General features: G+C 36.6%; 1 protein-coding gene across 1 annotated transcript; it reads right to left on the bottom strand.

Moving 5' to 3' along the window:
- Positions 1-3266: 3266 nt before the first annotated feature.
- Positions 3267-28804, bottom strand: LOC145775863 (uncharacterized). The gene is made up of 20 exons (XM_082587247.1): positions 28676-28804; positions 27991-28149; positions 26655-26798; positions 25694-25837; positions 21697-21843; positions 20324-20491; positions 19246-19434; positions 18928-19042; positions 17511-17640; positions 13916-14214; positions 13266-13447; positions 12806-12839; positions 11730-11904; positions 10662-10822; positions 8117-8300; positions 6649-6716; positions 5426-5600; positions 4835-4948; positions 4396-4498; positions 3267-3757 (listed from the first exon to the last, which is right to left on the bottom strand). The coding sequence occupies exons 1-20, from the start codon at positions 28722-28724 to the stop codon at positions 3591-3593; spliced, it is 2907 nt and encodes a 968-aa protein (XP_082443373.1). The 5' UTR covers positions 28725-28804; the 3' UTR covers positions 3267-3590.
- Positions 28805-60948: the final 32144 nt, after the last annotated feature.

Genomic DNA, 60948 nt, shown 5'->3' with positions numbered 1-60948 from the left:
AAGATGTAATCTAAGTAAGAGAAATCTGAGAAGAGTATAGGCTACTACTCGCAAGCTAAAGTTGCAGTGGCAATTATAAATTTAAAATAAAATGATTTTCTTTTCCTGAGGACAGAACGCTTTTATAACTCCACTTAACTAGCTGAATCATTCGAAGGAAATGTATTCTACCGTACATTGCAAAGGATTGGATAGCCTAGTTGTTGGTATTGATCAACAAACTCAACCATATCGTCGATGAGTTTGAAGTTCCATGAAAATGTCATCGTATGTCTGTTGTGCAGTTGCGGGCATGTGGGACAAATTTAAACCATTTGTAGGCTACAACAACGGAATTTTTCAAGACATTTTGGAGGAGTTGGTACTTTTGACAGAAAGCCACACAGCAAACTTCAGCTGTAAACCAGAAGGAACCACCCCATAATCTCTACTCAAGGAATCTTTGATTGCAACTTTCGAAAGGTTTTTCCAAATAGTTTTGTTATGATTTTTTTGTGTTCCGGTAGCTACCTCCAACGGTTGCGCTTTGAGAATGTGGTCTTAGCAATTACTGAAATTTGTAAAGAATTGTTTGCGTTCCAGTAGGCCTATGACTCAAAACCGATTGAAAAGCCTAACTATACATGTTGTGCATCAATTCAGACGTCGCAAAATTTTATCAGTTGATGCTGTGATCCGTAACTTTGCATTGCAAAAAGTCCAGAAAGGGTTGAATTAAATCAGGGATGTCCAAAGTCTGGCCCGCGGGTCAACTCCAGCCCACGAGACGTTTTTGTATGGCCCGCGACTGTTGTTGTACAATGTGTTATTTTTGGCCTGAAGACACACAAAAATCATATAAATTCAACTTGCAGTTTTCAGAAAAATTATTGTGGCTGTTGGCCCGCGAACACTTATTATTAAATCTGGCTCGCGTGGGAAAAAGTTTGGACACTCCTGAATTAAATGCTTGCTCGAACTATTTTCGTTGCCTGTAGGCCTGTTGTGTGTTTACAAAGCTTTCTAGACAAAATAGTTTGCCTCAATGGCGTTTTTGCTGCAAGTGTAATCTAGTGACAGTGTTGTACCCGTCAATGAAATAAATTGACGGCGTCAGCGTCAGCGCGAATTGCCTAAAAACACGGCGTAAAGTACTGCGTCAGCTCTTAAAGAAATTGACGACGTCAGCGTCAGCGCTAATTTTTTGCGCTATTTTATCCAGGGTCTCACAAAACAGAAGTATTTCAACCAAGTTTAGGCTAACAATAGCTATAAATAAAGAGCAGGTATTATATTTTGAGACTGTATTGTGATTAGCTGCTTAGCCTATTAGTTATTGCCTTGTAGAAACACAAGCATTTTAAAATGTTTGTCCGACAATCTGCTGCGTTTAGGACGCATAATGTCCTTTCCAAGTGAAAACATGCGTTCCACAGCAGCGCTGGATGGTATTGGTGTGTTGTATTTCAAAAACAGGCCTTGAAAACGTTTACTCGGAAAGGTACCACTGTTCCAAGCGTTCTGTGATGGTGTAGCACACATATATCTTTTAACGAGGTCCACTGCACCAACATCGCTCTTTTCGGGGGCATAGAGCTCTTGAAATAAGGTATCTTCAACCTCCGACATTCATTGATTTTTCGCTTTCTCTCTCTGATCCCTCGTTCTCGATACAGCTCACGATATGAGTGATCACCATTTGGCGAACTTCTTCCGCTTGTATTCCAGGGAGCCATTCCAACCAACGTGAAAGCGGGTAATTCGGATAAGTCGCGCTGGCCAGATTACATTGTGAAACTCTCATTGTGAAACGAGATTTTCCATGAAAACAAAAAATGACGCATAGCGCTTGACGCTTAAAATCGGCAAAATAGTTGACGGCGCTATCACTTCCGTCATTTAAAAACTAAATTGACGGCGCTAGCCTCACCGTCAACAAAAAGTTGACGGCGTCAACGTACAACACTGTCCAGTGATTATGATTGGTACATTGAAGGAAGTTCTTTTCATGCTGAGGAAAGTAGGCTAATTTCAGCTTAACACGAACATGCAACGCAAGATACAAATTAGTTGTATATTTGCTAAAAAATATTATGGGGCCCATTTTTCGTATTGTTTCCCGACCAGTGCTGACTTCTCTCGGAGGCCCTGGTACGGAGTACCCCGGTTGGGAACCCCTGATTTAGAGTGTGTCGTCCAAATCATTCTTGGTCTGCCTTTGTTACTTTTACCATTTATCTTCCATTTTATCAATGATCTTTGTGTAAAAAGTTTTGCCTCATTGTGTGCTGTTGACTAAAACTCTTGATTCTCTCTTCTGATTGGTTGTGCTTAATTGATCTTGTGTGCTCTGTGCACAGTGAACGTGTTGGCTTCTGGCGGGATTTGCAAAGCTGTTGTTCACATTTCTCTTTGTCCACTTTTCAGTTGTGTTGTGAACCAGCTCAGTGGCCGAGTGGTTTCGCCTTCGGCTCTGGTGCTGGTAGATCTGAGATCGATTCCAGGTCGGGTCAAACCAAAGACTTTAAAAAATACGGTACCAATTGCGTTCTTTCTTGCATAACGCAGTGAGAATAAATCGGGTAATAATGTGGTGACATCGTGAACCTGATATAAAATTAAACATGAGCCCTGTCGCGAAAAAACCTTAGCTGTTGTAGAGCGACAATAAATAATGCCATAATATTGTCATTAGTTGTGTTGTGAGGGTTGTAAAGAGTTTAGGTTCCTACTTTATGTTCATGCTTAGCTATGTTTTATAAAGCCTTTGTTATGGCAATCTTAATAAATAAAATATGTCATTGAGTGTCCGAAATATTTCCATTTTGTTTATGTATTTGTAAAATTCAATTCCAGCAAAATGCTCTTACAAACAGTCAAAAGAAGAAAATTGAAGTATTTCGGACACACAATAAGGCAAAATTCATTACAAAGATCATTAATAGAAGGGAAGATAAACGGTAAAAGAAGTAAAGGCAGACCAAGAATGATTTGGACAACAAACATCACAAAATGGACAGAATTAACTTATGAATGTGCAGTACGCACAGCTCATGGTCGAGAACAATGGCGCATTGTATCCAACCCTCCATACGAGGAAGGAACAAAATGATGATGATGATTTGTAAAAGAGTTTTGCTTGAATTGAATTTGGATAATAGTTCATCGTTCGTTAGTGATCTTTTGTTTCCACTAATGTTTATCTTTCTATGATTTTCTTATTTTGTTAAATTCTTCAACTAGGCTATGTTATTTCTGCAACATAATACACGGCACAAAGGTTGTTACTGGGTAATGAGGCATATATTCTATTATGTGCAACCACATCGACACACGCCAGTTGCAGTTTCAAAACGATAAACTAACAAAGTTAAATACCCTATCACTTTTGCACAAACATTAAAATTTGTCAAATAGCCTACGCAATACATCATCAACACAGTTGCTGTAAAACACCAAGCTTTTATCAACTAGCAGCAGCCCTGTAAAGTAAAAATGATGCTAATATATAATAGTTTACAGTAAACAGTAAACAAAACTTAAAACCCTTAATGAGATTGTCAACTTGTTCAAGTTTGTATTTCATACTCATGCCATTTTGTCTAATGAAATCAAGCTTTCACTATGGTGGCTTTCTTCCTGAAAGCTGATAGCATGACGTAGCCAACCAGAGCAGTGGTAAGAGCAAGAAGACCAAATACGATGATTGACTGACCCCTAGCAGTGTCCACGAGTTTTTGGTTGATTCTGCGAAATTGGTTGGTTGGTCGATCAGTATCTGCAATTATTAAACAAGCTACTCTCAGCAAAGGTTCTGAAATTTAGGCTTTAAATGTCTAAATGTTGAAAGAACAATAGATTGTCAATAACATTCACCAGACTAATTTCTTTGCAATCATAAAGTGGATTATTCTGTATATTGTAAAACGAAACTAATACAGTATTCAGCAAAAGCGTAGGCCCAATCGGTTGTCATATCTAAAGTGGTAGACTAACACGCAGGAAAAATATACATTTAAGAGTTGTGTTTGGCATTTTCAAAATTTTACCACGTTGGATATTTGCAAAATGATTTAGATTAGGCTATAAGGATGAAGATAGCAGTTTCATTCCATTAGCAAGGTTACTCCAAGTAAAACGTTAACAAACCCACTTGACTGTTATCTGATAGGCTCACAGATTGCAGATTAGAGGTGAAGGTGAGCCTGTTTTGTAATTTAAAAACTGGCATGAAAGCATAGGCTAATAAAATGAATTTCACATGCAAGCGTCAGCAAAAACTTATAACAGAGTTGCAGTGGGCCCTCCCCCTCTTTGTAGCTACTTTTTTCTAAGGGCTTTTCAAAACTATGATTATTCCTGCATTAAACCTACTTTGAATGTAAGCTGTGAAATGGATTTAATAATTTGACTTACAGAAGCACGTTTTTCCATCGTCCGCAAGTCGCCTGCTTCCGTAACATTTGCACACGGCAGCTTTGCCGATCATTTGACATGCATCAGAGCATCCACCGTTATTCTAGATAGATAAAAGCATCGCCCATGAATACAGTGTAAACTTCAGCAGTAACACGAATGGAAACTTTATGTCTTGTTTTGTTTTCAGATTAGTTTGTTGGTTTGTTTTCATATATGCAAACGGTTTGGTAGTCAATTCAAAGTTAGCTGGTTTGACTTTAGTGGTAAAACATTGCTCGATGCCCAAGGTTTTATAGACTTTCTCATTTTGGAAGAACAGTATGTGAACTTATTTGCATGACAGACTAAAGACAAAAATAGGTTTCACATAAAACAAATTAATGATGTTTGCGTGGTGTGCTGCTGCAGTAATCATACCAAAGCCAACTAACTCTACCTCATCGCAAGAGTTCTGCTTGCTTATGATAATCTTCAAAGAATCTGACGTAATCAGACTGTGAGCTCTATCGCCATCTATGCTCATGTCGTCACGACGAGATCTTGTGCAGTCCTGAATTACAAAACTGTTGCATTTATCAATTAATCCATCAATGATTTATATTTGCCAGAAACAGGAACAGTACATGTTTGAAATATGCAATATATACATATGCTATACTGCAAACGTTGCATGAAGTTTTCATAGCCGCTGACAGGGAGACAACGAGACGACCATACAGTCTACTAGTCAATTGCCACCAACTTAAATTGGTCAAATATTAACAGTACAAACAGTAAAAACGTTGGTTCTAGGCGCTGTTCCAAACAAAAACACTGTTTCGAAAACGCTTCGAATTTTCAAAGTATTTCCTTTCGCTTCGATAAAAAACAAATTAGTTTCGACCGCTAAAAAAATGCTTAAACTATCAGCCGGAAACTTTGTAATAAAAATTAACCTACGACGAACACTACCCACCAAAAGGTAGCAATGACGCGATACAAAATAGCCTAAATTACGAATCTATTTCATCAACTCTCAATTACTCACAGGCTTGGAAGGACACGGATCTTTATCTGAATCGTGGCAGATGACAACTTTACAGCGGACGTATATTTTTTGTTCATCGTCGCTCACGTTTGTCCAGACGAAAGATTCAAACTCAAACGTTCCAAATTTCGGTTTGAAATTCCTCTTCACTTTAACGTAATCATTAGCTGGACAACTGAAAGTAAGCTGCATTTTAGAAACGCGGCCTGTAGGTTACCTTTAGCTACCTTTGTTTTGTTATATTGGCAAATATTTCTAAAGAAGTTGGAAAGCGGAATAGGCTTCCAATCGCATGTCACAAACAGAGTTTTGGTAAAGCAGGCCTCGACCTTATCGAAAGGTTTATACTTTTTCGTTACTTTCTCCAAAAAACGTATGAGGCTATACAAGCAATGTTTCAGTTACAAAATATGCTATTGCAGTTTCCTTTATTGGGTTTGGGAAGTCACTCAAACTATCTTTTTAACTCGAAGTGCAAATCATTACAGAATTGAGACTAACTTTTTTTGGTAGCCATGCACGATTGCACGTGGAAAGATGTCACTAAGTGTCTTGAGAAAGACACACCCTCTTAGTCTCAATAGGTGTCAAACCAGCGCTCTTCCGAGCGTTGTTTAGGGATTCCCGCCGCTCTGCGCCGCTGAAAGTGATTGACAAATAAAAACAAGTATTTTTTCTATTGTAGTTCTTGGTTCGCTGTTCTTCTTTTTCGTCGTATGAGCCTCTGGGGTTGAAAGTCTATCCTTTTACCACCCCTGATTTACGATGTTCCCGGACTACAAATGAAAGGCTACTGGAGAGCAGTCAGTCTTTGGTTTGATAGTCAGCGCAGACCTTCCATTCCATTACGTCGGTTGAGTATGGTAAATTCGCTAATGATGTGGTCCGTCGGCTATTGATTTCATGCCATCCAAAAGTGATGGACAGAAGATAAATGATGTATCGAGCATGTTGCAGTCAAAATCAAGAAAAATAAAAGCAGATTTGCTCCCAACATAAAGGAGTCAAAAGAGGCTGCAATGGAAGGAGTTCATAAAGAAGTCTGATAACATTTAAATGAAGCGAAAGATCAAGCGACGCAGTAAAAACTCATCACCCAACCAGTGCGTATAACAGACTGGTTATTGTCAAGGCGATGCTTTCCTAACAATTCAATCTAGAGTCTAGATAGACTCTAGTCTAGACTACAATATTTGTAGTAGGCTACAGTGGTTTTCTCTTACCCATTGACTATAAGGTCATAAATCGGTTTATCGTCTTCGCAGGACAGAGTGGCGTAGCAATACTTCATCTGCAGGAGAAGATACAAAGTTGAATACGTTAGGTCTTTAGAATATCATTGTTTTGAACTCATTCTTTACATAAATTTACCATTATCGCACAATTTATTATCATCAGCAAGAAAGTAATGTTTTCCTCTGGCAATTTGTTTTGTCACTTGCTTGTTTTGTCACTGTTTTGTCACTTGCTGGCAATTTGTTTTGTCACTTTGCTTTGTCACTTGCGAAAGCTATCACAACAGTTTTGGAAACCTCAAAAAACCAACTCAAGTGCAGAAAACATAATATTGCTTGTGATGAAAGCGCTCGCCAACGTAAAAACGGCTTCGTCACTAACCTTATTAAATTATAAGCAATATAAATCTGGTCCTCGTTACAGTTTTAATAACAAATAAAAAACAATATCAAAATAAATTATAGCGCAATAGTTGGCAAGCTGTATGGTCCATATATGGGCTTTCAATCTACTTTTTGCTTGGATGACGTCTTTTAGATAATTTGACTTAGTCGCAACTATCTTTCTACATCAATTTTTATAAATTAATTGTGGAATGCTTGATTGGTGTAGTGGAGGTTTAATTTTAGCTCGTTATTGCGACCAATTGTTTTCTTTTAACAAACTCCATCTAGCTTTTCAATGCAAAAAGGTTTGGCTAATACGCTACAACTTTTTGTTGGTATCACCAGCATTGTCGGTGTGTTGATGTGTCGCAAGTGCAAAAACCTGGAGTAGGGCCAGGGGAAAGTTGAAAAAAATAAAGCAAAGCCATTTTGTTACCTAACGTGACTTATTAAACTTATTCAACAATACAGACGTTTGCGGTCTCCAACAGAAAGCTAAATGTGGAGATGGTAGCGTGACATTTAGGCTACTGCCTGGTCATGATCGTTTTCAGTGAGTGTAGAACAACAAATAAACGTTATTATCTACTTTTCTCAATGTTAAAGCTTCGGTAGAGAGTTCACATTGTTATACCACCAAAACTAAGTAGGCCTAACGTCAATGGGTTTAACATATTTTTTATTTCGTTCACGTCAAAGGTGTAGCCAGGGGAGTTTAAGATGGCAATCGTCCGCCAAAAGTTTTGTCTTGTTCTCCCTCTCCTCCTAAACAAAACGCTTTGTTACTATTGCAACGTTTTAACACCGTTGTAATACATGTTGAATGACGTTTGCTCCCCAACAGTTGCTTTTGCCCTTTAAAAAAATACCTACGGCATTGGTTCACGAGAAACATATCCCTGACGCGAAAAATATACGGATATAACATAAATAAAATAAATTTCCAAACGTTTTCAACACAACAGGAATACCTCATCAGAAATAACTTAATTTTCATCTGCAATATGCACATAAAAAAAAGAAAGTGACCATTGAAAGTTCAAATTTTAAGTTGAATTCAACATCTTACCTCCACTATCAGATCATCTTCGTCTTTATTGAGTCGTACTAAATCGACTTTTGCGTAGACATCATTAGGAACAATCACCTCCATGTCATCTTTTGTTAATCTTCTCCTATAACTGTCGTCTTCGAAGAAATCCAGTCGAAGATCGAATTCTGATTCGTCTTTGACTACCTTCAAGTTTGTTTTCCTGCACGATGAAACACACAAATATGTGACACGCCAAAAGAGAGAGTAGCATAGCATAATTTTAATTGATGAGAGAACATATCGCCTAATGCGATGATGATGTTTATGAGATTGGATGAGATTTGTGCAAACTTGCTACAAAGAAAAACTTAACCGTACCAGGGAAGAACTGTAAATGACTGGAATTTCAACTTTCCACTTAATTTTCAACAGTTTCAGGTTTTTTAACTGCTTAGTTATAGCGTGGTAAGTATGCTAACAAAGAAAGTATAACAGGCGAAATTTTCTAACGTTGAGTATAAGAAAAATCTATTCGAGAAAAGTTTATAGGCCTTTGTTTTTTTTCGTAGATTTCTCGTTTAGCTTAATTGCTTAGCATACAATGGTTTCAATTTTTTTTTGATATATTTCTTCATTTAGTTACTCTTGAACTTCTTATTCTACTCTTTCTCAAACAGCACTACGGCAAAATGATTGTAGAAGTGCACTGATTGAGCTATCAATTTATCACACCTTTAAAATCGGCTTTACAGGTCAGGTACTACCATGGTTTTAAAATAACGTGGCCCATTTACGACAATAATGTGAGTAAGAAATTTGATTTAGTTTATTTTCACCAAAAAATCACATTGACAAGTATTGTAAAACATCAGTTATGCAAACAATTAGTCATAGAAAGGAGTGTATGCTACTGCATTGAAAGTTATGAACATACAAATTTATCATGTTGCTATCGCTTGGTTTTTAAGTGAAATGAAGAGATTTATGTTGCCTCATTTTCTAAATGAAGTTGTCCAACAGTTGCTTAAGGATAACGTAAAGTTTTAGGCTTGAATTGAAAAGTCCAACATTCTTAATCCAACGATGACTGAGGTTTTCTCTTGCCAAATTTAATCACAATTGTTATGAGGAAAGAGAGCAATAGGTTTTTGTTTAGAAAGAGTAATTTTCTCTGGCTTAAAGGCATACTAAATGAAAATTTCAAACGGGAATTAAGCATTAAAATGAGTAAACTGAACATTCAAGAATACATTTCAAAAAAAATTACCGAAAAAAATTCGTTTTTAAAGGCGCTGGCAAGGCCCAAAGTCCAATGTTTCATTTATTTTCATTTTTTTTCAAAATAACCAAAAGTGCAAACACTACTCGAGAATACGTCACTAAAGACAGCAATAACAAAAGCCACGTTACCACATCTGATGTTTCGAGCAAATTGTCTGATGTTTTGATGTTGAAATGTGTTGTTTTGATGTACATACATACATAGCCTACAATCAAATCGCCCGCAGTAACAATTATTGCGCGATTAGCTGATTGCTATAGTCTGTAGTGACGTTACTGTACAGTCGCACGCTTCGCTGCTCAGGCCAATTTCGTTTTGAAAGCTCTGACAAAAGCACGCGCGCAATGGTGGTCAGACCGCAATGGGGCAAAATTTTATTGAAAACTGTTTTATGGTAGCATGTTAAACACAAAGAACGTGGAAAATTGCCAAGTCAGGTTTTTCCTTTAGTATCCCTTTAACACAAATAGCACAAAGTTTAGAGTTGTTACGAAATTTTGTGTATTTGTGCAATCAATGAGTTTGTCCTTGTAATTAACTTTTTGTGAGTTACGGAGCTGAGGCTGTGTCTACACTTAATGTTCACATAGAATAAACACAGAAAAAAGATGTTGATAATAAAATAATTTGTAGGATAGTTATAAGGTCATGCAATGACAAATATCACCACTATGCAAAAAATGTTCAAAGCCAGGAAAGATGCCAATCAGAGCAAATGCAAGCAAGTAACATAACTAGGCTACTGTCCGAAAAGTCATCAGTCTACTTCACCCTTGATTAGATTTTCAGAAAGCATGCGAAAAAGAAAAACGGCAACACTGCAAAAGAATCACCTTCACGGTAGCCACTTGAACATGCTGATATCCAATTCAACCACGAACCATCAGATGTTACGTTGTCGGTCCAAGTGTGACCATTCCAGCTTTCAGCCAGAGAGTTGAATATTACTTTGAACTTTGTTTGGTAATTACAGAAGAAAAAAGAGCAATAGCAGTGGTGGAAAGTTGCGTTTTTCCTTTGTTCCGAGAAACGCAAACTTGATGACGTCAAGAACAGCGTAGCTTCTGATTGGTTGATGGTTCGGGGTTGGATTGGATATCTGCATGTTAAAGTGCCTACCCACCTTCACTTTGTCCTTGACATAAAACACAGAAAAAAACTAAATAGCCCCAAGCAGAGCCAGAGGATCCTGTAGGTTACAAGCCTCAACTAAAAAGTCTTTTTAAAACTAAATAAAATGTATATGAACGGTCACAAAACTCAAGGTAAATTAAACGGTATGTAAGCTGCCGAATTTACTTGACAAAAGGAAGAAGTTTTCCCATTTTGACATTTTGTTTTCTTTCGAAATGGCATTGTAAGGTTAAACAATTGTCATCAAATCTTTGCACAACATTGCGTATATCCTTATATGGTTTGTTGCGGACAGTGTAGCTCACGTTGAGGTAGTAATCATCTTCCTATTGATTAAAAGAGCTATGTCGACTGACCATCATACCGTTAGAATGGTTTTAATAAGTATAGATAGAAATACTGGTCATTGGATTAGCTTTAAGCATTTTAGATTTCTGCACCCTTTAGACTGGTTGTTCTTAACCTTTACAAGCATGCCGAACCTCCACGACATTTCTCAAGTTTACTTCGAACCCTTATGAAACTTTATTGAACAGCTTGCATTTAATTTTTAAAATATGCAAAATTATTACTACGATACATGATGTTTCTTTGTACAAATGAACTTGCAACAGGCGTAAATTGTAACATAATAAGTGATTGCAAATTCAAGTCTTAAAAGTATCGTTTAGATTTATGAATCCAAAGTATTATTCTTACACCTGAGAACCATTTTACTTTAAACCACGATTCTGAGGTGGACCAGTCGAGTCTACAACTTTACGCAAGCTATGATTTGCAACTTTCTGTTATGAAACTGCAAGAATTATTCACAAAGTAGATAGGTTAATATAAATGGGTTAGGTTAAATATTCATGGATATGTTTTTAATAGAAGATGCAAAGCCATGGGACTGGAAACTGTGTTGAATGGGATACATCAGCGTGTGAATCGCTTCTACTCGTTTTCAGCTCAGGGCAAGACACGGCAGTTCATCAGTGACTCTTGTGATGGGTAAAGTGGTTTTCAATCCAGACAGTTTTAGTTTCGCAGCTCTTGACATTCTTTAGTTTTCAATAGATTTATGTGGATGAAACCATGATGCAGATATATGTTGCATTATATCTAAGTTATGAAACATAATAGCTTGAGTAGCCTACAGAAGCCTACATTGTATTTTTAAGTATTAGCCTCCTTTGCTAGCCTACCTAGCTATTTCACTTTGAAACCAATCAGTTCGTGAAGATATCTTACTTCTATTTTGGGTTTGCAATCCGTGAGATCAATTTTGAACACCAAAGGAAGCTCGGTAGCTTCAACTTTTTTCATGCATTCTTTAGGAATTTTCCCATAGTCGACACGTTCAGGCCACACGATGACCTCATCTCCACTAATCACGTTCAGTTTTCTCAAGTCTTTTATGTCGAGTCTACGAAACAATGCCAGCGTGGTAACTATTGTAATGCAAGTTTTAAAATGAAAACAAAAAAGTATGCAAGTAAGTCACATTGATAAGCTTCGAAAACATTTTAGCTGGTCAGGGATGAGTGGGATATTATAGGCTATTTACAAAATGAATCTTTGTTCATCCAACAAATGGCATTATATTGTATTTAATCAGTCACCTATAGCTTGTCAATCTGAGCTTTGATACGCACTGTTTCATAAACTTCTACAATAATGCTAATGAACACATTGCATTGACAGAAAGAACTTAGTGCTAAAGCTTTAGCTCGATGTTTTGTTGTTTTCTGTGGAATAGATGGGTTTTCAAACTTCAAGGCAGATAGTGGTTAGCTCGTTGGGGTCGCTTAGTCCAGTTTAGTCTTTAGCTTAGTAATTTGGTAGGGAAGGTCCACTCCTATGGATATTGCTTTGCACGAAACCGAAAAATCATGTATGAGATCGGCGTTCCAGGTATAGCCTATATGCTTTCTTCAGCATAATTTGTTTTTGCAAACTATAATCAATCTCTCAAGAATCTTAGTAACAAAAAGTATGCGACTGCAAAACGGATATGCTTTTTATCTACCACCTGTTAAAAAATTGTATTTCGACAAAAACTTATCGAAGCATTTTAACAAAGGTAACTATACTTAAATTTTAAGAAATTTGACAACACCAGTAAATATTAAAAAAATTTTATTGGCCCCTTTATAAAAAAATAAGTGAGTTAACTTTTAACTGTTTTAGCATAAAGACAACGTAGCTTGTTGACAATGTAAAACTTACTGCTTGCGCATAAAATTGTAATAAAATATGAGTGTTTGCTATTATTATTATTATTTTGAAATCTAGGGGATGGGCTCGCTACCATACTTGATACTAACCTGATAATAGGAGTTTCACTGCATTTTATAATCGCTGAAAAAAAAAGAAAACTTTTTACCTTTCCATTTATTATGTCATGACTTGCTTAATTACATTAATTCAATAATTAATATATTACTTTCACTAACTAGATGTCGCTCAACAGAGAACACACCTTAAAATATGTGGTGCAGAGATGAATCAGCTCTGCTTGAACTTGAACTTTTAAACAAACCTTAGCATACAAAGCCAACAAAAATTTGGTGCTACAGATGCCCTCTTATTTGAGAAGCAAGGCTTGGAAGTGGCAAACTTAAAATGTTGTAAAATAAGTTTTTTCTTTAGCATATATGTACGTAAAAAAACAAGCAATGCGATCAAGACAAGTAGAAATACAACGATTCAACTAACATTTTTAAGCAGCATTGTAATGCTGTTAAAATAGCAAGCAAATGAAAAATTATTTTAGTCCAAGATTACGTGGTGGGCAACAAGGAGGGTAGAAAGACTTCAAAGCGTCCAAGATAGCACGTAGAGCCTTTTCATAAAGCCTTGCGGAGTACCGATTAACCATTTGCTCAAGAAATCTGGATAAGCCTTTCAAACCGTTGCATCTCTCTTCGATTGCATGAATGAGTTTATCTTTGAACTCTAGGATAGCTCTGCATGAAAAGGGCACGACGTCACAATCGAACGTGTATCATTGATACTAAGTTGCCAGGCAACAGCGTTATTAACTTGTGACTCAAACACATTGAACTAAATGCGCTTGAGAAATTGTTCAAATATTAAAACACTGCAGACAGATCAGTATGTCAGGGAGCAATCAATTTACAGGAAAGCAAGCATAAGAATGCAAGCGTAAATTGAAAACACGGTTTTAGTATCAACCGCATGGTTTTTAAACGAGAGTGAAACAAATTTCAGGTGAGCTTCGCTCCTCCTACGACAATAACAATCATTCACTACATATGATTGTTTTTCTTGAAGAAAATCAACCGCCATAGCTAAAACCAACAATGCAGAAAAGGTGAATACTGTCAGGCGAGTAACATCGCTTACTGGCATAAAAAAAATAGAGGTGAAATATCCTTGTTTTGACGTTTCTCCACAAGTAGGCTAACACTTACTTGCATAATTCGTCTGTAGATTTTACTGTGATAACTTCCTTCAACAAATCTAAAAGCCACAGAACCAAGTCGTCAACAATTTTGTTGTCTGAGCACACAGGTTGTCCAAGCCAAAACGGGTTATCCCAAAGCTTTCTCCTCAGGGAATTAATAACACTCATCACGTCAGACGAATTTGTAACAGCATCGCATACGACCTCGAGAATTTCCAGTCGATCATCCCTGATGTTGTACATTTCATCAAGAACGTTTATCAAGTCGCTCGTATTGCTGACTGCTCCAGCGACGTCGAGAATTGCCTGCAAGCAAGATTACAAACGATTGTTTTATCTTGTGAAACAATGAAAACTAAAAAGTGGTATCTTCTTTCAAATGTCATTTAGGCCTATATTACATATATTAGGGGAAATCGAAAAATATGAGAAAACGTTTTATTTTTACTCCAGTCGGTTAAAATATATCTATCTACAATGGAAAACCGATTGCGACCCGTGAGATTACTTAGAGTCCAATTATTGAAAACAAATCATTACAAATTACAATTCATTCTTATTCAGTATTCACTTAACAAGATAAAATTCCCTTTAACATTGTTCCAAAAATTAAAAAAATACCTATCAAGCTTTACCCGACTAGCCTACCGTCGCGCAATTCTATTGCTGTGAAAAAGCCATATTGTTACACCACAATCACATTGCCTCGTCACTTCTTCTGCCTTTATCGGAATAGAAACATGGGTAGCTTATATTATGTGGCAATCATTTCTTCAAGAATTTCGTTTTTCTTGCGCGTTTTGAAAGTCGTTGGCAACATTTTTGCTCTTCAGGTTTAAGCAGTGCCGGTCTTTGGGGTGTGCAAACCGTGCGATCGCACAGGGCCCGCAATTTACTCAGAAAATGCAGTAATTTTTGTCATTTCCAATGGAAAAATTTCAATTCAATTCGAAAAATGCCAAAGAAAACATGATCTTGTCCTTTTGCTATGTCACCGGACAGCACCACTTTACAATAATATTCATGCCTAAATTTTTGTTGAACATGCTTTCAGAATGCACCCAATTCAAAGTAGTTTTTCAAAATTTTCTGAGGAGGCCCCCCAGACCCCCGCCACTGAGTGTCGCCTTCGGCGAACAAGCCTTCAGGTTTTGTCCGCCGGCCGTCAAACCTCCCTCCCCTTTCAAAATACCTAGCTACGCTACTGAATTGGATCATTGTCATAGGGGCCAGCAAAGCATATTCCGCACAGGGCCCGAAATACCCTAAGACCGGCACTGGTCTAAGTCGTTTCATTTGCTTTTTTCGTTTTTATAGTGTGTTTCTATGGTTTTGTTCTTACTACTATTCTTTTTTTGCGATTGTACGTTCTTAATACGGTACCTCTTTTATTGCGTTCTTACTGTCTTATTTTGTTTATTGAACGGTAATAAAGATGATTAATCAGGTGGTGTTTAATCAGATCTGGAGGTCCACCAACTTTGGTTGCAGGGGCCCGGTTGGGGAGTTGAGGTACCCGTAGAAGGAGAGTGCTGATCGAAAACTCTGTAGGACGTGTCCCCATAAAATATCAGAACGGGCCAGGGGCACAGGCTTAACTTTCCGCAATGCAAAAAAGTATTGTGGCCCTCGGGCTAATTACAAGTATTACTTTGGCGTACAAAGCAATTTGAGTCTGAGACCCTTGGTTTAAACCTTGGCAACTTTTGAAACTGACAGAAGTAAAATCTTGCATATTTCACGAAAAACGTAATTTCTTGCAAAAGAACCATCCATTCTTTTCAAGTTACACAACTTATTTAAAACTACAATATCTTAGGATAATAAACAAAAGAAATCGTAAGTAGGAGGATACCAGTTAATATGAGCCACATAGCCCACACATCATAGCCTATACTAGTCATTTTCAAAATTATACAAAAACAAATGGTAGACCTGAACTTTAACCAAAGCATAACTTCATTCAAGCAGTAATCAGAAATTTTGTTTGTAAAGTTTTGTCAATCCATTGTTCAAACTCGGTGTGGTGTGACAAATACATTGCATTGCACTTTCATTTGACTACTAATCGTCGTAGTAGCAGTCTATCAGTTGTACATAACCTTACTACTGTTTGCTTTTAATTTTTTTCGGTTGAGCTTGTGCAACTTTTAATTTTAAGCCTAGTTATTTTTCAAAGAAAATAAAGAGGTGTACCAGCAAACATCTATAGGATTGGCTCATGATACAAGAGAAAGATCCACAGAGGATACAAACTCATATGCATAAATCAATAAATGAATAAAAAAATATCAATAACCTCACAACTACTTGTAGCTCCACATAAAGTGAAAATTACATGATTAATTGACAATTTTTGTTTTTTTGAAATATAATGTCTAAAAAGACATTTTAAACTGCGGACAGAGGCCAATGTTTCATAGGCATTAATAAAAATAAATAAAAAAGAGTCAATTAGTCACATAATTGTTACTTTGTGTGGAGCTACATGTACTTGAGAGGTTACTGATGTCTTTTCATTTACTAGTTACTTTTGTAAGTAATTTTTTCATTAGTTGTCAAGTTACTTCTTCTTCTTCAATTGCCTTGCCTGAACCAGGCATCGGTGGCATCAGATAAATAGTTTAGACCACATATCCCTATTATATGTTGCATGCATGATTGTTTTTGTCTTGTTAAATTGTTTCAAATGAGTTTGTCTGCCAGATGCCCGCTTTTCAAAAATTTTACCAGTTGAAGAGAGATGCTCTAGTTTTTGCTTTCTCCCAAGAAATTTATATTGTCTGGTTTTCATACTTTTTAACAGAGATCTGGTTTGGTTCACTTGGTGTAAAACTTCTTTAGTCAAGTTACTATATTCAGATAAATCTACTTTGTCATTCATTTGTCTCTTCTTCTACATAGACTGGGGCATCAAGGGTTGGTATGACGCGATACTTTTTTGTCACTTTTTTTGTATTTATTTGTTAAATAAAGCCACTTGGTTTTATTTGCTTTTATGGTAGGCTATAGATATTGTTAAATATTTGAAATTTCAATAATACATCGCGAGCCGCTTGTTTGAGACCCCCGATTTAAACCTACTCTGGGAGAATATGGGTTAAGGACTGTATAGCTCGCACAATCTATAAAATATTCCTTCAAACGTAGGCTATGTTTGCAATCAACTTGTAATGATTGATATTGCACATAGCCTAAGAAAGAAATCGTATCTAAAGTAGTCTCAGCGATGTCCTAAAAAACTTTTAAACCTTCTTTTTTAGTTCATTTAAACTTGAAAAAACGTTTCTACAAATTACGTGAAGCCGTTGTTTTGTCACCGCTCGATAACGTTTATACCAAGGAATTTCTAACCGTGAATTTCCATCCGTGAAACACCTTTGAAATCGTTTTCACGATTTCGTAAGGTCGGAAAAACCTTTTCGACAGCTGTGCGAAAGCCTGCTTGTATTTACCGTAGGTCTACACAAGGATAGGTCACGGTTTGTAAAGTCGTCGGATTTGAAACTGTAGGCTTACTTTTGCAAAAATAATGATGACAAATTACAAATTATCCTCATTTCAATTCGTCATTTTTGTTTCATCCAACTTTACACGATTACCTTAAAGATTTCTGTGATATTCGGTTGGCCATCAAGTGCTGAAGGACATGGAGTCACTCCGTCGTTTTTGTAGATGACGCAGTCTGCTGCTAAATCTCTAACACAGGTGAACATTTCGTTGTATTCCATTCTAAGAAAAAGACGGTGCATGAAACAAATTTTATTTTAAATGAAAATAACAGAGAACACATTTAAAACTGTTGTAAAAAAAATATAGTTTGTTAACTTTACAGTATGCGTAAGAGATGCAGTGTATTACGAACATCTTCTTGAAAAAATTAGAACTTTGCATGAGAGCATGGCTGTAATCGTAACTCCGACTTAATCTACTCAAGTCTATTATGCTTACTATAGCTTATAGGCCAAGGGTCTCAAACTCAAATTGCTCTAAAGGCCAAATGAACGCGTGTAAATTAACCCGACGGCCGCAATACACAAGAAGTCAATAAACAAAATCACAGTTAAAACGCAATAAAAAAGGTACTGAGAACGTATCAAGAACGTTAGATCGCAAGAAAAAGTAGTAAGAACAAAGAAATGGAAAAGCACTGTACGAACGCGAAAAAAGCAAAGAAAAATAAAAACGAACGCAAACGAAACGACGGACCTGGAGAGTAAAAATCTAGCAATCAACTTTCAAAAGTGTAACGATACAATAAGTGAATAGGCAATGTGATTGCGATGTAACCATACGAGTTTCTCGCACACAATAAAACGGCGTGACAGTAGTGATGGGCATTTTCAGATTGTTTGAGCAATTTTAAAGTTAGTGCATTTTATCTTTTTAAATCTATAGAAGATATACGTACTATAATTGTTAATTATTTCAAAGTTTAAAAATGCATCGCGGGCCGCACCAAAAGTCTCCAACGGGCCGCGTGTTTGAGACCCTTGCTAGAGGCCCTATACTGTAGTGTTGCACTTCTGTTTCTCGGCCTTGTTTGAAAGAGATCGCTATCCTATCAGCTATCTGATCAGAAGGACGGTATAAAACAATTAGAAAGGTTTCCACAAACTTTCGTTCTTGCTTAATTTCTGATAAAACTTTTTTCAATAGGCCTAATTCTTTTTTTACATTCAGTGTGAAAGCAAAAGTTACAAGTATGCTTTACAGTGAGTGAAGAGAAAAGGTTATTTATAACACTTTTCTTCGAAGATCGACTGCGACAATATAAGGCTTCAATAAAAGAATGTTTTATTATTAAATTGTTTGATCAAGTATGTTTTGCTGTTGGTGTTGACACAAACTACAAGCAACACTGACTTTTGGATCAATGAATTTGAAACATGATGTAGGCTGTATTTTTTTTTTTTTTTGAGAAGACATTGCTACATTTCTCACAGCGTACAATCACTAAATTGACATTGTGTAAACATATAAGATTTCATTCGAGAAGATTATTTTAGTTTAAGTCACCGGCACTTTTCTTCTTCGTTGTCATAAAAAGGCCAAAGTTTCAGGAAATCAATAACGCAAGTCACCCCACGTTGTAAAGCTTCAAGCGTGGTACAACCCGGTAGAATCTGAACATCTGAAAACAATCAAAGTATTTGTACGATCTCATAAAAATATAATTGTTTTAAGCTAATGGTTCAGATTTTTTTATCTTCAACCAGCCAAGCTTCTTGGGAAGTTGAGAAAATTGAACTACCTATTGCACATTTCAAATTGGAAAAAAAAATCTCATCGTCATCAATTTTATCGTCATCAATTTTACAATTGTTTGGATTTTACCGTTCCAGGCCGCTCTTGGTGGGCATTCATCGGGTGAATCCAGGAACGTGAACTCGTTGCAAAAATCTCCACTGCACAATTCATAGTCACATGAATTTACAGTATTCACAAAATCAAAATCTGTTAGATTTCCGCATCCAGTGTCATAACGTTCGTCCTTGTCAACACAGAAGCCATATTCTATATATGCTGAAATATACAAAGTGTTGCTCACGTGACCCTAATTGTCCGACAGTTTATCACACGACAGTGAATCAAAGAACGTTTTGCTTCAAATTTCACCAAAGCGAGGTTTCGTTAGTGTTATGAACAAAATAATAGCTTTATCTATTGTGTTTTTTTTTTTGTAAAATTGACACGAAATCTTGTTTCGATCGACGTTCTGGTTATGTCGATAAACTGTCGTTCGATCAACTGTGGTTTGAGGATCTGTCGAAAACCTGTCGTCATAAAACTTGTGCATGGGTAGAATTGATAATAATAATCTTTCTTTCTGTGGTCGTTTTCTGGACGGCATCAAGAATAACCTATACGTATACTGTCTAGAAAAATAAAAAATAAAAATTGTGTAATATAGGCTATTTAATATATTTCTATACATTCTTTAAGTTATGCAAAATTTCGAGATAACTATATAAGCTAATATCAAATTCATTTTTACTCCTGAAGAATGAATTCATTGTTACTCCTAATGCAAAAAGATATTATTAGAAAATCAAATTTTGTCCAAATCCCTGCCTCAAAAATATTTTTTAGGATCAGTCGCATTTGCGACGTCTTGATTTACGTCAGTTTTGTTTTTGGCGTTTAAAGATCACAGATTGTTTGCTGCTGCACTTTAAGAAAACTTGTCAAAATATTGCAAGCGTAAGCATTTTTTTTTCTGGGCTAGAATTAACCATAAAACGCAGTATGGTTGTAATGATTTGTGTTTGATGAAGTCTTTCTTACTTTAAGCCATATATAAACAAATCGAGAATTTACGATAGCCCATACAGATTTTCCTGAGCTTATATAGATAAGCATATGTGATTGAGCAATGGTTTACTTTTTTACTTCATTTGAATTTAAAGCTTACTTTGCGTTCCATTTGCATCAGTATTTATCCAATTCAAGTGTCCACACAGATCGTCGGGCGCACAAGGATAGCTGGATGCACTATCAGCGCAAATCAACTCATCTCTGGTTAGGCTGTAAGTGAACAGGCCTTGATCGCATCGGTACCCACGGCCACCGTTTGGACGAACTATCACACAAGGAGAAATATTCAATATTTTTCTATTTTATAAAGTATATTTTGAAGCTGCTTTTTTCGGTTAATGTACGCTACCACAACATCTTCCAAAGCAGCGACCTATAAAACGCAAGTATTAATTTAAAATCAATTTGTTTAAAAAAAGTTTAACTATAACCTTTTTACAGTTTTCTTTTCATGGAGAAACCTCTTCTTTGCAGTTAAAAAATTACATTATTTTCAACAACAATTAAAAAAAAAAGTTTTATAAATATTTTGTATTAATTAATAAAGAAATAAATGTGCCTGATTTATAAGTTACTTTAAACAAATCAATGATTTTCAGTTTTTTTGTTGTTCAGCCTAATACTACATTAAGAATAACGTTGAGTTTTTCTTATGCAGGTCTACTGATCTCACAGAAATGTCATAGGCTACAATGCAAATTCATTACGACAGGTTAAGCTTAAAGTTGTTTATTTATTAAAATAGGAGTAGTGAAGCCTTTCTTTTGCAATATAAGTTAAAACAAAGAAATTATTGATTTAAGGAAACTTCTTTGTGCACCATGCTTGCTCCAGGCTTAGGCGTTTATGCATAGTTATTTCCATGTATTCTGGTATTTGACTGTATTAAAAATTGTTGTGGTTATAACGTGAAGATGATCCTTGAGGTTATTGAAAAAAGTGAGACCCCGTTTTCAACGCGCTCGTTTTCCTTTGATCTTTCTACAAAAAGCAGTGTGTTCTAATTGTTCCTTAATCAAACTAAACTTGATAAAATTTTTCTAGGCTTGAAATTAATTTCTCTGCTAAACCAAAATTTCATCTGAGCAATGGAAGTACGACAAATCATTAGATGACAGCTTATTGAAATTACAAGGACTTAATCGTGTTGGCATTTTGTGTAAATTGTATGAAGAAAACTTCATCTGAATATTTTTTCCTTTTGCAGTCAGTTCTACTACAATAAAATTTCGTTTACAAAAACTTTGAAACAAAAGTCATTTTCGATTAACTGTCGTTGTGGTTTCGATGATTTGTCGTGCGATGAGTAGCCGGTTTGGGAAGAGCTGTATAGTACCTCAAGAGCATTGAACTTGCTTTTGAACTTGTTTTTGCAAAAGTTTGCATTGTTTCGTTACTTGAACTTCTATTATGACAAACTAAAACAGCACGGTTAACGCAACCCTGTAACACACATACAGTAATACTCACTGCTGAACTCTACGCACTGATCTTCTCCGTCGTTACACTCCGTAAATTGACAAGAGCTGACGAAATCGATATTTGGTCTATTCACCAAAGTTGTACAAGTTACGTTTGGACCTTCCGGAGGAACGCAAATTCCCATTTCAGCTGCAGCTGTTTTTAAATACAATGAAGAAACACCGTCATGTGATGTGCCTTAACTCTTTTGCCAAGTTTAGCTTACTCTTGTGTATTTCGTATGTCATAGCCTATTATAGCAGTATTTCAGTGTTCAAATGTTTGATAAGGGCTAGCAGTCTGTACAGCTGGAAACGTTTGCAGTTTTTATTTTTGTATGTTGTACCTATATAGGTAGGCTACAATGTACATTTTACACCTAGATGAAGATGGCTGAGTTGACAGAAGTTGCGAGACATCGGGAATTATGGAAAAGAATTAGGCATAGAATGAGAGCTGAAACCGACTGAAAGGACAGAAAGAACTGCGAATCAGATGAACCATCTAGATCAGGGGTGCCCAAAGTGCGGCCCGCGCAAACAATATCTGCAGCCCACGCCTTAATTGGGTTTATAATCTATTTAAGTTACACCATATGACGAAGAAAACTTAGTTGTTGTGGACGGATTTTCCGGATTTTTTGATTTTTTGAGGAGGAAAACTCTCCCGAATAACGCAAAAAGGCTATCAAACAAATAGTATTTACGAGCATGGAAAGTGGAAACCCATTTCAATCCTCTAACGAAGATGAAATTTACAATTTGCTCACCAAAGCAGTTATGAATGAAACTGCTACCAACGACATCCTTCGGCGTGATGAGATTGGGCAACAGATTTTCGAAAGTTTCGTCACTGAACGTCTTGTAGAAGAAAAACTTTCCGTGTGGGACAAAATGACCAGGAATAAATTGTCTACATTCAAAAGTGCCAAAGTAATTGCAAAAATCAGCATGGGAGACAAGGTAATTAAAATTAAAGAAGAGCGAGAACTGTTGCAGCATTCATTGTAATATCAAGAAGTCGACCGGAGCTGGATCTCAAGGAATGTATCGGAACGTATGAGTTTGGTGTGGTGCCTCGATTACTGTTTGCTTCAGATGGATCCCTCCTGCTGGCATTTGATAAGGCATCAATACTCCGTCATCTTGAGAAGCTGGATACCGGTAGTAACAGACAACGGGTACAAGTTGACAGGAATGAGGTAACTGTTACTCAACTGTCCGATAAGCGTTCATTCCAAGTACCCTTAAAGATGACAGACACAGCAGTTGAATATACCACTGTGGACCCACCAGATGAACTGACAACTCACCGAGTGATCATCATTGAAGGGATGGCTATGCTAAACGCAGTTACCAAAACGGAACAAATGAAAACATGCCAAGACTTTGCCGAAGCCTTTTTTCAGATAGTTTGTAACTTGGGTATAGTTGGGTACACAGTATGACGAGATCAGGTTGGTGTTTGACTGGTACATCGAAACATCACTCAAGAAACAGATGCGAACAAAGAGGATCAAGGGAAAGTCAACACTTTAATCCAGAATATTTCCCTGAAGGACTTTCTCTCAGATATCCGCACCAAAGGAGAACTGACCGAGTATTTAGCTGAAAAGGTTGTACATCACAGCAAGAGCTCCAACAACAGACCGAAAAAACTACTGGTGACATCGGAAACACAAACCAAGAGCAATGTTAATATTCCAGACTCGCTCCTGACTCACAGCCAAGAAGAGACAGACACTTTGATTGTTCTGCACGCTCTAACTGTTCCCAATGAAACAGAACTGGTTGTCAGTTCCCTCGACACAGACATCTTGTTGTTGCTCATCTACATGTATCCACACTTACCCGGGTCTACAACTTTCCTTACGGAAAAGGGCAGATTGAAGAGGGACATTTGTGTGCGAAACATATACAACAACTTGGGACCAAAACGTGCTTCTGCAATTCTAGGTTTTCATGCTCTGATTGGTTCCGATATGACTGGGAGATTTGCTGGCAGAACCAAAGACTTATGCTTCAAGGCATTTATGTCTTGTGGTGGTAAGATCTTGGATGCACTAGCAATGCTCGGGAATGACACTGATCTTCCTGCTCATGTATGCTCGCAGTTGGAACGCTTTGTCTGTATTTTGTATCGATGCAAAATCTACACGAAGGTGAATGACCTCCGTTAGTTCCTCTTCTCCAATCGTGCAGCTGAAGGAAAAAACCTCCCACCAACTTCTGGTTCAATAGATTTGAGCATTTGCCGGGCTCATTATGTATGCATGATTTGGAGAAAAGCTAGCAAAGCCCATCCTTGCCTTCCAGCACCAATTGCATTTGGTTGGACGTTTGATGCAGGTTCAGGTCACTTTACGCCAGATCATTGCTTAAATCCACCAGCTTTTAAAGCGGTATTGCAACTCATAAAGTGCGGGTGTAAACGTGGATGCGAAGGAAGATGCAGCTGCCACAACAACAATATTCCATGTACAGAAGTTTGTGGCTGTGGTCTCTGCTGTAAAAACAAAACTATCCATCCAGTAATAAATGAAGACTGTAAATTTGAAGATGAATTGCTTTCTTTGACATTCAATAAATATTATAAATTCCGTAGATGTCGGTTGCTAGCGATAACTGCCATTTAATCAGAAGGCCTAAGACTTCTTACATCTTTCGTGTGTAATACAACTTAAAGGATCGAACATTAATTCAAGTTTCATTGCATTTAGATCAGTTCATTGGCTTTCTAGTTGCGTATTCTTTGTGAAAAATGCATGCATTTAAGTTAATACAGTCCTTGATATAAAATTACAAAATTGCGTAGCCTAGGGTAGGTAGCTTAGCATACTTTTCGGGTGCGCGGGGGTATTTTGAATTTGGCACATGTATGTCATAACGTAAATTCGATGATTCCATTAGATTTTCTGTCTCAGAAAACATACATTCAGATATTTTATTTGTAATTGTAGCCTATATACTTGCGAAAATATTGCATAATTATTGTTTTGCCCCATTTTGGACGCCATCTTGGATTTCGTGCCCAAAAAATATTCAGAAAAAATGCCACCCTAATTTTTTTTTAAACTTATCATGTTTTCTTTCAAAAACAAGTGAGTTTTTGTTTTTAACAAAAAAAAAACACGAAATTACAAACATGCCTACACTATAAGTGGAGAGAGTAAATTTCACTATTTTGCGTGTAAGCTATAAGTTAATGTCTTCGTTTTGCTATCATTCCTCCGTCTAGGGCAGCTTGAGCTCTAGTCCCTTGTTTCTCTGTGTTGCTAAATTCGCACAAGATAAAATAAAATAAACACAAAACTAAATCTAAACATGACGGGTCGCGAAAATTTTATCAGTCTCTGGTTGTGTGGTGGTTGATTTTGTTTGGTTTCATTTCAAACCAAAGTTTACAAATAAATACACTTTTACCTCAACAAATTGTTTTTGACTTTATTTAGCGCAAACTTTCAAAATTTAGACTGCTTTTGGGCTTGTTTCAACTTGAAAATAAATCGGGCTACTTTTAGTTGCTATTGGGCTGGAAATATAAAAAGTATCTGGCAACCTTGCCATTAATTGTTTTGCAAAAACATGCCACAATGCCAACATCAACTCTTGACGTGTAATCCCGCTAAATGCAAGTACAAAAAGGAAAAACGTTATCCATAAACCTATTTTAGTGGGAGAGTGGTTCAATTAAAGCAGGGAAAATTGTACAGAAAAATCGATTTAGGTTTTGGACCAGCGAAAAACGGTCAGATTAAGCGGGTGGTCCGATTAAACATGGACCGATTAAGCGGAATTGACTGCATAAGTAAAGCGTTTCATGATTGGTTATCTTACAATATACAATCTTAAAGTTTACACCAAATTTCTAGAACAAAAATGAATTAAAAAATTGATGCGGCCCGCCAAGACTTGCAAATAGCAAAATGCGGCCCGTGGCTACAAAGCTTTTGGCATCCCGGGTCTCGATTCTAGACTACCATTAATTGCATCTCTTTCGTGTTCACCTTTTTTTCCATATTTCATCGTGTCAAATTCGAAAAATCCACAGGTGTAGGCAGGAGGACACGCTCGAGGACCTGCCATGGAGCTGTCGAGAACTATATCTTTGGTTTCATTGTAGAACACAATTCCCAAGTTACAAATGTTCACTGAAATTGAAAGAGATGTTTAGTTTAACCGTATTTGAGATAGAGGACTAAAACAAGCTTATCAGCTTCTATAAATAAGGTGAAGCTTTATGAAGCATCAACCGTGCAACCTATAGAAGATGTTTTCTTTTAGTCTTTTGGTATTTCAATGTGTTACTTTGAATTGTATTGCAGAAGCCCTATACTTTATCATGTGAACGTCATTAAACTAATTAAGAACTGAAGTAGGCTATAGCAGCGTAGGCTAAACAATAAACTTGTTAATGCACACTTTCACCAACATCTACTCATAAACATTAAAAAAATATCTCGAATCGTTAAGTCAAAACAGTACAAATTTCAATAAAACTGGTGGAAAAAATTATCTACAAGTTGAAATAAAAATTTTCCCAGATGCAACGACTTAAAAGCGGTAAGCCAAAATGTTGACAAAACAGCTAAGCATATAGGTGTAGAAGTGGTAACAAAGCAATGATGGCAAACAAAGAATGAAACATTAACACAACAAGTTCAAGAAAACTTGACTCACCAAACTCTTTGGTGCAACCTGGTGCCATGACAGTTTACAGAATGACATTTTTTTTCGGCAAGACAAAGGTCGTTAATCAAAACGGCACTTTGTGTCAATTGTTCAAAAAAAAAAAAAACTATACAAAACTTTTTCCGTCTACCATAACAGCAGTTTCCTCTTCGGTTGCATCTAGTTTTAACATTTGTGTGCTTTATTTTTGAATAGATGTCTCTTTCAACAAATAAACAAAAACTTGTGTTTGCATTTTTAATGATTAGCGTGATGATATGTAGGCTGTTGTCGTACCAGTGAATGAAGACGAGCAAGGTTCACCAGGCTTGCATTCTGTGTACGTACAATCTTCCACTTCACCATCCAGGTGATTTTTCATTAAAAAGCCACATCCTCTATCGTTGAAAGAGTCATCACAAGTGCCATATTCGATGTAACCTGAAATGTTATTATATCCTCCAAGCACATTTACGTTAATTTTGCAAAGGCTATATCTACACTAATTTTGCATATTCACACAAACTTTAAGACCACTACTGCAGGTTCGGTCAGGGTTTGGCAAATGCAGCTCAGCAATGAGCTCAGCAAATATAATGACCAATTTTGCTCAGGTTGTTAAAGTTTGATTAAAAGCATAACACCTCATAATCTACAACAGGGTTCAGTTTGACAAGTTGAATATTTTTAGCGGTCCGGTGAATAAGTTATTTTACACGCAATCACAAAAATTAAACTATTTGTACCAAACCACTTTTTTAGGTAAAATGTAACTCGAATTGGATTTCTGAGAAAGTGTTGAGGAGTCTGGGAGTCGAAGCCCCCCCTGCAACTAAGATAATCACAGAAAAAATTGCTTCCTCCCAGTAGAAATATGTTTAAAAAAGCCCTGAAACTTGGCAATGAGGTTATTCTTCCAAAAGCTCAAGGTCCACCATCAACACCCAGAAGGCCCGGATTCGGACCGCGGTCCGCCAGTTGAAAGAGCCCTGATCTAGAAGGTCCGGATTCGGACCGCGGTCCGCCAGTTGAAAGAGCCCTGACCTATAATATTTATAGTTATTTTTTTTTTCTAAGTGTAGTAGTTCATTTGTTTCTTAGCGAGGCCGCAGTGTTACGTTGCACTCTCCTACGTTTGGTTTGATCAATTTGTTCCGTTTTGCTGACTTTTTATAATTTTAGTCAAACCGATTAATTTATGGTCAGGCATTTTATTTATCATGTTATTCTACAGTAGAACTATTATTATGAAAAGTAAAGGTTTCTGAATTGAAGCTTATCTCGAGTTAAATAGTTAAATGAAGCAGAACACTCATCCGACAATCAAATACCGCGGTTGCTTTAATGTAATCTGAAATTAAAAAGAAATAACATTATTTTCACAAGTATAGGCTATAAGACAAGTGATTGTTTGATTGACTTTATGGAGGAGTTCAGAAGTAGCCTATGCAGTGCAAAGCGCATGACAACAATTGATTTGTATCTTTAAAAGAGCATCAAGCAGCAATCCAAGAAAGCAGCTTACAAAAGCTTTCTGTGACGAACCAAAAGCACTGTAAAAAGGCCAGGCCTATTTACAGTAATATGCTTCATTCTAATATTTCAATAACTTGATTTAAAAAGTAATACATACTCTCTCCCTTAGTTCTAAAATCAAAATTTTTCCAAGTATAGAAACTGCAGCTCAATCCTCGAGGACAAGGAGCCACTCTGGTATCTGTACCAACATAAAGTGTTTCTTTGTCTTTTGAAAGGACGACTGTTCCTTGTGGACAAATAACTTGACATTCTCCTGAAATTTAACCAAAACATCAGCTGAGCGTTTAAGTTTCTCATATGCTTACTTGTACCAACTTTTGGTTGTAGGGTGGTCTACTTGCCATCAACCTTAACACAAACAAAAATTCCTAGTGTAAGTGTATGAATTTAAACCTCATACGTTCCTGTAAAATTTAATGAAAGGTTACATCGAGGTTTGACTGATTTATGAACAGATTAAACAAGTTTCGATAAAAAGAATTAACAACTAATTGATACTAGCCTATGGTGCAATTCAGAATATATATGCCTTGCCAACTGATTAGTGTTACGTTTCTACCTTTTTCCAAACCTCTGCTATGTTTGCCATATATTGTTTTTCATTGTGATGGTCAGAAATAAAAACAAACTGAAATAGACTGAACCGTATGGAATATAACTTTTGGAAGCAAGAGTGTGCACAATCAGCATCATACTGTAAACGCCAGTTACCCCTATGAGGTAAGGTGAGCTAAGTAGCCTACCAACTAAGTAGAACGATTAACTGAATTTAATCTTACCGTATCCTGTCAGTATCGCCAACAGCGCGATAAAGTGCCAGTGGTGCATTTTTGAAACAGTTTCTTTTTAGCTTTGTAAAAGATAACAGTTAAGCAACTACGTCAAACCTAGGGAGTTAAATCTAGTAATCTACTGTAGAAATGAGCATCACCTAGTCCTAATCGCAAAATCGAAACAACTTTGTTTTTCTTTTACACAGCTCTGCATGTTTTTGGTTAAAATAATTCGCTGAGTTATGACAGTTTTAAATTTACTGTTATTGTTGAAACGTTTTTTATTGTTTTATATCTACAGTAACCTACAGTCTCCATGCAATCTACCTTACAGTAGCTGCAAGCATATTCCATTAAACATTGACAACACGTCTCTTTCTCTTCGTAGGATTTAAAGCTGATGCAACCCTTGATGCAATTGTTTCAGTTGGATTAATCTTGCCCGTCTTGCAAATTTTATTGTGATATTTGATATGTGGTTGAAAACGATTAAAAAAATGTGAACGTTTAATTGAGATTATGACTATTTTCGGGGTATTTTACCTATTCAAAACAGGTCTTATAGTTTCCTTATTTGTATCATGCGATCCGAAAACTTTACTTGCCACATTTCTAGATCAACCTGATGCTTCCGATTTATATGTTGCAGAGCTGCTTTGTTTGTCTGCAAGCCGCCGTGGTTCGAACATGTGTATACCTTATACAAAGCAGCGTTAGCAGGACATGATGATTTGACCATCGACTATTTGGTTGCTCACTTGTTTGTTTAATTATTTTCTTTTCCCTGACGCTAGATCATGTAATTCAATATTTTCACACAAAAGTAAGTTGACCCAAGAAAATTAAGTTCTTTTATATTGCATTGAAGTGCTTAATATTCCGATAGCTTTTCTGAGACCTAAAAATTCCTCTTCTGTATTCAGATTTAACCCATTTTATTTGTAAATAGTGCTTGTCAAGAAAAACTTAACCACTTTTTAACAAAAATTGTGGCACAAAATTTTATTTTTACTTATTGTAAGTTACTGTATATTTTAAATCGTGAAAAACCGTTAGCTTAATAATTGTTTCCAGTAGCTACAGTTTAATCGAACAGTTTTACAAAGTACTCAGCGAAATCAAACGTCTCCCTACATACGTTAGGCTGTATTCTTTAACAGACCTCTTCTTTACCTTTCCTTTGTTATTCTTTTTTATAAACCAGGATTAGCAAGCAATCGAAATCTTTGCATCAAATGACAATATTTTATCCAATAAGATACAGAACTACAGCAAAGAATAATATTCTAACAAATCATACAGTAGGCTAACAGGAGAGTAATTTCGGAAGCACTCGGAAAATAACGGGATTTTTGATTCATACAATGTTTTGTTCTAGCTCATGCCGGTATATAGCTTCCTGTTGTGTTCTATTATACAGCATTGCGATTTGTACAGGCTACTACCCGAATAAAAGATGATTTAACACAAGAATCGTTGTTTCTCACCTCTTTTCAATCGCCAGACTTTTGCGCCAGTTGCCACAGCCTTGTGCAGTGTGCACCCTAACACAGTAGTCAAAACACCGGTAAGCCTACACAAATTGTCACATCGATGGCCAACAAAACATCCAACCTGTTTTGGCATTTGAATAAATGGTCAATCTGACAGTTACTAGAAAGATTTGATTGAAACTAACCCATTTTTTACTGATGCAGTGACCCCCTTACATGTATTGTATAGTAGGCCTACTTGATGTATATTAGCCTACTTGTATTGTTGTTATTAAAGACACACCTTATGAGCAGTTACTTTATGTTTGAGATAATTTTACACTTGATATAAAACTAAAATTGAGAAAGATGCTTCGTAAAATCGTAATACGCTTAGACTACTTGTTTACTGAGGACCGACTAGGCGACTATGGCATAGTAGTAGGTCTATGTAGTAGTTTCGTATGACAGTGTCATGCTCATTTTGTGGTTTTACTCATGTTGCTCACATCACAGAACAGTTACAGACTTCTCTCATCTACAGGCTACTCTGTAGCCTAGCACATCGCCAACACGATGGGCAACTCTGGGCTTCAAGACTCACACTACGACGACTGATATCTAAACAATTGTCAGTTTGAAAACCATGAGACCCATTTCTGTGTCATTGCAAAACAATCAATGCTATACCTTGTGCTTGAAAGAGGATACGAGTATTTTTTTCTTTAACTTCCCACTCACTTAATCTGAACTTTTCGTCACCGGCATAGAAAATACGATTAAAACTGTTCAATAATTTTCCAGGTTATGCAGTGAAAATTTATTATCAAACAAATGAGTTTTTAAGCTCAAGTTTAATATTTAACGTTTTTTTGCTATGGCAGTCATATATGTAGCCTACAGTATAATCAAACGTAAAAGCAGTTGTTTCAACAACTCAGATAACAATCTTCATACTGTACTTGGGTCCCTTTGAGATATTTCTTCGCAGAACTAGATGGATATCTGTAGACGCGACGCATATATAACTACATCATCATCACAGTGTAACTACTTTGCAAGACATTGTGAGTTTTAAAATGGCTTCGCTCATATGAAGTTTTCTTTGCCTACCTTGCTCTTTTTCGCGATGAGCTGAAGGCATCAAGATGTGTTCCTCTTAACATCATCAACACTTTAATACGGTAACGCACCACGGCCTATCATCATTAGAAATTGTCTATTCACCTTATTGTTACAAAAACATAATTTAATACTCGATTTCTGTAATTCATTTTTCTCACTATTTAATTTCTCTCAAGACGTTGTGACCGTGTCACATTGTTTGACATTCTCTCATTCAGATCTCAAGCATAAATCGGTACAAAAGTAATACGTCATTACCCAACTCTGATTATTATTTATAAGTCAGTGGCTTTTAAACTTTTTTCGGTTTGGTGTTGTACATTTGAACAATTTTATGAATTTGTGAAAAACTAACAACGCACTTGTGAAGACGTATGTTGAGCAAAGTTTTTGACCGAGTAATGAGAAAGCTAGTAGGCTGCAGACTACAGTAGCCTACAACGTTCAACAGAAAGTTGTTTTGACACCTATTGGGCTCATCGTTTTTGTTCTTGGCAAAAGCACCGATATACACATGTGCTTGAATGTGGACACAAAGATTGGCATCCTTTTTTTGCGCAGATAATTTAAATTTTGACCAACCGGACATTAGCCTAGATATGATACATAATTAAATCAAGGCTTTGCCACCGTCAATTCTTGCTGCATTTATTGACAAGAAAAAAGAAATATACCGTAGCCAAGTTAGGTTTCTGTAAAGCAGAGGTGACGAACCTGCGGCCCGTCAAGAATTTTGTGCGGCCCGCAAAACAATTTGACAATCGCTCATGCATTAAAGACAAAAGACATCTCAAATCTGTTTTATGCCTTCACTGGGAAAAATGAAGAAATCATACTCATATTAAAGCAAACGCTTCGAAAATTAAACTGTCTTCATTATCAGTGCAAGTACTGCTGCTCTATCCTTTTTGCTCAAGTTAATTTGTTTTTATTTTTTACTGTTGTATGTTTCGATTCTGCGTAAGATAATTTTAACTGTGTGGGTTTTATTACTTTCATCTGCAGTTTGTTACTTTTCATGAATAATATCTTGAGTCGCTTCTATAAGATTTTATAGCAGGTTACGATTAAAAAGTTGTGTGGCCCGATAACTCATGTGTAATTGACAAAGTGGCCCGCGACTGCAAAAAGGTTCGTCACCCCTGTTGTAAAGCAACACACGCCACAAAATTTGTAACTGGGTAATTAGTAATCATTTTATTATGAAAGCACATGACGAACCAAGAAACATCAATTTTATGCATAGCCTCCCACTAAGTTATAAAAACAGATTGGCCATCTAACTGCAATTTGTCTAAATACAACGGTGTAATTTTTCTAAATGTTCAAATAATTTGTCTAAATGTTCAAATAATTTGTTCAAATATAACGGAGGCCGGGTGATAACTTAACACAAGCTTACTACAACTACTAGTGAAAAAAATTAGTTGTTTAATATAAAAATGATACATTCTTTTAAAATTGCACAATCCAATTGACAAAAGCGATGAAAGCTCGTTATGAGCCTATTAGTAGACTTTTCTGTAGTTCTCAATTTCACGCTCGTGCCGTGCGTCAAGAAATCAAGCTTTCACTATGGTGGCTTTCTTTCTGAAAGCTGACAGCATGACATAGCCAACCGGAACAGCGGTAAGAGCAAGAAGACCAAACACGATCATTGACTGATTGCTAGCAGTCTTCGCAACATTGTCTTTGGTAGCTTTATGAAATTGGTCGCTTTGTTGATACGCAACTGTAACAATAAAACAAGCTTCTCTCAGCAAACGTTCCAGAATTTAAATGTCCAATGGCAAGAAGGCAAGAAATGGAAAGCAACATTTATTGTAACATAAGGAAACAGACTGACAATCAAGCAAAATCAACGTTGAACATACGAGCTGTTTTCGTACGCGGAAAGCACGTTACGGGCTATCTTATCCCCGTGCTAATTAATCGCTAATAACGGGAGCTATGAAAATCACAGAGCCGAAATATTTTACAAGATAATAGCCATGTGTATTGTACGTATAGAAATTAAACTTTTACCCAACAAATTTATTGAAATAAAGTGTTTGAGATGAAAGGACGTCAGAAAGTCAGTTTTTATTCTACTTTCTCAAAAATAGCTTCAAAATTGAAAGTTTTGAATTATAACATAAAGTAATGCTAAACTAAACAAAAAATTATATTTGCTCATAAACATAATATAAGGCATTTTTGGGCGTTTTTACATTTCAAAGTAATTGCACTAACATTTATATTGCACTTGCACTCACATTAAATTATATACAACTAGCATTGCACAAAAATGTTTAGCCACCTGAGACGAAATGCTTATTGTGAAGGACAAGAAGGTAGAAAAATTACCAGTGTAGGTTTAAAAAATTCGCAAAGAACAAAAACTAAAAGTCAAGAAATTTCACATTTCTAACATATTGCCTTCTGAGAAATATTTCATTACTACAGTGGGGCGTCTTTATAAAACCCCGTGTCGTTACAGATAGAATTAAGAAAAGTTTACGACAATTGTGGTAAAAAGTACGAAACACGTCTTTAAATTTTTAAAAGATATCGAGTAGTAGAAGTTTAATTTAAATATATTAAGAAAACAATTAAAATCAACTAGTACCAAGAACTAAAAAAGTTATTTCTCAATAATTTTTTGGCTTTTCTGTTTGCACTATGCGTAAATACATAACCAATTAGCATTATTGTATTTTCAAGTCTGTGCCTCTTCCATGCTAGCCGCAAGACTTCCAATCAACGATGTGTACCGCAACTATTCTGACTCTCTGAGTGTAGCAAGAATTATGCCTATCACTGATTCGCTATCAATTTTTGCTAAACTCGTCTGACGAACATAAAAAAGTAGTCTCAAGCACGTTAAACGTTCATGTTTTGTCGCTTCTTTCTTTTGCTAGACATCTGCTGTATTGACATGAATTGTTTTTGCTGTGATTATCAGAAACAAAAACAACTGAACTGATTAGGAAAAAAACTCTGTTCAGGCAAAATGACTTCTTAAGAGCATCTTCGACAGCAAAGAGAGGGAATTTTGCTGACAAAAACACAAGGAAATCGGATATTGATAGGATACGGCACGCAACACCATTCCTGCAGTAGGCTATAGCCTGGTGTTATTTTTTGTTTTACAGTATGAAGTTTTTGAAAGTTTAAAATTGGACTTGCATTTGGTAGGACTAAGATGTCAGACCAAAAAGGTTGGACTTTACTCTGAGAATTGTTCATGGTTATTTTCGGACCCTGAACGCACCAAAATTCAGAAGCTTGGCCACTAGCCTACATCTCTGTTATTTGGCATTGTATTTAGCTTAATCTGACAAATGGCTTTAGGTCTTACTTTTCTTGGCTATTTTCAAGCCAGCAACGACTTAAGTTGACCTACTTGACAAATAGATAGACTGCACGGTTTTTGAAGTTCATTATTGTTGTCCAGCTTGTAAGCTACAGTGCTCAATGTAAATTTGAGAAATGCATCAATATATTTTTTATCTGACTTACAAAAGCACGTTTTTCCATCGTCCGCAAGTCGCCTGTTTCCGTAGCATTTACACACGACATCATTGCCGATCATTCGACATGCATCAGAGCATCCACCGTTATTCTGGAACGAAATTACCAATAAAGTGTAAACTACTCTACTGCACAATAGACTACCAACAACGTATACTTGATTTTTCAAGCACAAACAGTTTGGCATTAATTTTAAAGAGCGTTACTTGGTATAGTTTTATTCTTTCGTGGTTTCGTGGTTTTTAAACCTCTGCCATGTTTGGCATACGGTATATTGTTTTTTGTTGTGATGTTCAAAAATAAAGAGAAACTGAAACTGAACTGATATATACACATTTGCAGACAAGTTCTTATCAAATTGACTGTTTGTAAACATGTAAGCTACAGCAGAAATTCAAAAACAAAAGTTAGCTTATGCTGCGTCTGTTGGAGTCGTAAGCTACTGCAATGATCACACCAGAATCAACTAACGCGTTTAATTACCTCATCGCAAGAGTTCGGTTTGCTTGTGATAATCTTCAAGGCATCTGACGTCACCAGACTGTGAGCTCTACCGTCATCCATGTTCCTGACGTCACGACGAGATCTTGTGCAGTCCTAAAATACAATGTTACAAAGATTATAGTGGAAAGCAAGTTAAATTGCTCATTTATGTAGTATTTTTGTTGGTTTTAAGCTGACTTCGAATTAAACATTTTAATATAAAAATTAATTTCCATCAAAAGGTAGCAATGACGCAACCATGTGCTTACATTTAAAATCTATTTTATTAACTTTCAATTACTCACAGGCCTGGGAGGACACGGGTCCCGAGGTGAATCGTGGCAGATGACAACTTTACAGCGGACGTATATTTTTTGCTCATCGTCGTTCACCTTTGTCCAGACGAAAGATTTAAATTGAAAAGTTCCGAATTTCGGTTTGAAATTCCTAGTCACTTCAACGTAGTCATTGGCTGGACAACTGAAGTGTAAACATTTTGTTATCTTCGGCTTATTACTTATGATCTTATATGCTGCAGTCTGCCATACAATAACTTATAGAAGTTGCAGTTTTGACGATTGCAATCATTTGTATTTTTTTAAACTTCTCTCAAGAGATGCAGACAATGCACTCTGGGAACAAAATGAATTAAACCAAGAAACAGTTTATTGCTTATTTCATATACCATAATAAGGTGTCAACTAGAAAATATCAACAATAAATTAACATGCACCGACAAGGAGGCAGAAAAAGGACTTTCTCGTCATCTGGTCAAGTAGCTTATGAATAAGTAATTGACCTAAAGCATAGAGGATATACTCTGTGGATGAAAAGCCAGGCAATGGTTAATTAGCAAGTTGGGAATGGACAAGTTTTTGTGTTACCATAACAATGCACAGTAACAAAGAAACTAATCACGTTTTGCATCAACTTTATGTTTGAATATTAATGTCTAGTGAGGTTGTAGACAACTTCTTCAAGTAAGATAGCGTTTGTTGGCTACAGCAGTTGTAACAGCATTTGTAATCAAGCGAGTTTTGCTCACCCGTCAACTATGAGGTCGTAAATTGGTCGGTCGTTTTCGCGGTGAAGAGTGGCGTAGCAAGATTTCATCTGCGTAAAAAGAAGATGTAACGCAAAACCTGCTAACTTTTGACGACTATCAATTTCTTCAACAAAGCAAACACTTTTGCCAAAAAGGTAACTCAACTTAACACCGAAAAAACTATAAACTTGTCTGCTCATGACTTTGTTTTGTCATCAGTCGTCCACAGTAGCGGATCTAAAAGGAGGCATTTGGTGCTGTGTCCTTCAAAAATAATTTTTCACCGTTTTTGAAAAAAAAAATTCGTTTGCTGAAAATTTAAAAAACTTTTCTGGTAGTAAGCCTCCTCAGAACCCCTACCAAATTACTTTTCAGGCCTTAGCTTTTAAATTGTCCATTCTCTCTTAAAATTTTTGTTTAGTCGAAACTCCTGTGTCCTCTTCCATTTTTAAATACGGTACTGGCTATCATTATTATTGTTACTAGGCTACAATTATTTTTGTAAAATTAGAAATTTGTTCAAGCACAGAGGTAAAAGATAAAACTTTTAAAAAACCAAAATTCAGGCTTGAGTAAATGCTAAAATAAGATTCTTTGTAAACAAAAGTTGTTTAGGTTAAGGTACTAAATCATAAGTAATAATGTTTTTTATCCTAGTTCACAACCGTTTTATCATGTTCAACTAACCCATTTGTTTATATGCAAGGCTGGATTAGAATCTTTAGAGCGCAGTGATACCCAACGGTATTTTAGTCTTCAACCTCTTTCACTAAATCATCAAGCTTGCGAATCCACCTCTAAAAGCAAATCCGACCAAAAATTTTGCACTCACCTCTACGATATAATTATCCCTTTTATCCAATCGTAATAAATCGACTTTTGCGAAGACAATATTAGGAACAACTACCTCCATGTTATCGTCTCTGAGTTTAATCTTGTATCGCTCGGTTTTAAAGAAACCCAGATCAAGGTCAAATTCTGCTTCGTCTTCCACCTCGTCAATTATAGTCTTCCTGTACAATAAAGAAAAGTTAATTACAAGAAACAAATTCGGGAAAATCAAATTTATTTGCACCACTCATCGGATAGAAAAACATGGCGCCGCCATTGCCAGACGAACGCCCTCAGCTGTCATCAAACCACACAGTTAAATAGTGTCGTTAAACTAAAAAAAAGCCAAATTTTTTGCTTACGTGCATAAACAATGAGTGTTTTTAAATAAAAAAATGTATGTATATCTTCTGTCACAGCTCTCACCAGTTTTGTAACATAAAGGTAAAAAAATTGGAGATAACATTATCAACTCAAAACTCTCTGTTTTACAAATTCTTAGCTGTGTTACTGGTTAAATGGTAAGAAAATTACAGTCTTGGAAAAAGTATGAACAGATTAAGTAAAAAAAAATAATACGCAATCCAGTGACGTAGAGTGTCTCATTTAATTTGGGGGGGGGGGGGGGGGGGCAGTCCAGAAATATACAAATATTTAACTTGACAAGAAAATTTAGCAGCAGGCAATTTTTAAACTATAATATTCCAAATTTTATCCATTATTCAATAAACCCAAGCATTTTTTAATCTATGCAAGCTCGCTCTATTTGCACTTTGTGACTCTTTCTGTGTGATTTCACATTTTTTTGCACTTTGTGATTTCATATTTTTTCAAGCGCATAACAAAAAACGATTAAAAAGTTCAAATACTCACACTCCTGATAATTCAAAATTCAGAAAAATTTCAAACCAACTTTACGACTTTTTATTTTAAATTACTGTAACGTCGTGCCCTCCCCCGTGCTCCTTAGACCCTACGCTACTGACGCTATCAAGCATATCCTTACTTTCATCAAGGATTAATTTACATCGTCACCAAATTTTCATATTTCCAAAAATAAATCCCACAATAAAATAATTTTGACCAAAGCCAAATTTACTTGATAGAAGGAAGAAGCTTTTTCATTTCGGTATACTCCTTTCTTTCGAATTTACATTTTAAGGTCAAACAATTGTCATCAAATCTTTGCACAACATCTTCGATGTCCTTATATGGTTTATTTCGAACAGTGTAAGTTACATTGATGTAGTTGTCATCTTCCTGTTAGAAAACAGAGCTATAAATAAATAAATAAATTTTTTCCCCTTTCCGTCTCACCCCATTTCCGTCTCACCCGTGGCCTACGAAAATACATGGCCTGGACAACGTGCACAAGCCTTCAGAACTGAAGGCTGACTCCCAAGTTTGTGATAAAGAAAAACGTCACTCCCAAAGGAGGTTTTCCTTGCGACTGTTGAGTCACGTTCTAGAGTTGATAAAATTTGTTTTTCGTTTACGTCGTTTCAACATCGGTAGACGTTGAAACGATATAAAATAGAAAGCTTTGCTAGCTAGGGCCTGCTGGGTGCAGTCAAGTGTAGCTTTTTACTGAATTCACTAGTGTTAACAGAAGCTCAAAGATGCATGTAGCCTACAGATACAAAGTAGAGTTTAAATGATAAACAATACCTGTATAATGTGTTGGTATCTGGAAGCAGGATTTATGATTTAGAGGTTATGTTGTAGTCCTGAGAAGGTTTACAAGGAACTAGTAGTTGTTTCAGAGTAGGAAGGGTTATCATAATATGCACTCAGGTAGTGGCAATGAAATTATTTGGAAAGCCCTAGTTGGCCAGATATTTTTATTTTGTACGATTTGTAGCCTACCGAAAATGTGTTCAGTGTCCTGATTATTCTTGAAAAGTTTTTAGCTGAACACAGTAAAAACTTAAGTGAGGTGGTAAAGTAACAAGGCTTGTAGTTAAATTAAGGCAATTCACAGTGTCTGTTTAAGGATAGCATCAAGTAAACTTTATATGATAGGCCTGCATCAGTGTAGCCCTTTTTGCTAATAGACAAGTATTTTTACAGATTACCCAATAAATAAATAATGCCTCTTAAATGCTGTGTGCCTCACTGCAATTCAAATTATGATTCTTCCGAGATCACTGTATAGCCTATGTGTATAAATTTCCAAAAGATGATGTAGAAAAACAAAAGTGGAAAGATAGCATTCCAAGAGCCAAGTGGGTTGTAATTAAACATATAAACATAGTGCAGTTTGTGCTCGTCACTGGCCTGAAGACGATATCCCAAGCCAGTTGAACGTCAATCAGTTTCACTTTGCCTTAGAGTATTTTGTGACGAAACATTAACAGCACTTCAGACACATCTCTCAATCAACAGCAATGAATGTAAAGGAACTATCCTCTTTATATAGAAAAGATTTTGCAATTCTGGAAAATAGTCAGCACAAAAGTGCTGGTCTTGATTTACGCAAAAGGGATAAGCTCCGAAAAGCCATAGTTTCTATTGATGAGCCACAGCTTCAAGTGCTTCATGAAACTGCTGCTTTAGCTGCTTTCATGAAGCCCACTAGTAAGCGAGTAAAGCAGCTAACTAGAGACACCAGCAAGGCACTACATCAAACATGCAATGGACTCATTGATCTTGCGAAGTTTTTATTACAAACAGGCGCCAAATATGTCTTGCTAGGTTGGTTTACCACTGATGATTTGGAAAAATGCTTCTCAAAGCTTCGCCAAGGATCTAGGGGAGCTTATTTCATAACAGCAAAATCCGTCATTGAGAAAGTGAACATACAACGAGCAAAGTTGACACTTCAGCTCGATATGGAAGTTGATGGACACCGGTGTGAATTCTGCTACAGAGACTTATCTGACGCCGAAAAGGAAATTATTGACAATATTATTTCACTTAAAGAATGTGTTACCACTATAGTAAAAACAATGCTATGATTTATATCGCTGGATATATTTAACGAAAGATTCCAATATTAAATGATGATAATACTTATTATTATTTTGAAAAATATAAACACTATTTTACCACTATTGATAGAGGTGCACTGACTGTCCCTGTTGACACCCTTGTCCAATGGTCTGTGTTTTGTATAATTTTTTTTCAAAGATTAACAGGGTCGTTCTGTAGGTCATTCTGTATAAACAATTTCATGCTAATTGCAAATCAGTACAAGTTCAATGGTATAACAACGAATCATTCTCGGACATTGTCTAATATTCATTAAAAACTATGCCTTAATGAATACCCCGAGGAGTTCAAAAGAAACTGAACTAAAAATGATAAAGCTGGGATAGGAATACGTTAGGTTAGGTTTTATCATTTAAATTGAAAAGTATGATCAACCTGACTTTCCATTTTGAAAATATACTTTTGTGTGTAGACAACTGTTGTACATCGGAGTTAACAGATCATCGGAGTTATCCATTTCATGTATTTTTCAGTTTTCTTTTTGTTTGACATCTAATGTTTACGCGTGTTATTTGAAGATGCCCTTACTTAGCACATTCAATCTGCAAGCCCTTTTTGGAAAATGCGCTTTCACAAAGTCGATTTTTTTGCAATCTGTATGTAAGCATATTGATAATGTGATAACTATATCAGTAAAACTTCAGAAATACCAGTAGCCTACTTCTTAAGCATTTCATTCAACGTTTAAACCATTGAATTGTGTTTGTATGTTGCTTGATAAATGCTATGATATTTTTTTTCGCATATTAAAGCTGCTTGTGATCAGAAAAAAACACTAATGTGCTTGAATGAACATTCTTGACAATATCCAACCAAAGTACGCTTTTCATTAATAACAGACTTCAGCCTTCAGTTCTGAAGGCTTGTGCACGGTGTCCAGGCCATCTATTTTCGTAGGCCACGGTCTCACCCCAATGCAACATTTTGAAATAGAAAGATAAAAGCAGCTGGTGAAAACAGCCTGCTGGTGATGCTCCCTGAACAAAAGAACAACAGACTCTTAGGCGGGATTTACACCAAGCATACAAAACTGTTTGCAGCATACAAATCGTCTCACAAAAAATTGTGCATGTTTGTTTCCTTTTAACCTTCACACCAGAAATTGTAATTTGTTGTTGGCTTGCTTTTATTTTTTTAGGGTTTGGTTTTAGCTTTTCCTTCGGATTGATGTAGATAAAAGGTCAGTTGTAATTAATTTATTAACACTTTTGATATTCGTTTTGTTTCATTTGATAACACTACCCTGCATAGGCTGCACCATAATATTTTAGATACATGTTTTGTTTTGTTTGTTTATCTTTATCCTGCATTGCGGGAAAGCGGACTTGAGCGCTATGCATCAGTGTACGCCTTCCGACGTATACCTGACCCACGCTGCAGCCGACTGCAATGTCTGTTTCCGGTTGTCTACTCTACTTATGACTTAAATTTGGTACTACCCATTACTCGAAATCGATCACTGGGTAGAGGCAATTATCGTAAAGTTTCTTGTCCAGAGAAACAACAGCAAGTGCGGGTGGCTGGAGTCGAACATGCAGGCTCTCGAGTGCGAACCCAACGCGCTAACCATTCGGCCACTGCTGCCGACTATCGTTCTCTGTGATTTGCGCACTATTATGAAAACAATACAGTAGATAAAACTTCTTACTTTTAGTTTTGGTTTGCAATCCGTGAGATCAAGTGTAATTTCTAGAGGAATCTGAAAAGCGTGCACCGTTGTCCTGCAATGTCCTGGAACATCCCCATAATCGACACGTTTAGGCCACACAATAACCTCATCTCCGGTTATCACGTTCAGTTTCCTTAAGTCCTCTGGGCCGAGGCTACAAAAACAAAGTCAGCACCTTAGGTAAATTCGCGACAATTGTACTGTACATTTTAAAAGTATATGTCAGAATAAAAGCGAAAAGTAAGCAGTGACTTTGGGAAAGTAATATTTTGTTCAGCCACAGCTTGCTAGCGGCTCAGCGCAGAAATACAGAAAAGTAGATAAGTATTTTATATCACTGTTTTAATGAATACTTCAAGTTTATTCTTTCAAAATTTTTTCAACACAGCTGTGTTTATCGATCCCAAACTTTTGTATTCCAATCAGCCAATCATCCTCCAGGTGACTTTACCACCAAGCTTTTACAACAGCACTTAGATGACTTTACCACTAATTTTCATCCCGAATGTTTTTAACCAAAATGCACAATCGGTCCAGCTTATTGCAAAATTATGAAATGTAGTGTTGTTTTTTTAAACAGTTTATTGGTGATACTGCATTGCATGAACATCCATCTGTTTAGACTCAGAGGCAAAGCGATAAAATTTTACGTGCAAGCTACAGAACACTTCTCCTCTATCACAAACCAAAGTAGGCTACGAATTACTTACTGATTATGTCAGAGGCTTGTGTATTGATAACATGAATTGACATAAAAGTTATCATCAGCAAAGCTATTTAATACAAACCTTATTATTGGACTTTCACTGCACTTTATGGTTGCTGAAAAAAAAAAATCACATAGAATTTTTGATTTGTTTAACTATTACAGTTTAATAACGTACAATAAACAAAGCTAAAATATTTGTTTACGAAAATGTATCTCAAACTTCTTGCCAGCAAAAGCTAAATTTTTCAGTTGTATTGTACATAACCTATTGATTTTGTTCCTATATTACAGTTGTATGAGTACTTGTTAGTCTTTCTTTCCAAGCAGTTGCAAGCACACGTTAGCTTGAAAATTTATAAACAAACTAAAGTTAAAATTTTAAAATTGTGAATGAGCGTCGTCGTCGTCGTATGAGCCTCTGCGGCCGAGAGTCTATCCTTTTACCACCCCAGATTCACGATGTTACCGGACTACACTGGAAGGCTACTAGAGAGTAGCCAGTCTTTGGTTTCATCATCCATGACACGCAGACCTTCCACTCCGTTAGGTGGCTTGAGCGTGACCCATTATAAAGTTAGTTTTTTTACCATTTCTAACGAAATAAGTAAGCCAAATCGATTGGATAAGCAGCCTATAATAACAAGCAATGTTAATTTGACAATAGTAGAGTACGCAAAAAATTACTAGGCTACAGTGGGAATGTGAGAGGTTGAGATGTCCGCATGTTGCACAATCAGTGATGTGACATGGCAAACTTGCAACTTGGTTTGGTTAATGCATCTACTCTTCGGGTTTTTGGAAATTTTTGGTTTTAATTCCTAATGGAGATGTATGCTACTGTTTGACAAACAAACAATAAAAACGTATTGCAGTTTAAGATTACGTTCAGGGCAATAAGAAATAAAGAAATGCTCCAAGGAGTTCAAGATAGCACGTATTGCTCTTGTATAGAGTCTTGCATAGTACTTATCCATCATCTTGGCAAGAAATTTGAAGAGTCGCTTTCTTAATCGTTGGCACCTCGTGTAGACTGCGTGAAAAAGCTCATCTTTAAAATCTAAAATGGCTCTGCATGAAAAAAAGATACGATGTCAATATTAAGCAATTACAGGTAGCCTATCATCAATACAAGTTGTCTGCCAAAAGTAACTCTGTTCAAGTACGCTTACGGTACTGTAGATTTGACTTACGCTGTTGTAGGCTACATTTAAAGTTTTTGTAAGGAATCCTTTGAAATATTAAAATAAAAAATACAAACACACGTTATAGAAGAGTTGTTAAAAAAATGTCTAAAAACTCGGAAGGCTAGGCATTCGATCCAAGAGGAGCCACATAGGCTCAAATTAAAAAAAAAACGCAAGTATACGTAGTAGCCTATACAGCTTTTGGGGCTGGGTTTGCAAAACTTTGTGCTGCAACAAATTGCTTATGTGAATGTTTTTGAATTGTTTGTAGGTAAATTGGTTTTGTTTTTAGGTTTAATCATTGCATAACGGATTAAAGAAAAGGTAAGCTAATATCTGAAAAAAATCCATTTCATGAATACCTGTTGATAAGGTAGGGTTAACATGGTGGGATTTGAGGCGTTGGATATTAAGTTGCTTTCAATTGGAAAACAATTATTCTTGACAAAACAGCTTATTTAAAATTCTGGAAAAGTTATGAAATGCGTGAAGACCAGCAGCAAATGCCTAAGAGAAACTAAATCATAAAAATAAACTTTAGTTACAAATAACAGCTGGTGTTTGATTTGTTGAGTATGAAAAAAGTATGGACCAGTTGGCATTCGTAATGGAATATATGTAAATATAGTCATAAGGAGAAATGTATATTTTAACTAAAATTGGAGACAACGTCAACTCATTCACATCCAATGTTGGCAATTAAGTGTACAACAATTAACAATAGCGCCAAACAGCTGCTTTGACTCGTTTCTCTGATCTCTTCTGTGCTGTACCAGTTTTGATCACATATGCAGTCAATCACTTGTTTTAATTGGTTGTTTTATTGGAAGAAGCAAAATCACCCCCTATAGGCCTATAGCTAAAACCAACAATGCAGAAAAGATGAATTTCACTTGGCAATTAACACTCAATGTTAAACACTCAATGGTATAGGAAATACACATTGAATATCCTTGTTTAGTAGTTCTGCACAAGTAACACTTACTTGCATACGTCTTTTTGCGAAACTGCACGGACAACTTTTTCCAACAAATCTAAAGCCCATAGGACCAGGTCATCAATGATTTTGTTGTCTGAGCACACAGGTCTTCCAAGCCAAAATGGAGCATCTCAAAGCTTTCTCCTCAGGGAATTAATAATACTAATCACATAAGACGAATTTGTAACAGCATCGCATACGACCTCGAGAATTTCCAGTCGATCATCCCTGATGTTGTACATTTCATCAAGAACGTTTATCAAGTCGCTCGTATTGTTGACTGCTCCAGCGACGTCGAGAATTGCCTGCACAGCAAACGGATATCAAATAAACTGAGTAAATGGCTTTTTACGCGAGAAACATACAAAACACTGAGGCAATCAGCTTTGAAATATTAGACTATGAAATATGTTCTAATATGCCACTGTTCCTCAACTGTGGCCTTCAAAGCCACATGCGGTTCTCAACTCCTTGGCTACGGCTCTGATGAATTATATTGTTCTAACAAAACCATTAGCTAGTTAACAGCATAGCACTAATACAGTTTCTATACCAATAAACTTTCTTTTACTTCGGTCTGGGTATAATAGGTCGACAGCTTCTTCTTTCCTATGAGATAATAGAGTTTTCAAAGTCAAGACAAGCTATGCCAAGCCAAGTCGTGGTATACCATTGTCCTGCACTGCTGACGAGGTCAACAGTAGCATGTTCTTTCGAACTTGTTCTTTTCGAAGCTATTAACAAACCTGTATTCTTTTATATCAGAGGAAAAGTGATCGACTCTTGTTTGCAAAGGATTATCTTGACCAAAATGGCCGACAAAGTCTTTCAGGCAGCGCTTTTGGATGATGCACGAAACTACAAAGCCTGCTGCCAGTCGAACACCACTTCGTGTTTCGAGTATGGTAAGCTTAGGTTCCATCCAGTGAGCTGGGCATCGTAGCTTCTAATTTAATGGATCAGTTGAGTGCTATTGTCAAGAAGGGGTGTGTTGACTTTAATCGTCGCAATGGCTCTTGGGGTGGCATAGCCTACAGAATTTTTTATGTTGTAAGCATTACCAAGAGGTAGCCTAAGCTACATTTAGATCAGGGTTTGAGAAACTTTTCCAGACCGTTCGGAAACTAGAAGAAAACGCCGCCTATTTTTTTTGCCACAGCGCGTTTGGTATCAATTCTTTGAGAGACAACCCTTGGTTTTTGGAAAAAAATAGTTCTTTTCTCAATGATCTTACCAATCATCATTACGTTCCTTCCTCGTATGGAGGGTTGGATACAATGCGCCATTGTTCTCGACCATGAGCAGTTCGTACTGCATTTTCATGACTTAATTTTGTCCATTTAGTGATGCTTGATGTCCGAATCATTCTTGGTCTACCTTTGTTTCTTTTACCGTTTATCTTCCCTTCTATTAATGATCTTTGTAACAAGTTTTGCCTTATTGTGTGTCCAAAATACTTTAATTTTCTTCTTTTGACTATTTGTAAGAGAATTTTGCTTGAATTAAATTTGGATATATTCTACTTATCAATATTCTACTATATTGATATTCTACTATTCTAATATTTTGCTATTCTCATCAATATTCTACTTTATATTTTCCCTTCCTTGAGGTACTTTTTATCAGTGCTATGGTGTTGTGATGCAATATTATTCAGTGCAACAAGAGCCTAAAAAGCAAATCCTGTTATAATAGTAGTAGTGTAAATGGTTATATTGTACTTACGACGAACATAGCCTATTAGCAATTCATCTCTGTGTGTTGCTCAAGAGCACATCCCGAGAGTCGAACCAGCGCAGCTTGACCTTGACATTTCTTCGTTCATGAAGTTCGGCGCTTAATCAACCAAGCTATTGGGCGGATTTTGTTCTAGAGATTCATCACCTAATAGACTTTTAAATGCGATTACCTTAAAGATTTCTGTGATATTTGGTTGGCCATCAAGTGCTGAAGGACATGGAGTCACTCCGTCGTTTTTGTAGATGATGCAGTCTGCTGCTAAATCTCTAACACAGGTGAACATTCTGTTGTATTCCATTCTACAAAAAATGTTCGTTAAACCATAGCTTGTTATCAATGCAAACAACAGAAAATTCTGCATTCTTCTTTCGTGTAAGGCAGGATTGTTTAGACTTTAGGGCAGGTGATGGAAAGCCAGGTGAGTGTAGCTTCGTCCAGTTCTGCCATGCCATGCAGAATTATGCATTTAAAATCGGTTTCAAAAATTTACAATGTATGAAATAGATGAGGAGTTTTATAAACTAAGATAAATCTTTCCTAAACGTATTGACTGAAACTATATTGTATGTATGGTTGCCAATAATGTGTGCTTGACGAATCGACTTCTTTTCGAGTGTCATGCAAGCGTTCGCTGTACTCAGCTACGCAGAAGAGCTATAGTCAGAAAAGTGGTGCAGAACCGAATACTTTTGTAAGAGGAAGCAACACCAAAAAAAATTGACCAGGGAAAACCGGCGTAATTTAGAAAAAAAGCGCGTTTCAAGATTAAATAAGTTATTTTGTTCAAGGTTCGTGAACAAATTGAATCAAGAGCTAAATTAATGTAAGTCACTAAAATCTGGACTAATTTTCTTGGAAAACGTGCAAAGCTTTGTTGGAATTTGTGCCACCTATTGCATTGATTTTGAAATCAACCCAAAGTCTATTCTACTGTTCGTTGTTTGTTTGTAGTATCCAGCCTAAGTGATTGATTGAAAATTAGATTAAGTTGATGGGAGGCAAGGAGGCTATATTACGGCGCCATTGCCCAGACTGAAACTAACGTAGAGGTGTAGCACACATAAAAAAATTCAGTTTAATCGTGATGAAATCAACATTGTTTAAGGAATCAGTTTGAATGTGTAATTTCCACTAAAGAGCAATATGGAATTTTGATTTTTGTTAGCTTTTTGGTTTTGAACAACACCTTTATTGTTTAAAACAAAAACAGGCTTGTTCAGGGAAATCCAAATGCAAAGTTGAGCCTATGAGGCTTGCGCATATATTTTTGATTTGATTTTATTTTTTATTTTTTGATTTAAATATTTTTTAGTAATTGTAACATTGTAGCTACACAAAGAACAGTCTGTTTCATTAAAAACTTGACAAAATACTTAGTTTTTACCATGATAGTTTCTTTGGTTTAATTTAAATTGCATTCACGGTGTGTAATTTATTAGACAATTTTTTAACTTTTTTTTTATTTAGAAACTGTTTTTTGCAACTTTTGTCTGACACTTAATGAATATCGAGTCGTGTTACTTGTATAAAAAAGATCAGAGACATCAGTGTTTTCTTCTCAGGCGTCTAAACTAGGTCCACATATGAATACGTTGTTGTAACTGAGTTGGTTGGTTGGTTTTTGAATCTTTATCCTCGGACTGACAAAGCCTTGACTGGTTATTCCTGGTAATTTCGCATACTTGCAGAGGTTCTTGACGCAGGGCCGGTTAGCGAGATTGACAGAGTGAAGTTTTCCGATTGTTGAAGATGTTGAAGTTGCTGGAGAATTATTCCATCCATTATGTGCCGCTGAATGGAGAGAAGTTCTGAAATGCGTTGCTCAAGCACACACCCCGAGAGTCGAACTTGCGCCGCGTGATCTTGAGCCGGGCGCGTAACCACTGAGCTAACGGGCTGGACGGGTTTGAAACATGACTTCTATATTTCATAATGGCAGATTGATTAAACTCATAATGGCCTATGAACTAAACGCAGTTAAAATAATTTTTCAGTTTAGCTCACTGGCATTTGTCTTCTTCGCTGCTATCGAGAGGCCAAACTTACAGAAAGTTAGTAACGCAAGTCAACCCGCGCTGAAAAGCTTCAAGTGCTGTACATCCGGGTAAAATCTGAACGTCTAAAAAACATACAAGATATTAGTAAAATCTGACAACAGCACAAGCTCAATATGAGAACTTTGTTTAACATTTTCAATGATTTTTTTTAAGTAGGAATGAGGAGACAAGAGAGAGACCAAATAAAATAGAACAAAAGTGGATCGGTGCAGTGCTCAATTTCCACAGTTCATGCACTAAGCATTAAATTAACAAGCTGAAGTTTTGTAGCATGACTTACAAAAGAGCGCCGTGATGGCAAATGTTGTTTAATTGGTAGGCCTACCGGTAGCTTACATCGCAGATTGTTACGTAATCATGAAGTATGTGATTCAGATCAGCCCAGAGTATAATGCCTTTTGAGACATAGCTTAATATTTCACAAATATATTTTACCTTTCCAGTGGGCCCTTGGTGGGCATTCACGTGGTGAATCCAGTAACGTAAATTCATTGCAAAAATCTCCACTACACAATTGATAATCACAGTAAGTTATATTGTCCGATGAGTGAGAATTGATCACAGTGGAACATCCAAGATCAAAGCTATCCTCAAAGTGAAGACAGAAGCGGTCTTCAGTAAATGCTAAATAATACAATATGTTTTTCAATGACTGCATAATAGAAATGCTTGATGAACGCAGCGCATGTACGGTACCTAAAACTCTAAAGTTACATTCTTTAATGGCGTGGTGTCTACCATTATCACCTTGATAAACGATATTAGCAGTGCCGCGTGAGCACTATCTGGTTTCCCTCTCCCGAAATCAACTAGAGGGCCCCTATTTTAGTGGCGCCAAAAATGCTTCTCAAATCATGGGCTTGTTTAAGAATAAGCCAAGGGAGCAGTAGCTTAGAGCAGTGCTCTTCAACCGGGTATACTGTATACCCAAGTGTATACCATATCAAAACTAGGGTATACAGCTTGAGAAGGGTATACGAAGGGTATACACTATACAGCTTAGATCTGTGATAGTGGAAGTCACAACAGAGGTACGGTGGCTATCGCGAGGGAAAGTTCTTTCCCGTGTGTTTGAACTTCGCGAACAATTAGGGGCATTTTACACTGAACACGGAGACCCAAGGGCTTCCAAGTTTCGTGACATATTCTGGATTGCAAAATTGGCATACTTGGCGTCGATTTTTGATCGTTTGAACCAAGTGAACATCAGTCTTCAAGGGAGAGGGGGTGATATATTTCGGTCAACCAGCAAGATCAATGCGCTGAAGATGAAAATTGCACTCTGGAAAGAGAATGCTTTGTCGAGTAACTTCAATGACTTTCCTGTATTGAGTCAATATATGAAAGAGTCTAGCTGGGAGTTTGAGGATGTTTCTACTGAAGATAACTTGTCTGCTTTTATTGTTGGTCACCTGAAATTACTTGCCGACAATTTGACTACGTATTTTCCTGAAGATAACGAACAATGTCTGGAAGCAAACTCGTGGATTATCCCACCATTTAATGACGAACCAACTGAGGATGAGGAATTATTGGAACTACGGGCTGATTTAAATCAAAAATACTCATTCCAAAAAGTGGATTACACAGAATGTTGGGTTTCTCTTCTTGAATTTCCCAAATACAAAAATCTCGCGCAAAAAGCCATTGATGTCTTGGTGCAGATGCCTACCACTTATTTGTGTGCAGAAGGATTTTCTAGTCCTGTTGAGATCAAGTCAAACAAACGAAACTCGATACTTGACATTGATTCTTTAATGCGGGGAGGAATAGAGAAGGAGCTAACACCACGTTATGTCCAACATGCCGAAACAATGCAACAACAAGCTAGCCATTAAATCAACTTCAATTTTGACGTTTTTTGCACTTTTGCATGCGTAGTTTCTTGTGCCCAGTTCAAGACTACTACAATCACTTTAACAAACAATTAATTAATTAATTATTATTTTTTTTTACTTCCTGTTCACAATTAAACATTGCTATTTGTGAGGTATACGAAGTTACTAAAAGTTGAAAAAAGGTGTACCACGGACAAAAAGGTTGAAGAGCACTGGCTTAGAGCAGCAAACTTTTTCAATGTAGGCAAAATAACAGAAATCCTTTCATCATTTTAGCAAAGAATAAACTCTCTCACATTGGTCAGAGCATCGTTGTTTTATAAGGGTCTTTTCTTCGGATTGTGGCTGCTGTCAGAATTACCATGTATAGAGAGTTTGTGACTTGGTGTGCTGTCAGATGTGCTTACTGTAATTTGTCGAATCAGTTGATTAATAGATTAAGTGTCGCGATGTTTCCCTCTCGACACTGTTGTTGATCTTTGGCTCTTTTTACCAAAGCCCCTGGCTATCCATAAACGGACTTTTTACCATTTCGGTAGCGCTGGGGTTCTCAACTCCCTCTCCTCTCAGAAACAAAACCCTGGTAGTACGCTACTGCTTATTTCCTACACAAACTAACACAAAAAGTATTAAGATCAGATGCCTGGCAAATAAGATTGTTTTACTTTATATTTAAATATAGTGTACGGTACAGTGTACATACTTTGAATTCCATTTGGTTCTGTAGTTATCCAATTAAACTGAGCGCAAAGATCTCCAGGTAAACAAGGTTTGCTAGACACGCGTTGAGAGTGAATCACTTCATCTCTTGCCAAGTTGTAAACAATTTGTCCTTGGTCGCATCGATATCCATGATCATGAGGTTGGTGAACTATAACACAAGAATGCATATTCAACACTTTTCTATATTTTTATGAAAGCGCATTTTGAATAACTTCTTATCGTTGATATCTTTAAAAGCAAAAGATAAAACAAAATGAATGAATTTTATAAAGGGAGTCACAGCTGATCAAACATGAACTGTTGTAGAAGATTGGGGATTTAGGCTACTGAGACCTATTTTAAAAATCAATTGGTAACTATATACGTTGTCAGTAAATGTTTACTGTTTGTTTGCATGAAGCAGAAAGTCCATCAGCTGACTAAGACGTGTTAAAGTCATTTACTTGTCATATCATCACATCGGTCAGTCATCCATCAGTCGGCTGCATAGCCGAGTGGTGAGAGCCCTGGAACGGCAATCGAAAGGGCGCCGGTTCGACACCGCTCAAGAGCATGCGGCTGTGTCTTATAGTAGGTAGGACATTTAAAGACAAGGTAGGGTAAGAGCATGCGGTAGGACATTTAAAGGCATGCCTGAAGGTGGACATGAAGATTGGCTTCCTTGCCTTCCCGTCCACTTAATCTAAATCTTCAACCACCAGGTGTAAGCCTGGATACGACAAACAAAAATCACATAAGTGTGAAAGCTAGCTAATCCGCTGGGAGTGAATGACTGAGTCAGTTAAAAATTGCGTCATTGGCTTCCTGCGCTGACGTACCATGCTCATATGTGGCTTTTCAGAAGAAAGTTGAGGATTTCATGAACAGAAAACCAACACGAAGTTCTAGATAGAAAGAAATGAGGCTGAATAGCATGGAAATCGTGTTTAAATGTTTTCTTACAACATTAGTGCTAAAGTTTCTACTCACTGCTGAACTTTTCGCATTGATCTTCTCCGTCGGCACACTCCGTGAATTGACAAGTATCCACAAAACCCACATTTGGCATATTCACTAATGTTGTGCAATTTACGTCGGGACCTTCCGGTGGAACGCAAACTCCCATTTCACCGGCAGCTGTTTTCAGATATAATAATGGATGTTTAAGCTTTTTTAATTTATTAATATTCCGATGATACAATTTTTGGTATAGAGTTAATTTTCTTAAACCAAAAAGTTTATGGTCTCTAGAGTATGGCATAGACAAAGAACTGTGATTTTGATGATAATTGGATAAAACAATAACTAGTCTGCCACTAAAGTAGCTTATCTATTCACTAACCTCTCATCCCGTGTTTTGTTGTGTTAAACTTAAAAAATCCGCAAGAATGCGAAGGAGGACATGGTTGAGGACCAGCCAAGGAGCTGTCGAAAACTATCTTTTTGGATTCATCATAGAACACTATTCCCAAGTTACAGATATTCACTGAAATTGAAAGAGATGCTTAGTCTGAACCCAAGTTATTAGTTACTACCCATGCAAGCTCGAAAATCAGCTTCTATTAATTAATCAAATTAATTGCCACTCAACTGTGGTTAACTCTGAGAAACTCTATGGATCGTTTATCGTAGCCATGTCTTTCTATGGCAGTAGTTCTCAACCTTTTTCAACGCGGGTACCAAATTCACAGCCTAAATTTTGTAAAGGGCCGCAACAAAAGAAAAAAGTCATTAAAATTTCCCAAAATGAAAAATAATCTTGGAAGATGCAGTACAAAAAAGCTTGTCAAGATGATGGTTTGTCAATCAGATGTGATATTTGATTTTTATTCCAACCATCTTGCTGAAAAGTAGCCTACTTCACACACATAGGCCTACAATAGGCTGAACCAAATACAGAAGCATTTTTCAGTGCATTGGCTATCAAGTTAGGATACTTTTCCTCTAAGACTCCTCCAAAATTGAAGTACATGATCACATTGGAATGTTTGTGTCAGCTCTACATCTGACTATAAGTCTATAGCAGCTCCAATTGAAGATCATCCGGGGTTGGTGGCTGCGTCTATTGCCATAGGCGTTGCAAATATTTGCATCATGGGCAGGAAAGAATTGATACCCTTGATGCCACTTTCAAATTCATCAATTATGTCGCTAATTAGCTTAGTGTAGGCTACTTTTTGAATGATCAGTTGACTTGGTAGCTCTGAAAGTGATGGAAAATGTGAATTAACCACATACAAGTTGCGTCTTCCAAAGACGAAGCTTTGCAATGAGGCCTGACACTGTGCTGCAGTGCTGTACAATACGTGACAGGACTTGTCACGATTTGTACCTTGTAGGAAGCGGTGTAAAGACGAAAGGGGTAGCTATTCTTCGTTGCTCAGCTGAGATGGCTTTCTTACCATCAGCAATTGCCTGGATCTGCCGGAATAGCATGTAGAACCTCAGGAGACACATAGCACGGCTTAGCCATGGAACAGCAGTGAACATGAGCACGTCTCCATAGTCAGCATTTAATAGACTATCTGCCAGACATTGCAGTGGTTAAGCGCATTTGCACGAATCCAATTTACTGTTGCTGTTACAATTTCTGCCACATTAGACACCTTCAGTGACTTAGCAACTATATCTTTTTGGTGTAAAATGCAATGGTTCCACACCCCGGGTGTAAATTTATCCTCTTCACGCAATCTGTCAAAGAGTCCATGAAGACCTTGATTCTTCCCTAACATGGAAGACAGGGAAGGATCTAGCAAATAGCTTTAGAGGGAGAATTTCAAAAACCACAATGATCTGTAGAACCACATTAATCCGACCTTGCAAATACACCCTGCATAAAGTTACTTTTCTGTTATCGCCACTGGAAGGACACCATCTGTTACATCTGTTACATTATTACATACCATCAGAGATGTACGTATACGCCGCAAATTCTACGCCGTAGACTTGCGGCGTAGACTTTTTGTTTACGCTTACGGCCACATTTTTTTGGATAGTTGTTGCTTGAGGCTACGCCGTAAAGTTTTCGCGGTTTTTTTAGCGTATAGCGTCAACGCATACCTTTTAATGTCTATTTTTTCGCTATAACACGCCAATACCTTCCAGCGATGCAGTTGAAAGAATGTTTTCAATGGGCAAAGACATATTGAAACCAAAACGCAGCAAAATGTCAGATGAACACTTTCAGATGCTTGTGTTTCTTCGTGGAAATTCAAAATAAAACTTGTTTGCTTCGAGTGGTTTAAAACGTGTGAATGTTTGGCACCTAGCAAACAAAATTAGTTTACGCTAGTGTATGCGCTGACGCTGACGCCGCCAACTTTTTTACAAGTTACGTTGACGCATACAGCGTATGGTTTTTCGAACGTTTGCGTTTACGCTGACGGCGTCAATATTTTTTGTATACGCGTACATCACTGCATACCACATAACTGAACATAGCTTTGGTGGGTCTAAATGTGCTTCTAGAAGACTTGCACAAAATTCAAGAAACATATCCCTTTTGTTGTACCATGAATGGAACGCAAAGTGAAAAATTCTTCGCAAATGTTAAAGTCTGGCGTAGCTTCCCTCATAAACACAAGTTATTGCTCTATATCCGTGGTGCGGAGTGTGGAGAAACGTTACCGTAGTACGAGGCATTTTCTTTGCTGGCACGGAAGTTATGTGATAAAGATATATTTTTTTCCAAATTTGGGCAGTTATTATTAGTCTAGCACAAATTTTTGCTGCATCGACGAGGGCCGCAAAAAGAGCGGTTAAGAGCCGCAAGTGGCCCAATGGGCCACGGTTGAGAATCACTGTTCTATAGCCTACCACTTTCTCCTGCAACTCAAGAGCAAAGCTTCTCGAAGCTTTGCATTCATCGCCTATGCAGCAGGCTACTTCTGTTTTTCTGCTTTTTACATGTTTTTTGTTAGGCTATCAGTAGGCCTAGGCTATGTCTTTTCACTGCCGCATGTCAAAACATAAAATTCGCTATTACACAACTGCAGATTTTAGAGATACCGGTAGGCTAAATCTATTTTAAATATATGATATCAAGAGTAGGCTACTAATGTTTGGAAGCCAGTAGCGGAAGTAAGATTGGCAAGTTAGACCAAGAACAGCTTGTTTTTTTTAGAGATCGGTTCCACTTTCAGAAATGGCAAACCTTTCTACTTTGACCACGACTAGCAAATGGCTACCGACGAACTAAAAGTGCTCGACTTTACTTCCAAATATTTTTCAACCTACCGACATTGAATCTGGTCAGTGGTCATGCCAAAATCTGTCAATTCCAATTGTGACTGGGAATCACATCTTTGTCAAATCAAATTGAAATTTTTGAAAATCTTAACAATGACAATGTTTTAAAAAAAGCAGTGACAGGTAAGCAGCTGACTCGATGACTAATATAGTCTTTTGCGCTCTCTGTCTGTTGTGGTATCTAGATTACCATGGTTCTACTTTTATTCGTATTGTTTATAATTGTAGTTCTCGCAATAAACGAAATCAAAGTTTTCTCTCTTTTTCTCAAATGTTTGCAATTGAAGCATTTGGTAACACTAGGATACGTGGTCCAATCGATTGGGATAAAATTTTATTTGCAATAAAAATGGGACTTTATATTATTAGCTTTTTTTTATTTTTGGTTATATAAATAGGCTAATCTTTAGCTAAACTAATACCGGTTAGTACTATTTTTAATAATTAGCCTGATGGTATGTGGACTGTTGTCGTACCAGTGAATGAAGACGAGCAAGGTTCACCAGGCTTGCATTCTGTGTACGTACAATCTTTCACTTCACCATCAATATGATTTTTCATCAAAAAGTCGCATCCTCTTGGGTCGAAAGTGTCATCGCACGTACCATATTCGATGTAACCTAAAATGATATCAGACTGAAACTTCTGCCAAGTTACAGAAATAGTAACAGAAATGATTTGGTCACCCTGAGCATGCTCTGAGCTATTTTACAATTTTTGGAGTAACATTCAAGACTAAAGATGCTTTTCGGAAACCGATTGTAGCAAGAATTGACAGTGATAGACACGTGTTTTATTCATGAGACTGACCTCATCAGTATTGTACCACTAAATCATGCTGCATACTATTAAACAACACCTATTTCAGTTCAGTTTATTTTTGTTTCTAACCATCACTACGAAAAACAATTATACAAGCCAAACATAGGAAAGGTCTAGAAAAAGGTAGAGCGACAAAACGCAGACGTTGTAACGTGCACGATACCAAAACAGGAAAATTAGTTTAAAATATGGCACGGTCCCAACACTTCAGTAGAATTTTTTAAAATTAAAAAAAAAAAGAAAGAAAAAAAAGGCGAGTGAAATTTTTTAACAGTTTATATGAGTAAACAAATAAGTTACATAAAAAAACAACAATCTAAATAAAAAACAACAAATAAAAAAAATAAAAAAAAGTTGCTGTTTTAGTGAGTAGCCTACAGCCTTGTGTTGATTGCAAAGAAGAACACTCTTATTTGCATTCAAGATTTACGATATTGCAAAAAAATAACTTCATTCTAAAGTAAAGTTTGTTACTAGACTGAACTGTGTACTATTAATATAGCCTAGCTTGATTTTCAAATTGTTGTAAATAGTGACAAACATTAGCTAACTTTACAAGAAACTTCATTGCAATCACTTCGATGTATTAAATTTTTTTCGTCCCTAGTTTTGCAATTCTTTTATGTGCTCTCTTACTGAGGGAAGGCATTTACCTATTGACGTGTCTGGTTTGATCCACCAAGTTCAGTGTTATGATTGTAATAATATTATTTAATTTACGTTGGACAGACAAAGCGTGATCTTAAATCTAGAATCAATAAACACAAAATTTCAAATTTCAACATCTAAAAAATTTGCTCCTTGTAAATGTTTAATATCTTTAGATCATAAGCTACAATTAATTGAACTGACGGTAAGATTCATGACAGAAGAGAATTACACAAAAATGATGTTTTCAGAAATTTGCTTCAAAAACCAAACTTAACTGCAATGATGGTCAATCCTCTCTCTCCGTTTACAAAAATTACTTTGATATTGCGACAACTTATTTGATCTCGCTCCCATGAAAAAGTCAGCCGTGCTGACTAACGAAACTTCGTAAATAAAGCTGGTTATCAGCTTCAACAGTTTGTGGTAGCTACAAGCTACATAGTCACTAGAAAAACGCAACAATTCTTTTATAATGTAGGCTAACCGATCTGTTGAATTTACGTAACACTTTAGCATATAACCCACGTACTCTTTTCTTTAGTTCTAAAATCAAAATTTTCCCAAGTATAGAAACTGCAACTTAATCCTCGTGGGCAGGGTGCCACTCTAGCATCTCCTCCAACAAACTCCGTTTTGTGTCCTGAAAGCACACAAGTTTACCTGGATTGCTATAACGGAAGATGACCTTATAGTTCAATGTAAAAAGATAGTCAGTTTTAAATCAACCAGACGTTAAACAAAAAAAAACATTTATTTTACAAATAGATTGAGTAATTGATTAACTTTGTAAAGAAATGATTCAGTCCCCCTACGTACAGCGTATAAAAGGCCACTAGCCTCAGTAGCCTACCACATCAGTCGACTAAAATCTTTGGACAACTTGGCGTACCATAAATGAGTGGACATTATAAATAAGATTCTATTTAAATAAGAAGCTCTAAAAGTTCAAATAATTGTAAATTAGTTTAATTAACTACCAAACCTGATTGTTTTTATTCACAGTGTCACAATTCTTTCTAGTTCTTATACGTAGAGAGACTTTGGAAAGATTGATGACGTAGTTTATTGGGATATCAAACGTTAAAAAGTCAGATAAATGGTCGAATAGTTCTAGCCTACTTGTGAGATGATAAATGAAATGCTTAAACTGACGAATGGTTCACAACTTGAGTGAAAATTTCTCCACACGTAAAGAAATCAGAGTCTTGAACAGCGAACGTCTTTGTTGACTTCAAAATAAATATACGCTACTGCTTCCAACAGCTACTTTACAATTGGCTATAACTTCCACTTTTACAATGTAGGCTATTCAATATCGGCTAGAACTCTACAATCGTCTTCAATATACTTTTCATTACAACCTCTAATCCCCATAAAAAAAACTCTAAACATAACTCTAATAATAAGTGTAATCAAATCACGCGGCTATTTATAACAGGTTTGCTTAGACCGGAAGCTTTCAGAGACTAGGATAATATTACATTAGCCTACAAGAATGCATTCTTTTGGTTAACAAGTCAAAGAAGTTTTCAGAATGCCACGTACACAAATGTGTCTAGAAGCAGATTTCACAATAAAAGATTGGTAACTAAAAGTTACTATCGGTCAGTAATCCTCGAACTCTACAACAGAATTACGTAGTAAAATAGTTCATCTATTCAAAAACATGAATGCAGCCCGCCGCCCGAGCCACTCATATTAATTGTGACATACTGATCAGGCTATATCATAAACTAACAAACACAACGATTTTCTACAAGCGCACACTAGAAAAAAAGGAGAAGTTGGTGTTTAGGGGGCAATTAAGTGGAGCTAAAAGGTCTGGCTGCATATTTTTATTCATAATTTTGCAGGAAATATACAGGCATTTTTAAAACTTTTTGAATTCTTGGAATTATATAGCCTAAGAGTTGAGGGCAATCAGGATTTTAAGTGCGATTGTTATAGAGTTGAGCTATAGAAGAAATATAGGATGATACTTGTTATTATTTTCCTAGGAAAAATACTTTAGTTTACAATTATGTACGTACTCTTAGCTCTAGAATGAAACGGTATCGATGCATCGAAACCGCAAGTGCAAGGTGCCATGCTTTCTGTGACAGCAATAAGAGTTTCTCTATCTTCTGAAAGAGCAATTGTTCCTTGAGGACAAGGTACTTGCGAATTACCTGAAATACAAACAAATTGAAATAAATAAAAGTATATACAAATGCGTCATAAGGAGAAAATTTAACGACCTATTAAATGTTGTTGTTTCGTATGTAAGTTTACCCCCCCGTGGTTGACGATTTAGATTAAGCGGACAAGATCAATCTTCGTGTCTACCTTCAGGCATACCTTTAAGTGTCCTATCAAAGACAGAGCCACATGCTCTTGAGCGGTGTCGAACCGGCGCCCTTTCGAACGTCGAGCAAAGGCTCTCACCACTCAATTACGCAGCATACGGTCATATTAATGCTTACTTGTATCATTAGGTCTCTAGTCTACTTAGTTTACACTCCACAGCAGGGGTATGTAACCTACAGCCTGCAGCGGATCAACTGCGCCTCGCGAAGCGAAAATATGTGGCCCAACGCAAGCTTTGGTTTCTAGTCCGCGTCACGATTATTGTTTAATCGTTATCATCTTGTGCGATCTTCGAGACAAAGGTTGACTGTCAATTGCTTGGTTAGTTGGTTTTGAATCTTTATCCTCGGACTGACAAAGCCTTGATAGGTTATTCCTTGGTGGTTTCGCATAGGCCTACTTGTAGAAGCTCTTGAGGCCGGTGACCGTGATTGGCAGTCGAACCAGCTCCGCGTGATCTTGAGCCGGGTGCGTAACCACTGAGCTAACGGGGCAGACTATGCTTCCACACGTCACGTTCTTCCGCTGCTCTTTTGCTTCTCCGGTGCTTGATAAGTCAGTCCACTGCTTTACGGTCATCTTCCCAAGCTCGTCTTCTTCTTTCCCTGCACCTCTTTCTTTCTCCATACCTTCAATAACAAATTGATGTAGCTGTCCTGCCGATCTTCTTAAAATATCTCCCACAAACTCTTTAGTGATACATGGTAATCCAGTTAATTTGTTAAGTTTTATAATTGCACTACCGTAATTCTGTTTTTAAATGATCCTCACCATGCGTATCAAGACCTGTTGTACTTTACCGTAGTTCGTTGAATAAGCAAGGGCCGCATCGTCATAAGATTTTATGATCTGAGGGTAGCCTAGAAGTCAAACATTTTTTGAAAATAAAAGGACAACCAGTTTATGAATTGGAAAAATAAGTTGGTTGTGTGATCTAATTTTCTTGGTTGATATAGCTAGGTAGGCTACACACCTGAATGACTTCGACACAAAGCTGCACCAATTCTTTTCTTGCCACGATTTCAATACAAGTGAATTTAGATAGAGTGGTTGGAAAGGCAAGTCAGCTTCAAAGCTTCCTTAAAATCGATTTTAAAAACTTTTATGTTGATTTGAAATAAACTAAATTCTTTTTTTTTCGTGGATGAGATAGAGAATTGCACGTTTGATCCGCGGTCTAACTAACCCGGATAGGCTTACGCATATTTGGCTCGACAGTGTAAAAGATAACACACTATACTGTTTTACAGTATAATTTGTTTGAAAGTCTCGCATTTTGTGTAAAAATTCAAAAGAATTACTGCATCTTTTTGCGTGTAAGAAATTTACTAACTCCAACGCAGATACACTTCATTGGTTACTACAATTGAAAGTTGTCATCTGAATTTCCCTTTTACAAAAAGAAGATAAAAAGTTAATTTGTGGTACAAAACTTGAATTTCCCGAGAAATTTTTTTTTTCGTTAGCTCAAAAGATGACAATATAAACAACAATTCTTTACTTTAATAACCAGCTTGCGTCGGAAACTTAGCTTTCATAGTATTTAAACTTATCTTTACAGCATATAAATCAAAAACTAACGTATAGGTAGTGCACTTATCCTAGCCTATAGAACAGGGCTTCCCAAACTTTTTTGCTCGCCACCCCTTTTAATCTCCTGAAATTTTTCGCGACTCCTTTGGATTAAAATGATGAACAGTGCGAAATATACATTTGTGATATTTATTGAAAAGCCTAAATTTAACGAAAACCCAAAACAATTTACCTTTCTCAGTTCAGTTCGTTTTTATTTATTTCTGACTATAACAACCAAGCCTATGGGCAGCCTACTGGAAACAAAACAAGCAAACACATTTATTCAGTGTGATTGGTGT

The sequence above is a fragment of the Aplidium turbinatum genome, chromosome 8, assembly GCF_918807975.1.
Source record: "Aplidium turbinatum chromosome 8, kaAplTurb1.1, whole genome shotgun sequence".
NCBI classification, from domain to species: Eukaryota; Metazoa; Chordata; class Ascidiacea; order Aplousobranchia; family Polyclinidae; genus Aplidium; species Aplidium turbinatum.
Note: the sequence above shows the minus strand (reverse complement) of the source record. Positions and strands in the feature narration are given on the sequence as shown.

Bases quoted from the DNA above. Each gene is read 5' to 3' on its own strand.
- LOC145775863 (XM_082587247.1), bottom strand. From the start codon at position 28,724: ATGCACCACTGGCACTTTATCGCGCTGTTGGCGATACTGACAGGATAC. The intron at 25,838-26,654 runs GTACGACAACAG...TTTCAATTTCAG, and splicing joins TTGCTCGTCTTCATTCACTG to TGAACATTTGTAACTTGGGA. The intron at 8,301-10,661 runs GTAAATTCGGCA...TTCATCGTGCAG, and splicing joins AAACTTCTTCCTTTTGTCAA to GAAAACAAACTTGAAGGTAG.